This window comes from Mytilus galloprovincialis, chromosome 10, assembly GCF_965363235.1.
Source record: "Mytilus galloprovincialis chromosome 10, xbMytGall1.hap1.1, whole genome shotgun sequence".
NCBI classification, from domain to species: domain Eukaryota; kingdom Metazoa; phylum Mollusca; class Bivalvia; order Mytilida; family Mytilidae; genus Mytilus; species Mytilus galloprovincialis.
In genome coordinates this window covers 31,244,993-31,317,081 of record NC_134847.1, presented here as the reverse complement: position 1 = coordinate 31,317,081, position 72,089 = coordinate 31,244,993, and the positions used below count along the sequence as shown (strand labels likewise).

General features: G+C 32.4%; 2 long non-coding RNA genes across 2 annotated transcripts; one reads left to right on the top strand and one right to left on the bottom strand.

Moving 5' to 3' along the window:
- Positions 1 to 34,583: 34,583 nt before the first annotated feature.
- On the bottom strand, positions 34,584 to 59,096 carry LOC143047374 (uncharacterized). Its single transcript, XR_012969528.1, has 2 exons — positions 58,961 to 59,096; positions 34,584 to 36,445 (listed from the first exon to the last, which is right to left on the bottom strand). It is a non-coding gene; the product is annotated as an uncharacterized LOC143047374 (long non-coding RNA).
- LOC143047370 (uncharacterized) lies at positions 44,458 to 54,741 on the top strand. Its single transcript, XR_012969525.1, has 4 exons — positions 44,458 to 44,721; positions 52,665 to 52,781; positions 53,723 to 54,051; positions 54,395 to 54,741. It is a non-coding gene; the product is annotated as an uncharacterized LOC143047370 (long non-coding RNA).
- Positions 59,097 to 72,089: the final 12,993 nt, after the last annotated feature.

The window sequence follows — 72,089 nt, the reverse complement described above, 5'->3', positions numbered from 1 at the left end:
AGGTAGCCAATTAGCTCCCTTTGAAAAAAAAATACGTTAAAACCATAGAGTTCAGAAAAGTGAAAAGTAAGTTTTCAAATAACACCGGAAGTGACTATTTTCAACCAGAGGTATCTGAACTTTCTTTCTGGTTTCAATAAAAAAAAAAACCACTATAAACTATATATTTTTGGGAATCTGAGTAGATTTGTTATCTTTCCAAACCATTTTTGTTTACAAAGGTAACTTTTTTGTACATTAAAAAACGTTTTGCATATTTATATTTGAGTTCTGATCAAAATGTGAGGTTGAAATCCCTTCGATTGTTCTCTAAACAATTAGTGGTTTTTAGTTCTTGGTTACATTATTTAATTTACCGTTTATAATCTAATGCATATTGGTTTAAAATTTTCAGCAAAACATTGATTGGTTAATACTTCCTTAAACAATGGAAATTCATGTCATTTTCATTTTAATGATAGGAAATAATCAATTATACTTCAGATTCTGAATTTTTTAATATGTCACTACCAGTGAGTAAGCACCAAACAAAAGCAGATTGATAAAATGTTTGTCTCACTCTAAAATAGTTAGTAAAATAGATACAAATTTATGAACTATAAGGTTTAAATTTTTGAAAGGATAATGTTGGTTTTCAGGACATAGAATAGACAATACCTGTAATCAATGATTGATTGATTGATTGACATCATACAGCAATGTACAATTATTCATTGGTTGGGTATTGGATCGGATCTTGAATACCCATACTGTAACTTTCTTTGCAGTTTTTATCTTCTGCTGACTGTTACATGATCCCAATTCTATACTAGCCAAAAGAATCATTCCCACCTCATACATTTGTCATAAGGCACCAATGAGAACCTGAATTTGTAACGTAATAATTCTAAGATGGCGTGAATATCGTATGAAACTAAGAGCTTCGCACCGTGGTGCGAAGCAAAAATGAACTGGTGATTAAATTGCATGTTTTTATTTCAGGCAATGACCTTTTGACGACAGCTGATATTATTATTTTGTTAATTTCGATTTTAACGGTAAGCCTACACATATAAAGAAATCATTTTTCCATAACTGTGTTAACCATGCCTTCTTGTTTCGTCTTTTATGTTCGGAGCTGATTTGATTCTCTTTTCAAAATTTTAAATGTTTAACTTGTATCGATCTGATCATGAGTCAAGCCATTTTCAACTGATTTTTATCATTTGTTCTTATGTTGTTCTGTGACACCACTTTCCCAGGTTAGGGGAGGGTTGAGTGCTCACAAACATGTTTAACACCGCTACATTCTTTATTTGCTTGTAAGGAGCATGTACGTCACTGGTTGTCGTTGGTTCATGTCTATCATACTTGTTTTTCGTAAATTGTTTTGTTATAAATTAAGCCGTTAGTTTTCTCAATTTAATTGTTTCATATTTTTCATGTCGGGGCCTACCAATAAATAGCCGACTATAAGATATGGGGTTTTCTCATTGTTGAAGGTCGTACGGTTGCCTTTACTTGCTTACAACCACTAAATCTGAAATTGGATGGATATAAAAAAAAAAGGGAGATGTGGTATGATTGCCAATGAGTCAACTCTTAACAAGAGACCAAATGACACAGAAATTAACAACTATAGGTCATCTTACAGCCTTCCACAATGAGCAAAGCCCATGTCGCATAGTCAGCTATGAAAGGCCACGAAATGACAAATGTAAGATAATTCAAACGAGAAAAACTAACGGCCTAATCTATGTACAAAATAATGAACGAAAAACAAATATGTAACACAGCAACAAACGACAACCACTGAATTACAGGCTCCTGACTTGGGACAGGCACATACAGAATGTGGAGGTGGATAGTTCTCATTGGCAATCATATCACATATCCTTATTTTTATATATATACAGGTGATAAGATAATTCAAGAAGGGAGTTATTCTATTTCTAAAGTGGAATTTCCTGATTGTTTTCTATTAAAGGGGCACTAGCTGTCAAACTCATATACACCGATTTGACTCAAATTCTCATAATTGATTTATAATAATGTTAAACATTTATCCAAATTATAAAAAGTCTAAAATAAACAATTAAAAGGTCATAGGGTCGATAATATGACGCTTCGTTTTGTTTGTATTTTAGTCTTGACGCCATCTAATTAGCTGTCGAGTTGACATCCCGAAGACCACCAATGCCCATATAAACAATATAAACATAAATATAGATATAAATTAGTGTTGTCAAATCGTACAGTATTGCCTTATGCCCGCGTCACACTCTATCCCGATTTTTATATACGATGGACACTCGAATGCGAAAATTGTAAGTTCGTACGAAGTTGGTCTCGATCTCGTTAAAATACCACAAAGTGACCGAAGCAAGTACGATGAATAACGAAGTCTATACGATGGTGCCGAAATTATATACGATAGCAAAAGATGGACATACGAAGGTTAACCGAAGACGGGTATTTAAGCTTCTTATCTCAGCCGAAGCCTACACGATGGATCACGAAGGCTACACGATGAATTACGAAGGAAACACGATGGTTTACGATGATGGCGCGATGGCCATACGATGTCTAAAAGACGTCGTGTATAGCTTACGATGCATTTAAATTATATGCCGAAGGCATCACGCGTTTTAAATTGTTTGATCAATATTGAATATATATTATATTGTACATTTAATTTCTGGTTTAATCATAAGACGGAAGACCGTTGGCTTGAAGGGTAAAACTTGACTCTGAGTCTCTGCATATAATGCCACCAAACACAGGGAGAGGGAGAGGAAGAGGGAGGGGTATGAGTCTAGCAGGAAAGTACAAGACCAAAAGAAAAATAGATATAGAAGTGGAAAGTTCGGAATCGGATATCAAGTTTTGTGAACGTCTTTCTTAACTGTCGTATTAGACTGGATTTATTGCCGTCGTAGTTCCATCTTGTCGCCTTCGTACTTTTATTCGATGGGAACACGATGAGATTACGAGGTCTTCACGAAGTCGTGTTGCCTACGTAAGACCTTCGGGTAGCTTCGTGATCCATTCGTGTAGACATCGTAATGTCAAAACTGCCCGATGGAACGATGGAAACACGAATGCAATACAATGTTCAAAGATGCATTCCCGGTGACATTACGATGGTGAGGATGGTGATACGAACTCAATACGAACCCTCAACATCGGACGCACCTTCGGGGATATTTTAACATGTTAAAAAATTTAGAACCCTTCCCGAAGTTGTCCCCGAAGGCTAGAAAAAGTGGCCAATGGTTCTACGATGGTTAAAGATGGCACTACGAATAGCCCAATCTGGATACGATCAGTCCCGATTTTGAAAATTTCCATAGTCGTATTGCCATTGGCGTAAAAATCGGGACAGTGTGACGAGGGCATAACCGGTTACTCGGGTAATCGTTTGACCGATTAACCGGTTAACCAGTAGTTTAAGTTGATGTTTGAAAGACCTTATCTATAGTAACCTACACATGTATGATTTGATTATAATACGATGGACTGAAGTTTGTACGGCCTTTTTGCATTACAAGGCTTGTCTTTGAGGATTCCTTGCGAAGTTAGACTTTAATAATCCAGTACACTGTATCTACTATGGTGTTTGAAATAACTTCAGATTGAAAAAAATAAAAAAGAAAACGTCTTGAACTCGTCGAATGGAAAATGTCTGAAACCGATGGTGCGATATTTCATTTTCTCTTGATGTCTCAGAAAATAATGTGGAATGTTCAATTTGAAATGATCAAGCCTGTTATTCGTACCATGAATTATAAATTATATACATTCATGTTGATTTGAATTTCACAATTTTTGAGTTGGCATTTCTTTAAAGTATGTCAAAGTCTTGCACGATGGAGGTTTCACATTCAGATGTAGGTCTAATATAAGATAATGAAGTAAATTCTAAAATTTAATCGGATTACTGATCTAAAGTCACTAAAAAACATGTATACTAATTATGTTTACTTAAGATCTTGCCCCGAGCTGAAAGACAAATTGTCTAAGTTCTTATTAATTCTATGTGTTTTGGATTAACAGTTACAAAAGCAATCAATATACTGGACAATTGATCTCTTACAATATTTACAACGATGATAATTTTAAAATAGAACACAATTATTTGTTGATTTTAACATGTTCAATACACATGTATATCAAATCTATTAAAATTGAAAAAAGTCCGGTTAACCGTTTTTGGTATTCAATATTTGGTCCATCCGACTGTTAACCGTTGACAACACTAATAAAAAGAGAAAGAGAAAAAAATCGTGTAATTATATTCTTCTAGGTCTATTTAATTTCATTTATAGATTAAAAATATGTTAATCATTATTTTTATGAGAATGGTTTTTTTTAGGATCGAATCAGTCTATCAAATGATTTACTATGGAACGCCAACACTGTCTTGTTATGACCATTTTCATTATATTATTATGATGTGCATTTACCTTTATATGATGTGCACTTGTCATTATATGATGTGCAAACACCTTTATATGATGTGCAAATATCCTTATATGATATGTAAACATCCTTATATGATGTGCAAACATCATTATATGATGTGCAAACATCATTATATGATGTGCAAACATCATTATATGACTTGCAAACATCATTATATGATTGCAAACATCATTATATGATGTGCAAACATACTTGTATGATGTGCATATATACTTATATGATGTGCAAATATACTTATATGATGTGCAAATGTACTTATATGATGTGCGAATGTACTTATATGATGTGTAAATATTCTTATCTGATGTGCAAACATTCTTATATGATGTGCAAATGCACTTATATTATGTGCAAATATCCTTATATGATGTGCAAATATACTTATATGATGTTAACATATCATTATATGATGTGTACATATCATTATATGATGTGTACATATCATTATATGATGTGTACATATCATTATATGATGTGTACATATCATTATATGATGTGTACATATCATTATATGATGTGTACATATCATTAAATGATGTGCAGTTACCATTATATTATGTGCAAATACCTTTATATGATGTCATTGTGTCATTATATTATGTGCTTGTAATCTTATATGATGTGGTTTGGTTTACTTCATTATATGATGTCGAAACGTCATTATATGATGTGCTTTCATCGTTGTTATGATCAATGAACGTGATTAAGATTAGAATGATTACTGTCTATGTCATAACTGATTCCGATCTGCTTCTGTAAACTATAAACCCGGCTCAAATATGTGTCTATCGCTGGCGAGAGCCCAATCAATAGGAAAAATGAGACAATGCAATTTAACAAAATCAACGTTTCAAACATTTTGGAGGGAGATTAAGATCAATTAATACAGGAGCTAATTGGAGAAATTTGCGGCTGTAGCGTAAATATGATAAAACAAATTTTGAGACTCTTTATAGCTTGCTATTTGGGTTAAGCAAAGGCTACGTGTTGAAGGTCGTACTTTGACTTTTGATTGTTTACTCTTACAAATTATGACTTGGATGGAGAGTTTTCTCATTTGCTCTCATACCACATCTTCTTATTTCTATTCATTGCAAAATACACCATTGAACTCACAGTCAAATTTTAAAGTTATTTCACAACAATAGCTATAGAAATTATCTACTCATGCATAATATGGCAAGATGGTTTGTTTTATAAAATTATTATTGAATAATATAAATGGTAAGATGTAAATTGTAGTGTTACTCCTCCAAAACCATACAAAGTCGGAAATATTTGTGATATGACGTATACATGTACATGTAGTGTTTTGTACTTCCTTAATTTGACTTTGAAACAATTTTTTTCCACATAATAAGCCAAAATATACAAATTCGGAGACCGCGTGCTTAGTCCACGTACTGCCCGCAAAATGCGAAATGGTCAGGTTGGGTAATGTTCACATATTTGTATATACAGATTGTTTATTTTCAACTCATTTTAATGGAGATTTTTTAATTGCTATTAAAATTCTGCAACTTGAGTATGTCAGCAGATTTGGAGTGGCGTCAACGGTTTCTGAGATACAGAGGGGTTAATTCCTGGTGAAGTGTTTTGGATTTTATTTTTCATCCGATTAGATGAGATTTGTTTCATCGTGTACTCATTTTGATCCTTTTCGGTAATGTGTAAAGGATTTTACGTAGTTCATACGGTTTTTGAATTAAAAGGGGGGAAAACCCTGAAAATCACACTTTGCCACACTTTTTCAATTTAGGGTATTTGATATTTTTATTTTACAACAGAGATGAATGGGGTGATGCCCGTCTTTTGCATTATGTTCCTCGTTTTCGTCTCTTCAAAGAAAAAGAATTAAATATATTAACCGTGTCAAAATCCTTTCTGTGTCCACCGTATTACTGTGTCCACACTCTTTGTTTCAATACTTGCCCAATTGTTCCGCGATTTCGCTGGCATCTTCTAGTATCTTTTATAATTCGGAATACTTTGCTTGTTTGTGACAATGGTGTTCGACAAGGAGAAAACTTAATATCACCTTTTTTATTTTCTTTACTTTTGATTGACTTAAAAAGTTTCTTAGTGAGTTAAAATGTTTCAGGACTTAACAGAACTTTACCAGAAGATCTGGAAAGAGAATTAGAAATATATCTTAATAATTTTAATATATTGTGTCGAGTACTCGAAAACCAGTCATGAAGAAGCTTTGTTCATTTATAAAAAAATATAAACACATGCGCCTGTCCTTTTGACTAAAGACTTTTGAAACCTCTCTCTCTTGTTTTGTATATACTGTAAAGTTATTATTGTTATCTCTTTACTGATGTCATACATTGACTTTATGAGAATAAAGATATAGATTTAGGGGCCATAATTATACCGGTATGGATGATTGATTTGATTGATTTGTTGATTGATTAATATGTAACGCCACTTTCAACACTTTCATGCTATTTCCTGGCGGTGAGTTTATATTGGTGGAGGAAGCCGAAGTTCCCAGTGAGACCATCCGACCTTCGTTTTTAAAACTGACAATTCTGGTCAATTAAGATAGGAGTCGAGCTTACCTGCCACCTGCGGTATTCGAACTCACACACCTAAGTGTCGACAGACTAGTGATACAGTAGTAAGACTTTTCACACCACTCGACCAGCGAGCACCCATCTCTTTCATCCGATATTGTTTAAAGGAGATATGAAATGAACTTCAACTCGGAGTATTTCATTTACTTTCAGTTTTTTATTAAGTTTTCGTGCATATATTTCACAACTTCAATATACATGTAGGTGGTTATGGATGGATGCTTGATGTACAGCGGCAAATTGATAAGCATATTCGTACAAAAACATGTTACAACTATTTTCCTAATGTATGTAGTTTAAAGGTTTGGTTGGCTTGCTTTCTTTGTCTATATAAATGTTTGTTCAAGCATTCAATAACATCATACAAGCTGAAACATAGCCTATCTGTTGATTGGAATTGTAAAACTTAATTAAAATGCATGAGCAAACAGTTATAAAAACAAAGCAAGCAAGCCAATCAAACTTTTAAACTACATGGATTAGGAAAATAGCTGTAATGTGATATGAATATTAACCCTGCTTTGTACTTGACCGACACCCTGAGCCGGATTTTTAACATGCTAGTTCACAAGGTAACTTTCCGAAGGAAGACTTGTCACCTTACCCGGACTAATTCTTCTGATTCCGAGCCGACCATCTTTTGCTCGTATTACCCGGCCGGGGATCGAACTCATGACCTCTCCCACTCTATACGAACATGCTACCACGAATGCACCACCACATGCAGTAATCCGCAATATAAAAGGTTTTGTGGGAAGCCGCTCATTTTTTGGTGGTGGTGGTGGTTGTGGTTGGGGTGGGACAACATTTATGGTAAATGTTTGATTCCAAATTTCTTGAAAGAGATTTTATATTTTCAGAAGGGAAGCGAAATAGTTTGTTTGCATTTAAAATCAGGGGAAAATAAAACAATAATGAAATTAAAAAAAAAATAACCGTGTTCTTTTTTTTATCAAAGTCAATCAAGGAAATACACGTGCTCCTACCCACACTGCAGTCGGTGTCTAACAAATGATTAATATATAATGTACAGATCATCTGTCTAAGCTTGGTTACAAGGATCTGAAAACACTTCGTTTTACTTTCTGTCCTGGTTAATTTTACATCAGCCAATGAAATTTCAGCCTTCATATGTTTGAAGGTGTGGATCAATCCGACAAAACCAGAGAATCACAATGATCTTGAATTGAGCGTTTTAAGATCGGTGTAAGCAAAGCTTGAACACACAATATCTGTAATCTAATCAGATTGGTATCTAAATGAATTTAAACACTGCATTTATTTATTGTTAACTGAGACCTGTTGTTCTCTTACAGATAGAGAGTTGTGTTTTGAATTTTTCAAAGTGAAGATTTACGGCAGCGGCTTTTAACATTTTGCGTTTATCCTGGAACTATAATAATAAAAAAATAAAAAATAGTGCAATGTGTCTGAGTATACTCTATAGTAAAGGTCCCTTTTGGGCAATTTTGGCTCTTCAGAGTTTTGTTGTTTTATTGGCTATTATCTTGATAACTTATCTATAGAGAAAACTTTTCTAGAAAACTGGTATAGACAAGAACACTCAGATATAATCAAAGTAGTGAAGTACTGATCATCGGATGACCGCAAATTCTTGTGGATTGTCACAAGCACTTGTCTCAGAAAAAAATCATATCTGTACCTGAAAGTAATGTTAATGTACAGAGATATATTTTTTTCTGAGACAAGTTCGTGCGTGGATGATGAAAAAATGATCGGGAATTCAACCTCACCGTAATAACTATTATATTGTAGTGATACAAATTATTTATTATTAATCTGTGATCTAAAAAAAATACATTTATGAGTATTCATTGAAGAAATAAATTTATAACAAGCGATAAGGAATGTTATTTTGCACTCTATACTGTCCGTATTTATAAATCGGTTACCAGTCAAAAACGAAAGCTACGTAAGTAGAAATCTCTTTGGTAACAATACATCGGAATGTTAAAATAAATAAATGAGTAATAATTATGGTAATTTTCTTTCATTAGGGGTGGGGCCGTGTGAGAAAACAGTGGATTTTCTCGTATTTTTTTCATGTCTACACCTTGAAGAAGGAAAAACAGTCAATAAATATCCCCTTTTCCAAAGACCTACAAATTTTACCCCCCCCCCCTTTTCTTCCCAAAAAAGGAACCACCTAACAATTACACACAAACACACATTTTCAATATTTTTGTTCGTAATAACAACAAAAAAGTTCCTAAATGCATTCATTATAAGTTTAAAATATTGCGTCAGTACTGGATCTAGACCTTCAAGTGTGGAAGTTGTTTACGACTTCACGAACTTAATTTGGATTTGCCGGTTATGGTCTCATTAATATTTATCACACCTTCATTCGATATTAGCTTCAGATGAAAAATTTTCTACAGTGAAATTGTTAAAACTGAGGATTCAGGTTTCAGCAATTGAGGCGAGCGGAACGAGGCGTAAAAATTGATGCCTATGGATTTTCCTAGGAAGATCCTATCAATTATTTGTATTATTAGAGTAACAAAGAACTCTACCTTTTTAAATCTTTGCATTTGTTTTCGACAAGTTTTTATTATTTTTTTACTTATTTTATTTCTAAGGAGTTTTTTTGTCGGTTTTTGTAGTAAAGTTCATAAATATTCTCATAAAAAATCTTCCAACATGATTACTTCCAATAACTTCAAATTCAATAAGTGAAAGTTTATTCCATGTAGTTTTTTAAATGCAATAGATTAACAGGTTAAAATAACCTGTCTTTTTAAATATTTAAAAGATTAAGTTTTTTATTCAATTTATAATTTAACATTAAAAATTGATTCGAGATTTCAGTTATCTTGATCTGTAATATATATTCGAATCTAATCAGTAAACTTGACCATCTTCTTTAAATATGTCAGACCGTACGCGTACGGTCCAAATACTCATATGGTCCGAAACATACATACTTGAAATTCGTGTATTAACTTCTTATAGAACTTTTTTTTATGGTGTACATTAATTGACAAATATAATGCCCTCCCTTGTTAAAACGAGCATAGAGCATGAAATAAAAGAATTATTTCTTAAATTTAATAATTTTAACCGTATGTTTATTATTGCAGACTCCGTATGTTTATTAATCGATTAAAACAAAACGTTGCAATTCATATATTTTGACATTTTCCCAACAATATCAGATGTGATTTTTTTACATCTTAAAACGAGGTACTAACATACCAAGGTTCATCTCTTTTTAAATCTCAACCATTTTCCAAACGACAGCTAAAAGTTTGAGCCTGATTAATTGTTACTCCGCAGAAGCAGATCGGAATCAGTTCTGACGTAGTGAGTAATCGCTTTAATCGTAATCATGTTCATTGACCATCAGGACGATGAATGCACATCATCATAATGATGTTTCGACATCATCATAATGATGTTCTGACACCATATAAAGATGTAAACCGAACCACACCCTATGATGTTACATTGTCATAATGTAATGACCTTACCACATCATATAACGATGTTAGGACATAACATAAGGATAAATTCACCTCATATAAAGAAGTTTGCACGTAATATAAAGACATCTGTATATAATTTGCACATCATATAAGACCATTTGCACATCATATAAGATAATTTGCACATCATATAATATAATTTGCACATCAGATAATGTCAAATTGTCATCATATAAAGGTGATTGCATATCGTATACAGGTGGTTGCACACCACCATGATCACATAACGCCGTTTCTACATCGTATAAGGAAAGCATCACATAATATAAGGAATGAATCACATACCATAATGGAGAAAACACATCATATAATGAATTGTGGACATGATAAAAAGATGTTTGCACCTCATATAAATGTGTTTGGACATCATATACGGACAACTTCACATCATATAATGACAAGTGTACATCATATAAGGACAAGTTCACATCACATAATGACAAGTGTACATCATATAAGGCCAAGTGCACACATCATATAAGGGTAAAATGACAACATATAATGGCAAATGAACATCATATAAGGAGAAATGTCATAATAAGAGAGTGTCGGCGTTCCATAATATACTTTTGTTTCACTTTCAATGTTGACATTCTTTTCCTTTCATCATATACGGACAACTTCACATCATATAATGACAAGTGTACATCATATAAGGACAAGTTCACATCACATAATGACAAGTGTACATCATATAAGGCCAAGTGCATAAATCATATAAGGGTAAAATGACAACATATAATGGCAAATGAACATCATATAATGAGAAAAGTCATAATAAGAGAGTGTCGGCGTTCCATAATATACTTTTGTTTCACTTTCAAGGTTGACATTCTTTTCCTTTAAATAATCAATCACGCACACAACTCTTGCGTTATCCATCTGTATCTAAGGAGTTAAATTGAAGTTCTCATGAATACGGATTCAATGAGGTCGAACTGTTTATTTGCAAGTGAATAATTCGTCATCAATGTTTCTTAGCTTATTCTGACAAATTAGACCAAACTAGCTGCTAAAAGCGAATTATTATTTCACTATTTCACTTTCATTAATGATTGAACAAAAAAAAATCATATCTTATATTTTTTATATATCTCGTAGCTAGTGCGCCTTTAACGACATTTTGGAGGATCTGGAAGGGGTTAACAGGATAACGAATATTTGATAAAAAATGCAGAATAAATGGGCGAAAAAATAAAGAATAAAGAAAAATAGCGAAAATAAATAAAGAATAGAGAATGATGGGGTGTTGAAATATAAAAAATAGAGAATAATGGGCAAAATAAATAAAGAATCGAGAAAAATGGTCTAAAAATAGAGAATAATGAAAATGAAGGATCCCCCCTCCATGTAGTCACTAAGAAATGATGGAAATGAATTTCATCATGTATGACATAATTTTGCATGTTTTGATGATAAGTTCAATGTTTTAATAACAAAAAAAGGCATAAAAGCTACAACTTGTTTCTGATGTCAAATTTTATTCAACTGGAAAGATACGTCGTATTCTTCAACAATCTGCAGCATTGAGATGGAATGGTACATTTAACGCCGTACTGAGTCGAAATTTCTACTCCATCGTAAATGCCAAAAACTTGATAAATAATTAAAATAATGTAATAAGAGTTATACATGCATTTTCATTATCACAATATAAACAGATTATAATACTTTAATACGCACAAACATCAAACAATAACAAGAAATATATAAAAAATCTCAATATGAATCTTATGAATATGACGTCTATAAGGCAACCACATAACAAACAAAAAACGGACATCTTTATGTCAGCATAATTATGTTTTCATTGGTAGACATTCATTACAGATATGGAAATCTTACGTTCTGAATCGATCGTAGTGAGGAGCCTCGGTTCACGAGTGATCTTAGTAGTACAACTACTATATCACTAGCCTGTTAACACTGAGGTTGTGAGATTAAACCCTGCACGTGGCAGGTGCGCTCGATTCCAATCTAAATTGACGAGGATTGTAAGTTTTTCTGAAAGCGGCAATTAAACACCAATCAATCAATCGATCGTAGTGTTGACAAATTTTCACTCAATTCAAAAGGAAGATTTTAGTGCATCTAATTCTTGAGAAAAAAACATCACACATCATCCTCAAATGACTGTAAGTGGACAAAATATAGTTTTCAACTAAAGATATGTATTTGTTATATACTCGTTACATACACTATTTGACCTGAAAGTTCAACATCTCATTATTGAGCTTAACCATCAATATCAGTTTACACGACACATATGTCACGTGTTTTTGAACATCATTCTTAAATTGGCACGGTAGTATTTACTTTCCGGGAACTAGGTTGCTCCTTTGTGTACAATGTATCTTAACACTGTGACTGGACAAATAAACAGCATCTACTGAACATTTTGTTTCAAAAGCTGAGGGATGGATCAGGTGTAGAAAAATAAGAAATAATTTTACATACAGTTGAAAATGATTTGATGAGAAATTAAAAAATATATATATTTACAGCATGATTAAAGACCTAAAAGCACAAGTGGCTTTAGGTTAATAAAGATAGCAGAAAAAGCAAACGGTCATCATACATAAAATTATTATCATTTATCTCTGAACATTATAATGAAAGTATTTCAGTAAACTGTTTATGTAGATTCTGGGTCAGTGTTAGAAAGTAGTGAAAATTTGAAAAAGGCTATCATTATTCATATGGCCTAAGAAATACTACCGTGCCACCGGAAGTAGTATAACAATTAGAAAAGTAAAAAAAAAGGCATAAACGGAACAACTTATTTAAATTTCGTCTTAATCTAACTTTGCCACAGAGCGTTGCATTATTAGTTAAATTACATAAATTTTAGTTAAATTACATTATTCATAAATTGCAGGATTAATACTTAAACACTTCGTGTTGCTTAGTCTTTAGTTTTGTGTACTAGTATTTGTCTGTTTAAATGTCTTTTTTTTTAAAGCATGGCGTTGTAAGTTTATTTTCAATCTATTAGTTTGACTGTCCCTCTGGTATCTGTCGTCCTTATTTTAAAGTGTATCATACAATCATGTCAGAACTATATTAATTGGCGCTGTGTAAATGCTATGTGTCTGGACCTATATAGTGGTGGCTACATACTATACATATGTTATCACAGTGCGTAAAGTGTTGTCGGTATTAAATTTCCTGAATTTTGAGTTTTTGATAATTTTACTATTTTATCCTTATCGATACATACTGAGCAACTTTTTTGACCGGTGTATCCTTTTTGCATCACATGTGTTGAGATTATATCTGAACGAGTACTTGTTGTAATACCAAGAGTTATATATGGTGAACTGTACTCAGTAGTCAATGAATCGTTTGAAGCTGAAAAGTATATATAAAATTTTCTTTTATCAATTTACAGATGTCATCAAAAATAATAAGTAAGTTCATCATATTTATTATATGAAATGAGTGAAATTGCCAGATTTCCTTGAAAAAAGCTTATTCAAGCTAAAGGAGAAATAGTTTATATTGTACAGGTTCTTATAGCGCTCTTACAAACTAGTTTGCGTATCTTTGTTTTACAAATGCATTTTGTTTGAAAAAATTGATAATCAAATTCTCCCCACTATAGAACATTTTAAAAAGTCTTTTGACATCACAAATATTCATACAAGCTTTAAAGATTGATCTTTTTTACAAAAAAATAGAATAAAACTGTTCCTCTATCCCTCTGGAAAATAATTAGTTATTTGCAACATTGTAGTCAGCCAACTTACGTTCATGCTCTCTTAAAATACTAGGCATAGCTGAAGGAATTTCTGGTCCACACTCAAGGTTGCCCATCAGAATAACTTGACTTTGTTGTTGGAATTTAGAATTTATACATTTAGCTTGCTCTAGGTTCTCTTTTGCAAAAGAGCCAAAATACTGCGTATCAGCTGATAGCATATAAATATTAGACGATAAAAGCAATTAATTTCATTTAATAAGATTTGTATATATTTTTTTTTTTTCATTTTTAAGACGATTTACAGTTGAAATATTCATATATTTAAATGCAGAACTTGATCGAATGTGTTAATTACAATTTGGACACACTGAGCGTCTTTAATTTTACCTAGTTTTAAGTTGTTCCTGTGCTAAAGATACCTGTAAAACATGTCATTCCCTAGTAAAGTTTATGACTTAATTTAAATACCATCAAATCTCAAAATAGACATTTAGTAAATTAAAGATGAGGAAAGTAATGCCGATGTGTCTGAGACTGAGAACGTTGTAGATGCATTCGACTCCAATCTGAATTGACTAAGATTGTCAGTTTTCGAACCAAGATGTTCTTGTCGGGCACAGACTTCCTCTGCCAATAAAAACTGACCGCCACGAAATAGCAAAGAGTACTGAAGGTGGCGTTAAACACCAATCAATCAACTAATATAGGACTGTTATTTTACCAACCTTACATTCAGAAAACATTGATGAAATATTTCTGACATAAAACAACCCAAGTTGTTTAAACAAACTTATTGTCCACCTCTTAGCAGATTTGTATTCAATGCGTCTTTGAAATAATTAAACATATTCGTAATAAATATCATTTGAAGCTTGTTGAATATTCGTGAAAGTAATTGTACGACCTACAATTTAAAATAACAGAAAAATGAACAGTAAATGCACATTGATGGGGTTTGAATGGGTGTTTACAGAATACAGAATAATGGGCAAAAAATATAGAGAATACAGAAAAATGGATCCTCAAGGTTTGTCGTAATGATACACATCTTCAAATATTGGAGGCATACATTTCATTAATTGATATAAAAGTTATCAAATTAGAAAGTAGGACGGAGTGTTGTCAGATCCATCATTGTCAGAAAAATGAATATTAATAAATTGAAAAGAAGAAATTAAATATATGTTTTACATGTATACATTCTTCAACAATTAATTTGCCTCTTCTGTTGGCCTGTTTTTCAGTTACATAAAACAATGATTCAGCGTTTTCTATCGGTTCTTTACTAAGTATCATGTTTCCAGCAACGTTAATATTTTTAGCGCTAAATACACATTTTCCTAACGCATTTGCAGGTCCGACAGTACCAACACAGGTAAGACACTCTTGATTCAACGCAGATCAAGACCTACATTTCTTGATACCACAATCTAAAATATATTCAATATCGGTCTGGTCACTGCATCTTCTTGATAGGCATAATAGTTTCCAGAATGTTGTCCATCCAGAACAAAGGGATTTCTCTGCGGGTAAAAGGTTGTTGTTTAATCCATGAATAGAGCTGTAGACATTTGAATATTTAGACACTACAGCATTTGTTACACTCTGTATATCGTCTTCGTGGAAAATCGAAAAACACATATCAAGTAAGGTAAAACAAACAAAATGAATATGAAAAGAATCGGATTTTTAGAATTAAATGTACTTTGGAAGGTTCTCAAGGTAAAGTCTTACCAACAAACGAACTGCTCATACAGAGGAGTAATGAAACAATTATTTAAGAAATGAATGTTTCTTTTTGTAATTTTATTCTAAAAATGTGTGCACAATCAACATTTTTACACCCCAGTAAAATTACAAAAAGAAAACATTCATTTCTTATAATTACATTTTTGTGCTAATAAGACCATAAAAACAGGTTGATCATTTTTTTCTTTTATTTACCTGTGCCATTTTTTGTAGAAGCACGTGTCATCACGAAGCTAAAACTTTATTGTGATATGAAGGTTAATTTTTGAATGCCGCGTGATTGTTGTTAACCAATCAAACTAACAAATTCTCGTGAAACGGAAACGTAATGTAAATATTTACATATGAAATACCATTTTAATGGGGAAACTAAAACAACTCAACATAGATACATATTCAGGTGTCAACAAGAACACTAGATCACAAACCAGCGATAAAAAAATAAGAAATGAAATTTGCTGAAACTTTCCGACCAATTTCTTTACTAATTCGGTAATAAAGTTGCTCAGTTGTATGTATTATATTTTGGGGATGTATACCAATGCTCAGGAACATAATCTTCCATGTCATGAGGGTCGGGAAAGGATTTATAGAATAATGAATAATGGGCAAAATGTGCAGAATAAATGGCCAAAACGAAAAAGAAGAAATATAGGGCAGAAAAATAAAGAATAGACAAAATGAAATACAGGGAGTAGAGAATAATGGGCAAAAATATAAAAAGATTAAAAAAAATGACGCAAAATTACAGAAATTAAGGACATCACCAACCCCCTCCCCCGCTTCCCCTCCCCTTAAACAATGTTTGTCCCTTGAAAAAGCATGGACTTCTAAGAATACCAAAGTTCAGACATGAATTCCAAACTTCCAAATGACAAAAAGCATTACATCAAACTTAGAAACAGTGGGAACGTCGCTTCGCTAAAATTAAACATACCAACAAACTGGCCGTTTCCACTGCTTCGGTGTGTGATATTAAACAGTAGCCACAATGAATGATTTGCTTTGCGTACAGAATGTGTTAGTGCAAAAAAAAAACATTGTGTACGCGCATTGCAGAAAAAACTAAAATCTAAGTTAAACATGTTTAAGAGCATTGAGACAAAATTGTCTAAATGGAACATGCAGAACCATCCAAGGTCAATTGTGATTGTATCGAATTTACAAACTCAATGAATTTTATAAATCATGCAAATACCGAGACAGTAACTATCTAAAATCTCCTTTATTCAAATCTTACAAATCAATAAAGACTCCGATAAGAGAATTGTTTCGTCAATAGGGTAAACTATGCATACATCAGCCAACATGTGAATCAACGGTAAGTAAATAATGTCTCAATTGGTGAATCAACAGTTTATACGACGGTCTTGGTATCTAAAATCAAAGACCATGAAGAATTTTCGCTTGTGAGTTGAGAGACAGATACATCGTATGGTATAAATATGTAATTGTTACCATTAAACTTATGTGGCGTCGACTACAGTCATTCTTCATAATCACTCTGTTGAAGCGTATCACTAACACTCAAGGAGTTTCAAAGGGTATATTACTGCTGAGAAACGGAAAAATTGAAAAATAAATAAATTTAAAACTATCATATTTGTGATACTGTGGATTCATTATTGTTCGTTGATATCAATTTTCGTGGTTTCGTGAGTACAGTTAAGCCACGAAATTAAATGTTAAACGAATGATGAATTTTCTATAGGTTTGTATGAAGACTTCAGCAAAACCACGATATTAAATATCCGAGTATGCAAGTTTTCCTTAATCCACGAAAATTGGTATCCACAAAAGTTTATGAATTCACAGTTTATTCTTGTTAGAAATCGTCAATTTGTGTCAACGTCGAGGAGAACGTTCAGATAATAAGCAGACTTTCTACGTTTTCTGGAATCATGAACCACAGATTCACTAGAATATATTAGATGCAAACCGTGTGGACAAAATTGAGTGATAGGACATCATCAACAAATCTGAAAGTGACGTAATAGAACACAGCAAGATGTTTGTCTTCGTGTCTCTCAGATTAATATTTTGTCATTACAAGGACTTTTTTTTTATCTTATTATACGGTATAAGTTTAGGCCGTACGGTTATCTATAGTTGTTTATATCTACTTCATTAAGTCGCTAAAGGATAATTGGTGTCTCTTTAGCAATCATACATGTCATATCAGACCTCATTTTTATATTATATTTTGACGAACTATGTATTAACCATTTATGTTATTTGCAAATAAGTGAGTGCATTTAAGAATTGATAATTTTATAACGGAATCCTTTGAACTGGCTCCTTTCAAAATATGAACCTATGCAACATGTTTACAGACTGAGTGATGGACCCCCCCTAAATATACCAATATATGGACAGAGACAGATATATTGATTCGTAAAAGTTAACGACGACGGACGACGACGACGGACGACGACGGACGACGGACGACGGACGCAAAGTGATGGGAAAAGCTCACTTGGCCCTTCGGGCCAGGTGAGCTAAAAACGAACTGAAAATAAAAAAAAAAATTATATCTAAAAGGTTGACAAATAGTTACCTTTAATTGTTTCAAGTACTGACCAGATGATGAATAGGTCTTTATGTTACAATGTTGCTTATTGGTATCAATTAAATGTAACATCTGACCAATAACATATTTTTTTTTATATCAAAAGGGTCAACCCATTAATTTACAATTACTTGAATCCAATCAAAATCCTGATATGATCAATAATAGGTACAGAACCCGGTTAATTATCATTTAATATTTCCGCAATAAGAAAACTGTTAAGTGATTTATAATAAGGATGACCGATATATTCTATTTGATTAAAGTATATACGACAAAATTATGCAATATATATAATAGATAATATCATTGGTCTGCAAAGTCAGAAGCCTGTAAAATCATTCGGGAATATATCTCATCGATATGTTGCCATGTTCAAATTTTCGATTGTCTAATCGTGTTATTGTTGTTGTTTGTTCCTTAAAAAAAACCTTTTCAAAATCATTGTTTTCAGAATAAACACAATGAAACAGTTTTCACTGTACACCGAATAGTATAGTTAAAGTTATATGTTCCCGCGGTTCGAGTACAGTTGACTTGCGTTTCAATTGCACTGAATTGTGAGTTCTTATTTAATAGTAAGGTCGTAAATTGTCTAAACTTTACAGATCTTACATTGACAGTTTGATGTTATACATGTATCTTCGAAGACATATATATGTATTATATAAAAAAGAAGATATGGTATGATTGCCAATGAGACAACTATCCACAAAAGACCAAAATGACACAGACATTAACAACTGTAGGTCACCGTACGGCCTTCAACAATGAGCAAAGCCCATACCACATAGTCAGCTATAAAAGGCCCCGATAAGACAATGTAAAACTCTTTAACATGAATAAAATATACAGCAATATATAAGTTTCCATTCCCTCGATAATAGATTTAAAAAAAAAATAATTATATAATCTGCCTTTGAAAATTATACTATTACAATGTACTTCTTCCAGATGTTTTATTTATAAGCAAACAATAAGATAACAAATAAAGGATGTCCATGGACATACACATTTAAACCAAATTTTCTTTTCTTTCCGTAATTATTTTCTCTTTTCACATATACATAAAAAAACAAATTTACAACAATGTTTATTGTTTGAAATAAAGAGATATTCAAATGTTTTGCTCGTATTACTGTATGTAAGTTTGATGCGTTGTATTTGTTGTAATTCTTGAAAATGATAAAAACGCCAAATTAGAAATAAAAATAATAATGAAAAAAAAAGGATGTCCATGATAAGCATAGTCATCGTTTCTCTAAATAATAGAGATGAAATAGCACAAGGAAAAAGGGATACAAATAATGGTATAACATTGAATTTTGTCACCGATTGTAGATTTGATATATTTTCTGAGATAAAGATATCGACGAGGTACAAAAATGAAATTGCTCAAAAGAAACTGCTACATGTAATAATATTAAAAAAAAACGAAGCAATATAAATATTTTATCCAGAAATAAGGAATACAATTTCATATGTCTCGCTTAGGAAGGACATTTATTTCAACAAAAGATCAATGTTATTGTTTGTAATGTTTTAAACATGTGATATGTTTAAGCCTTTTAAATTTTAGTAATTAAGTTACACATTATTGACTGTTGAATACCTATTTTATTTACATTTTTGCCTGTTATGTCTTTTTCTATTTTTTACAGACACGAAGGTGTATTAAGCTGGGTTCACACATTCACGATTTATACTGCCGTCCTTGACAGGACCATTCCCGATTAAAATTTATTAAAAGTCTGATCAAGATCCCATGAATCGTGGATGGAATTTCAAACTTTAATTAAAATTTGTAAAAAATAATTTTTTAATCACGACAACAATCAGATATTGTTCAGGAAGCGTCGATATTCGACCGTTTGCAAGCGAATTTATCCCGATAATACCGTTCTAAATCCGCTTCTAATCCGATTAGTATCTTTCGCCAGGTCAAATTCGACCGAGTCTGTCACGACTGCGTCCCGATTCTACCGAATGTAATACGACAGAGATCAGATAGTGACAAGACAGTGAACCAACATTGACGGAAGTTATCTGTTGGAAAACTGTCAACATACTTGGGATGATCAGGTACTGTCGGAACGTAATCCTATCACGGTCCACTCTATCGCATTGTAAACAGCTTTGTCTGGTCTCATTCGTATTGTATTCTGTAATTGTCGGGACTCTGACGTGGGTATCATTGACGAATTAAGAATTAAGAACGGGACTGTTTCGGAACGGTTTCGGCAAAAACGGTTCGCAATCGACAAGATCTGGATGTAATCTGGACTCAAGCGGCAGAAAAACAGCAATGAAAAATTTCTCCAGATCATTCCCGTTCCACAGGACACCGTCCCGAATACACAGAGCAGTGTTAGGATTCTATCCGATACAGCAGAATCTGTCACGACATAGGCACAATTTGTAATCCGACTAAATCGGCTGAATTTCCCCGAATGTTACGGGACGCACCTAACTGTCGGGGTGCTTTGCCGAACTATTCGGACCCTTCCCGACCAGTAGGAATCTGTTACGAACAAAAACGACTGCGTTCAGACAATAATAGGACATTCCAGATAATTGAGGATACTAATCCGACTTTTTAACTTTTCGTGTCGTATCGCTGTCTGATCTCAAACGGGAGCAATAATCGGCAATGTGTGAACCCCGCATTATATAAATTAAAAAGTGACCTTGAAATATGCATGTTGTGACTAATAAATCGTCAACAAGTAAAGGCAGCGTTGTACCTTAATTATCCGATCAAATACATTTCTACATTCAAGTTTGTGCGCTCCACAAAGAGTGATATAGTGAGCAAATACAGTACTTGCAACCTCAGGCGTTACTGTTTGGCGTGAACTTGACTTATCGGTGAATAATCGCTGACGGATGTTTGACTGATCGATGAGTGATCGGCGATCGGTGACCCATAGGATCATTCTGATAAGTTAAATAACCTATGTGAGTGTTACCGTGAAAACGGTCAGCGATCGATCTGTAAATTAATTTTATGCATGGATCGGACGGATACGGTTATATTTAAAATTCTTAGGTAAACCGCACTCGACAGTGTTTACAATCGATGAACGCGGACCTCTACGAGGACACTTTAATTTACACGTTAATTTGTAATAAAATTGGTTGCAATACAAAAATAAAACATAGGCACTGGCTACGGTTACCTGGAAATGTTACAAAATAATCATTTTTACATTGGAGACTTATTGCCGGAATGCAGGGTTGGGTAAGCAACCGTTTAATTACGAAAGGACTACGAATGTAACAATGATAATTGAATCTACATAATGTTACATAAATGCAATTCAATGTACGCTTGGACTAGTAATATGTATTTAAATAAAACTTGAAATCTTTTATTTGGATTTTACAACATTGTACACAATGGATTTTCATTTCATTTTTGTGAAACCAATCTAAGCGGCCATCACGGCCATCACAAATGGAGGATTTGATAAATCCAGTGTACATTGAAGTGTATAGTAATGTAACAATAACTCAATTTAACCGTAGACACACATAGCCTATAATTAGTGTTACATTCATAATTAAACGGTTCCTTACCCAAACCTGTATTCCGGCAATCAGTCTCCAATGAAACAGTAATAATTTTATTATTGTTACATTTTCATGTAACCGTAGCAAGTACCTAAAACATATGCTTTAAGGTAGCACAATACAAAGATTTTTTCACTCCCAATCAGATAACTTTAAACTGATGTAATTCATTTCATCCTTCTTTATATTTTATAAATGAGGTACCAAAAGAAAGAAGAAAGATTAATCTTTCAAATTGTGATAATTTCATTATGACATAATTATTACATAATCAATTGTTATGTAATTAGTTGCTATATTGTGATGTCCACACTTGAATTAATTTAGCGTCTTTGTTCTTCATAGCATCCTAAAATATTTTATAGATTCTTGTACAAGACAGCTTGACCTCCAAAACTGTGTCTCAGATTTCCAAAAACATCAATAGAACAAATTTTATACCCAATTGAATTTAGTGATCTCTTATGAATTGATGTTGCAAACTTCATTGAAGATTTATGAGAGAATGAAATACAATAGGAAAAAAATGTGAGACACAGTTTTGGAGGTCAAACTGTGTTGTACAAGAATCTATAAAGTATTTTTGGGATGTTATGAATAACAAAGAAGCAATATTCATTCCAAGTATGGCCATCACAATATAGCAACTAATTACATTATGTAATAATTATGTCATAATAAAAATCACAATTTGAAAGATTAATCATTCTTCTTTCTTTTGGTACCTCATTTATAAAATTTAAAGAAGAATGAGTGGAATTACATCAGTTTAAAGATGTCTGATTGGGGATGAAAAATCTTTGTATTGTGCTACCTTAATAGAGCTTTGTTAGTGTTGATTAATAGTTTTGTTTTAAATTATGTTAACATGAACTTCTTCCTATGAAAATGTTTTTTTACAGTTTAGAATTGTTTGTTTTCCATAAAATTAAAATAACATATTCAGAGAAATCATATTAAAATTTTGTTCGCATTGTTTAAAATTACCAAAACTATTGTTGATTTTATTAAAAATGATACTTTTTTTTTATTTGAAATCAGTTATTTTTTAACATCTTGCGACAAGTCTTTTAATAAGAATTGAGATATAATAAGAATTAAAATACGTAAAATTTTATTTTGTGGAATAAAAATGCAGTTATTGCTTTATTTTGATACAAATTATTAACCGCCATAAGATTTCAGTACTTTTTGTTCATCAGGATTGGTTGCTTTTCATAAAATATGTTTACTTTAAGGAAAAAGATACTAAATTTATGTACGCGATGCCTTAAATGCAAATATTTCTTTATTCTATTGAAAAGTATTGAAGGCCATTGGAGTTCTGTACTTTATATAGTTTAGAATAGGTTGTTTTTCATAAAGTTAAAAGAATGTCCGAAAAATCATACTAAAATTTTGTCCACATTGTTTAAAATTACCAAAACTATTTTTGATTTTATTAAAAATGATACTGTTTTATTTGAAATCAGTTATTTTTTAACATCTTGCGACAAGTCTTTTAATAAGAATTGAGATATAATAAGAATTAAAATACGTAAAATTTTATTTTTGTGGAATAAAAATGCAGTTATTGCTTTATTTTGATACAAATTATTAACCGCCATAAGATTTCAGTACTTTTTGTCCATCAGGATTGGTTGCTTTTCATAAAATATGTTTACTTTAAGGAAAAAGATACTAAATTTGTGTACGCGTTACCTAAAATGAAAATATTTCTTTTTTTTATTTAAAATATTGAAGGCCATTGGATTTCTGTACTTTATATAGTTTAGAATAGGTTGTTTTTCATAAAGTTAAAAGAATGTCAGAAAAATCATACTAAAATTTTGTCAACATTGTTTAAAATACCAAAACTATTTTTGATTTTATTAAAAATGATACTTTTTTATTTGAAATCAGTTATTTTTTAAGATCTTGTGACAAGTCTTTTAATAAGAATTGAGATATAATAAGAATTAAAATACGTAAAATTTTATTTTTGTGGAATAAAAATGCAGTTATTGCTTTATTTTGATACAAATTATTAACCGCCATAAGATTTCAGTACTTTTTGTCCATCAGGATTGGTTGCTTTTCATAAAATATGTTTACTTTAAGGAAAAAGATACTAAATTTGTGTACGCGTTACCTAAAATGAAAATATTTCTTTATTTTATTTAAAATATTTAAGGCCATTGGATTTCTGTACTTTACATAGTTTAGAAAAGGTTGTTTTTCATAAAATTAAAAGATGTCAAAATTACCAAAACTATTTTTGATTTTATTCAAAATTATACTTTTTGATTTGAATTCAGTTATTTAAAAAAATTTCAAGACATGTCTTTTAATTGTAATTTAGGTATGATAAGATTAAAAATTCTTAAACTTTAATTTTTGTGTGGAATAAAAATGCAGTCATTGCTTTATTTTGATACAAATTATTAACAGCCATATAATTTCAGTACTTTTTGTTCATCAGGATTGGTTGTTTTTCATGAAATATGCTTACGTTAATGAAAAAGATACTAAAGTTTTGTACACGTTGCCTAAAATGCAAATATTTTTTCTCATATTTAAAATAGTAAAACTTCAAGTGCAATCAGTTGGTATAAATACCTTTTGATAACAAATTTTGTATAAAATGTGAATATTTGAAGGATAAGAATGTGTTTACTTTTGATTTTGTTGAACCAGAATGCAATCATTTCTGCATTTGAATGGAAATTATTGACTACCATTTGATTTTGTACTTTATTTAGTTTAGGATAGGTTGTTTTTCTTCAAATTAAGAGAATTCATACTAAAATTTTATTCGCATTGTTTAAAATAACCAAAATCATTCTTCTTTTTATAAAAAATGATAGTATTTTATTTGAAATCAGTTATTTTTAACACCTCGAGACAAGTCTTTTAATTAGAATTTAGATATAATAAATTTGGAATAATTAAACTTTTATTTTTGTGGAATAAGAATGCAGTAATTGCTTTATATTAATACAACTTATTAACCGAATCAGAATTGGCTGTTCTTCAAAAAGATAGTAATAGTTTTGTACGCGTTGCCTTAAATGTAAATGTTTCTTCATTTTACTGAAAATTATTGACCGCCATTAGCCATGATTAGAATAGGTTGTTTTTCATAAAATTAAAAGAATGTCAGAAAAATCATACTAAAATTTTGTTAAAATAAAAAGTCTTGAGATATAATAAGAATTAAAATAATTAAACTTTTATTTTTTTTGAATCAAAATGCTGTTATTGCCGTTATTTTGATAAAAAATGTAACCGCCATATGATTCAGTACTTTTTGTTCATCAGGATTGGTTGTTTTTCATAAAATATGCTTACTTTCATGAAAAGATACTAATTATTTATGTGCAATGCCAAAAATGAAAATATTTCTTCTCAAATTGAAAAATATTGTAACTTCAAATGCAATCAGTTGTTTAAAATGAATTTCCATGTGTATTTTGTATAAATTGTGAATAATTCAAGAATAAATCTGCTCAAAGTTTTGTTTTTATTGAACAAACATGCACTTTTTTGTTCATTTTCGTGGAATATATTGACCGCCATTGTATTTTTGTTCTATTTATTATTTAAGGAATGACTGTAATATTTTTTCTGATTACGAAGAAATCACATAAAAGATTTTGTTCACACTGAATAACGCCCGTACGTAGCGGGTTATTTAACAGTGTGCACCACATCTTTTATGTTATTTTGAATAGATAGAAAAAATATTGCAGTTATTTCTTATAATTTAATCCATTTTAATTCCATTTTAAACCGTAGAAAACTATGAAAAAACGTTGATGACGTCACGGTCACATGACTTAATTATGTCTATGGGCTGATAACAAAATAACATCAGCCAATCAGAAGACGCGTTACATCCAAAATTAAATTATATAGGAAGGTTTTTTTTTCATAAGGTAAAAAAGAATATCAGAAAAATATATAATATATATGTAATATTGTTTGCATTGTTTCAAATTATTCATATTTCCTATTAAAAAAAACAGCATTTTTTTGTAATTTGTTACTTTAAAGGCTCCCTGATTGTGATAGGCTTTGTTTTTTTAAATTTTAAGATGATAAGGATACAAAAATTTTAAATATTGAAAATAATAGACTAAAATTTTCAATAATTGATTCTTTAAATCATGTCGTTTTCTCGAGTATTTGTGGAAAAAAATTAAAACCAAAATCGCTATATAGACACCGTTTAATAACTTGCCGGATTAAAAAAAATATAACCGAAATAAAAACGAAAATGACCATTCTTTAATGAGAATATTTTAAATTAGGTTTTCTGAACATTTCTTTTTATTTCAATTCATAAAACTTTGCTAAATAATAATAAAAAATGTATCAGTTGCATACGTCCGTATTTCACGGTCGCCATTTTAATTAAATTAAACGAAACTAAGATTCCGTAATTTGTTATAGTTTAGCATGTGACGAAGAAGAGTTCGTTCAATCCGTCAACAAGGTCGATCGGTACTATCCGTCCGATCAGTCGGATCAGTCAATGCCTTTTTTTATAAGTTTGACGGATTGGTGGCGCGAGTTAGACGCGAACTTGACTTATCGGTGACTGATCGAAGACTGCATGTTAATTGATCGCTAAAACAGCAACGCAGGTTGCAAGTTCTGTATATCATAATCGCATGACATCTTACGGCCTCTTCAGAACATTTGAATTTTCCTACTATTTACAGTATTGAATACATTAACTACACAAAAACAAAACCAGTAAAAAAAAATTGTCCCTGAGTAGGTGTTCTGCAACCCATCTTTCGGTGCGTTTATCTCTTTCCTATAATAAATCTACATAAGAAAATTCCTGTACCAAATCAGGAATATGACAGTTTTTATCCATTCGTTTGATGTGTTTCAGCTTTTGATTTTGCCATTTGTTAAGGGACTTTTTATTTTGAATATTCCTCGAAGTTCGGTGCTTTTTATGATTTGTATTCTACTTGGTCTATTGTGACGAGTGGTCTCATTGACCATCATACATGGTAAGGGTCAGCTGAAGTCCGCCTCCAGTGCGGGATTTTCTCTGCATGTAAGTAACATTCCAGCAGCACCTGAATACGGTGTATTTATCTCCCAATTGATACGATATTCCCGTGCATGCATTTCCTATCATGATTTTCTTGATAGAGAGTTGTTGCTCACAATGAAGCTATTAAATCAAGAGTTCTAAATAGTAAAGTTGAAATCATCTCTTCGTAAATCGGATGCCATCACCAGTTGGTTGACCGTTATGGAATAACCGTTTCACAAATGATATCGGATATGTTCCTTACCTCGTAACTACAATCCCCTTCCCTTTCATAAATGTGACCTATCGAATAAGACTATTTACCGAATTTGTTATCTCATAATCAAACACGACAGGTGAGACATGTCGAGCAGGATCTGCTTATCCTGTTGGAGCACATGAGATCACCCCTAGTTTTGGTGGGTTTCGTGTTGTTTATTCTTTAGTTTGCTATGTTTTGTCATGTGTACTATTGTGTGTTTGTTTGTCCTTTTCATTTTTAGCCATGGGGTTGTCAGTTTATTTTCGATTTATGAGTTTGACTGTCCCTCTGGTATCTTTCGTCCCTCTTTTAAGACCCATTTGTAGCCTGTGGCTGTTTTAACTCTTTTATCAGGTTGTTTCTTTGACACATTCCCCATTTCCATTCTATTTTTTGTACCACATCTTCTTTTTATATATACGTATATATATACATATATATATATATATATATATATATATATATATATATATATATATATATATATATATAAGTGCCTATAAATAGCAGCACATGACATACAAATCTATGGGAGTGTGGATTAATCAGTACAGAGATTAATTCAATTACACAAATAAAATTATAGATTGCCTAACAATGTAATTTTAACACACTATTTAGTATGTAAATATAAGAATGTTTAAAATATATACAAAATGATGAAACGAAAAAAGGTCTTAACGAAAAAGACGAAAAAAGATACAGGAAAGATAAAGAATAATTTAAAACAAAGCATCGTCCTTTTTATCCCGTAATATTGGCCAATGGACGTTGCTAACTTCAACTACCAATTATGTATTTTTAAGGTAGCTAAATCCAAGTGCAACATGTACATTGAGCTGCAAAATTTTCTTATTTTCAAAGCAGCTAAATGCAAGAGGTCATATACATTGAGCTGCAAAATTTTCTTATTTTGAAGGCAGTTCAGTGCAACACAGACGTTGAGCTGCAAAAGTTTCTTATCATCTACATCCTATTTCACCTGGATAGATGCACGCTTGATAAAGCTAGTTGGTCTAGCGAAATATTGCGTTTATTTTCATCATTTTGTATATATTTTAAACATTCTTATATTTACATACTAAATAGTGTGTTAAAATTACATTGTTAGGCAATCTATATATATATATATATATACAACTCGTCTAAACATCAACCCAACAATGTTAGATCTGTAAATTTGCTATCGCAAATTTTTGGTTCTTCCCTCGCCGGGATTCGAACCCATGCTACTGTGATATCGTGACACCAAATCGTCTGCACCGCAGCCGTCCCGCTAGACCACACGACCACCTGGGCTCTCAAAAAAAGAGCTTTCGGTGGGCATGTGTTACCTTTCCACGTCAGTTTTAATCTAGCGGCGTACTACAGTACATGATATATAAGGCATGAAGATGTTATTGTTACAGATCAGCTAAATTATCTATAGTAAAGGATCCTACAAATTAATGTAAGATACAGTCACAGAAAATAATTATATTCATAAGTACGTCTGAGTCAGTGACAACCCTACAACAGATGTATCCATCGGATCGCCATCAATGATGGTGATACATGGCTGTGTACATAATGTATATACAACTCGTCTAAACATCAACCCAACAATGTTATAATTTTCTTCTTTATGTTTGATATGGAACCTCAACATACTCATTTTTTTGCCCTGTATCACCATCCACCTTGATGTTTAGCACAGCATAAATGGTAAGAAACCGCAGCATGTCCACCAAACTTTTTACGAGATCATCGCGTTACTCCAGAAGACCTAGACAGAACAGAATGCAATATTCAACAGGAACCCGACCACACAAAAAACCCAAACCAACAATTAAAAACGATACAGAGTTATAGACACCAGACCCAATCTACTGAAAGCATATACCAGCGAGGACTCAACGATGTGATAAACTACTCTGACGCATAAGACATAAGACATTTTATTTCACTAAAGCCCCCACATGGGGTATGTTAGTACAACATTTTTTAACAAACAATAAAAGTGTGGACATATTTACATTAGAACAACATGGTTAACAATGGTGCAATAATAGTAATATATAATTAGTACAGATATTTGACAGGAAATACAAATTATAGTAACATGATTAAGCACATGTATTATAAGGTTTTAATAAAACTTTTGCAAATTTTTGCTAATCCAGTAAGTGTAAATAAATCTGATGTATTCACCAATTCTTTAAATTTCAAAACATTTGGGTTATAACATATATTTAAAGGTAAAAATTTAGCTCTTACATTGTTGAAAAAGTTACATTTGAATAAGAAATGAAACTCGTCACCAAGTATATTAGCATTTCAAAGATTACAATCATTATGTCTTTCAGTTCTATCAATATTAAAATATCTGCCCGTTTCAATGGGCAAATTTATTACTAAGGCAACGTAATTTACTTAAATACATTCTTATATCAGATGGTAACACCGATAAATATTTCTCAAAACAAAAATCAGATTTGTATATTCTGTAATTAAGACATTTTGCGGAATTCATAACATTATTACTCCAGTTCAACATAAATTTATCACATTTTTTGACATTCTTACTAATATTATCAGATTTAGCAATTATTTGATCATCCCACATTAAATTAAATCAACATTCATATAAAGTATTTTTAATTTCTAACAACCATTTAGAGTGGTAGATACCCCTTTTACTAAGCTGATAAAATATAGAATACAGTGGATATGATTTTTTTCTCTTTTACCACACATGATACCTTGCCAGAAACCAACCATTCTAGCTTTAATAAGAAGATGTAATGGTATTCTAACTAATTCTCCATAAATCATACAATGAGCAGTACTTTTTTTAACCTTCAAAATTATTTTACAAAATTACATATGCAAGTTTGCTATATTATTACAATTTTTAAAACCCCATTCTTCTGCAACATATAACAAAATAGGTACAACCATTGTATCAAATAGCTCTAATTGCAAATGAATTGGTAAATTCAACTTTCTGTCCTTTCTTAAGACTACAAACATGACTTTTCGTGCTTGCTGTACAAGATGTGCTTTGGCGTCATTAAAATTACCCTTACATGAAAATATAATACCAAGGTATTGAATATTTGTAACAATATTAAGGCTTTCACCACTATATTTAAAGTTCATAGTATCTGTGTTAAGTCTAGATCTGAAAATATTACAACTTTTGTTTTAGATATGTTAACTTGCATTTTCCTGGTTTGACAATATAAATACATGACATTTAATGAGGCTTGTAACTCTACTATCGATTTGGCTAAAATTACAGTATCATCTGCATAACAAATATAAACGAAAATATACAGCGACTTCATCAGTATCAAGAAGACGTGCTGCAATACTCATATCAACTAAACCATTATATGAATGTGACATAAATTCGACCAAGTCCTTTAAGAAAATGGCAAACAATACAGGAGACAGATTTTTTCCTTGGCGTACACCAACATTGGATTTGAAAAAGTTTGAACAAGAGTTGCCTTGTCTCACACAAGACTTTGCATTGTTATACATATTGTTTAAAATCTTGAACATTTTGCCATCAATGGTACATTTTAATAGTTTTTGCCATAAATATACTCTTCTGACAGAGTTAAAAGCTTTTCGATAGTCAACAAATACACAATACAATTTTCTACCTCTACGTAAGTATAAATCAATCAAGCATTTCATATTAAAAATATGATCTGTCGTACTATAACCTTTTCTGATCCCTGCTTGTTCTTCACACAATAAACCAGAATTTTCTAAATATGTACGAAGTCTATTATTCAAAATGCAAGTAAATAATTTACCATAACAACTTAAAATAGTAATACCACGTTGATTATCCACATCATTTGGATTACCTTTATTCTTAAATATTGAACATATACAACCTTCTGACCAACTATCAGGTATAATACCATTGTGAAATACAATATTAACGCAGCGTCCCATCTCCTTCATTTGTACTGAATTACCATGTAAAATATTGTAGTTTGTGACTGTGAATAAAATATGTTGTGACTTTTGAATAAAATGTTTTCATCATTATATAAATAAATATAAAGTGAGTCATCAATATTACTTAAATTAAAAAAAGTGGTTTTGTGCATTTCCTCATGTAATGCATACAGTATAGATTTGATTCATAAATCATAGAAACAATTATCATTAAAATTGCAGAAACTGATGAATAACTACGACACTTTTATGACAGTTTTTGGTGGGGTTCGTGTTGCTTAGTCTTAAGTTTTCTAACTTGTGTCTTGTGTACTATTGTTTGTTTGTCTGTTTTTTTTTTTCTTTTTTGGCCATGGCGTTGTCAGTTTTTTTTTTTCGATCTATGAGTTTGACTGTCCAACTGTTATCTTTCATCCCTCTTTTATGAAAGAAATTTAAAAAAACGCCATTGTTTTTTCATAAGTTGTATGTTAAATAAAAAGATGATTTGAAATAAAATTATCGAGAGAAAACAATATTTATTTTTTTTAATTTTTTTATCTATACAATGAAAAAACGACCAAGAAAATGGAAAATACCTGAATATATAGAAAACACAGATAAACTATATCAATTTGGAATAGACTGTACAAATGTATGCTCATTTTAACATTTTGTCCTATTTGTTTTCTTAAGTAATCGATAGTTGGTATAATTAAATGAGTTATACAAAATTACATGCATTATAGTAACATGATTATATCTCTGAAAATATAAATGGTACACATTTCATTCTAAAGATATTCGAATGCGGTTTAATAAATTGAATATGCGTTCGAGTATTTAAAAAATAAAAGACTAACCAATTACATATACTTAGCTTAACTTCAATGACGTAAAAGTAGTCGCACTCGTTACCTGTTCTCAGTTGTAAAAGACCATAGAGCTTTAACATAAGGACATGTCCAAAATAGAACACAAGCTACTTTTGCTGTTGACAACTCATAATAATAGACTAAAAATGTTCATACTAAAATGTTGTAAAAAATAAAAGCCAAATGTAGAAGTGCGTAATTAATATCTATAATTAATTCATATATAAATATACACAAAACATTTCTTTCGTATACTCCCTATTAAGATAAAAGGGGCACTAGGTGTCAAGTTCATGGTTACCGATTTGACTCAAATTCTCATATTTGATTTATAACAATGTAAAAAATTTATCTAAATTATAAAAAGCCTAAAGTAATTAATTAAGAAAGCATGGACTCGATAACATGTAGCTAAGTTTCGAGTGTACTTAAGTCTAGACGCCATCTACTCAACTATCGAGTTGACCTCCAAATATCTCCGATGGCCATGCATATAGGCAATATAAATTTAAAAATAAATGTAGATATACAAAGAAACACTACTCGTACATGTATATTTGTTAAACACCGTTTTTAACTGCATAAGAATGATTTTTTTGTAAATCGATTCAGTCAATCAAATGTTTTACCTTCGTTTCTCATTCAATGTTAAAACTCTTTTCCTTTAAAATAATGTAACACGCACGATTCATACGGTATTCATCTTTAAATAAGGGGTTAAATTTGAGTTCATATTCAATGAGGTCGAATTATTTACTTGTATGTGAATAACTCATCATCAACGTTTCTTAGCTGATTTTGACAAAATTTAACCGTACTGGATGCCTCAAGCGAATTTTTATTTTCACTTTCCCTTTTATAAATTATTGAAAAAAAAATCTTATTTTATATTTTCATAAGATAAGATAAGATAAGATAACTTTATTAGCACTAACGCATTGACAATAAATGTTTATGGCAACAAATTAAAGACAAACTACAATAACATATATACAATGAAGGAGTGACAGTGGATATGTATGAGAGAAATATATAAAAAAAAAAAGAGAAGCATATACATTATTACAGAAATCAATAACCTTTTAATAATGAGTTTCTCACCAACAAGCATTCATTCAAATAGTTGACAACAATTTGTAATATTGTTGGGAAATTACTATTTAGAATTGATATTAGCAAGTTATATGATAAAGAAGTTATTTTATTGTTTAATAGAACATTATTTAATTTTATAATGAGGTTTATCTCTCACATAGTTATAGGAGGAACATTTCAAAAGAAAGTGTAGTTCATCTTCAATGTCTCCATTGTTGCAGCAAAGACATACCCTACTCTGCTTTGGTATTTTTAGATATCGTCGTATTACTATATAGAATAAAGTATCAGCACTTAACCTCAATCTACATAATGTTGATCTATCACATTTGGATTTGCATTGATCAACATACGAGGGTCTACTATTTGGTTTATATAGTATGTTAAAAAAAAAAAAAAAATTTATTGATGTCAGTCTCTTGCTTCTGGAAGGCTATATCGTTGATTCTCTCTTGAATGGGTTTTTAATAAATTTTAATATCAATAGGATTTAGATCAATAAAATGAAATCCAAGTCTTGAAATAAGATTTTTCATATTCATTATCCAAGAGTTATTTTTTTTCAGTTGCTTTATATATTTTTAGGGCAAGTGAATTATTTGACTCAAGTATATGAAGCCAATATTTTATTGCTGAAAATTCTATTCTGGTATATAAAGGCAATCTATTCAGCTCGGCTAAACATGTAGCATTTGATACTTTGCAATGTATTCCTAAAATTTCTTTAATAAATTTATACTGCAAGTGTTCAAAGGGATATCTGAATCCCTGTGTTGTTTGCCGATTCCCCATACTTCACTACCGTGAGAGCAATAGGCACAACTAGTGAGTCAAATAATTTTTCTAATAGCTTGCATTGGTTATTCAGTCCAATTGGTTTTTTTTTTTATTTTCAAAAGAGCTTTTCTACCCTTTTCAACAAGCAATGAGCTGCACAGATTTAGATTTCCTGTGTGCTGCAGTGTCATGCCAAGGTAGCAGTATGATTAGTTTCCAGGAATTCGTTATTATATCTAAAAACAATATTATGGGCTTTTCCATATGTCTCGTAGCTAGCGCCCTTTTTATAAATAAGATATTATCATGTTCGTTGGCCTGTGAGTTTGATACCTTTCCCAAGTACGTGTAGAAGGTAAATATTGTTTGTTTGTTTACAAAACGACAATTCTTTAGCATGAACAAAGTGTCTACATATATTTTTGAACACTATAAAAAATCAAACTATTAGTTAGTAATACTTTTTTAATGTCGGTTCATTTATGAGTTGTTGATCAGCGAACATCGAAATTCCTCACGATTGTCTTTTTTTTTTAACTCACTATAGATTCATGGCAAATTCTGAAGGAAATTTTATCTGCTTCCCTAGATCATATGCAAGCAAATGAATAATAAAGATTATAAATAGAAATGTTAAAATATCAATAAATGTTCACAACCGTTTAAACAAAAATATTTCTAATATATGAAATACATGTAGCTGGGTCTGTTTTTAAAGTACACATCACATGATTTTTAAATGGCAAAACTTTGTGCGCCTTGTTTTGTTTCGAAGCAACTGTATCGAGTGTTGCAGATTGTTCTACTTTTCCGGAGTTTGCGTTTTTCTTCTTGGGGACTGGTGCTTCGTATTTGCACCAGTTGTTCGAAAAAGTTTATCCACGAAGAGAATTGCGTTCCATGTACACAAATGTAAACCAGCATTTGTGCATTCTTGGGAGAATATCATATCCTCCATGTATCTGAGTTCAGGTCGAAAATTGATATTCTTCTCTAATAATTTGGTTATGTTCAAGAGCATGACAGCCTGAACCGGTTTATTAGAAAATTCGGAAGTCACATTGACATTTGGTCTATACTTTCGAGGGCTAATAGCAACTAGATTTGGTTGTTTTTCCATTACACTTTCTATTTTCGTAAAGCAATAAGATGGACATCGTATGTTGATGTCTTGTTTGCCGGCATCCGGATCTTTTTCATAGCGATTGCCGTTCTGTATTGGGATATATTCTTTAAAGATATCTACACTGTCATCAATCATCCAGATATGCTCTAACTTGAAACATTTTGCAATTTTTACAATCCAAAAACGTGCATAACCTACACCAATTACAGTTTCTGGTAATTGTATGATGGGCACTTTATGACCAATCTGTTCATGGTATTTTTCAAATTGATTCCCCCGTACAACAACAAAGCAAAGCGTATCATCTCTGGAAAACTTCATTTTGGAAACGACTTCTATCCAATTTAACCTTTTTGTCAAATCGGTCTGACGATGGTATAAATATCCAACGGAATTTATCTATCTCTTTATGTCCTTTAGTTATTTTGTGCCCTTTGGGTTTGAACATCTTTCCATCTAAAAAGGCAGAGTATGCAGTTTTGTTCGGAATGCTTACTTTAAGCATATATTCACAATCAATAAAATGAATATCAGACGAACTAGTGTCTGCCTTGAGTGAATATTTCTCTATTTCATTGGTGTAAGGAGCAGGAACTGTTTCATTATCTCTGAGAGAATCTTTTAATTTTTGAACTATTTTGTCTATCTGTTCCGTGTGTTCGTCTTCAGTTTTTGGGAGGTCAAAGGTGATGTTTTCTGGTTTTTTCATTGTGTCCACTTTCTTTAACAGATTTCCCAACTCTTTATAAGAAGTAGAAGTTTCCCTTATATATTGGACGACATCAGGTAAATTGTCTACTATCTTTGAAAGATTAATGGTGCAATTTGATTCAGTTCCATATAAGAACTCTGGAGGAAGAGGACATTGTTTTGTGTACCGTGGATCTTGCAGCTTAAAAACAACATCACCTGTCCAATGCTGAGTTTTATCTCCGACATTACAATCCTTATCATGGCAAAAAGAACATTGATAGAGTTTTAAGTTTGATACGTCATCTGCGATGTCCAATATCCTGTTATCTCCTGATCCTTCGAATTGTCTAATGCGTTGATTGACTAGGGACTCATTCGATGCTTCATTTGCAACACTAGCCTGAATTGAATCTCCTGCCGCAATTGTATTAGTTATATTTGCTGCTTCCGCCATTATTTATGTGCATGACATATATTGTTCTCCTATACCGTTTCTGAAAGAAATACAAACTTTCAAATGTAAACATTTTTGGGATTTGATATACAAGTAATTCGAATGCAGTTGATTCAGAAATAATTCAGAAAATAAGGTTCAAACTGCTTCCTTCAAAGTTGATTTTAGCCCTTTTTAACTGATTTTTATAGTTCTTTCTTATGTTGTACTGTTGTACCACTGTTCCAGGTTAGAGGAGGGTTGGAATCCCGCTAACATTCTGTATGTATGTGCCTGAGCCTGCAATTCAGTGGTTTTTCGTTCATTTTTTGTACATAAATAAGGCTGTTAGTTTTCTCGTTTGGATTTTATACATTATCATTTCGGGGCCTTTGATAGCTGACCATGTGGTATGTGCTTTGCTCATTGTTGTAGGCCGTACAGTGACCTATAGTTGTTTATTTCTGTGTAAGTTTGGTCTCTTGTTGAGATTTGTCTCATTGGCAATCATACCACATCTTTTTTATATTTAGGTGGATTTAGCTTTTCTTTTTATGTCATTTTTGTCGCAACTATTCAAGTGTCTGTACAGGTTATATACCAGAAAGGCATCTTGAACGAACCATAATATGGTTGATGCTTACGTTTTTTCTGCTATTTAGCAAATCTATTTGTAATTAAATGCTTTTCATCCAGTTAAACTATTATATTGGCTCACAAACCCATCAGCAAGCTATGAAGGGCCCGAAATAAGTATTCAATCACGTTTTTTTTTTAATTCAACAACCCTTCTTCGTAATGCGAAAGTTTTAGTTGTTTTATATACAAAAACTGTGGTCACATTTAACGCATTCTATTTGAAAAAGAGAATTTCTATTTTATTCTCTTTTTTTGGTGGTTTCAAATTCGGTTGACGATGTGAATTGAAATAAACACTTTTTGTCAACAAATCTATAAGATAATGGAAATGCGCTTACATGATTTTATCAAATTTGAGGAAATCTCCCCACTCAATGAAGAAAACTAGTATTCTTGAATTGAAAAACGTACCAGTGGGGAAAATCCCCACATACACTACACATATAAAACCAATAACATTAGAATGGGGAAATATCCCCACATTCACATCTACAACCAAAAACATCAGAATGCCGAAATTCCCACGATAAGATTATTAATTGGAAAATACAAGCTTTAATATTGCTGACCATCAAATGGGGAAATTTCCCCATAATCTCATTATGTTCAAATCATAGAAAATATTGTTGACTATCAATTGGGGAAATTTCCCCATAATCTCATCATGTTCATATTAGATATTGTTGACTACAAATTGGGGTAATTTCCCCATAATCTCATCATGTTCATATTAGATATTGTTGACTTCAAATTGGGGAAATTTCCCCATAATCTCATACGATTCAAATTTACGGCAAATCAAATAATTGTATGTACTAAAACTGTCATCCCAAGTCGTGAAATTTAGACAGTGTTTAGACAGTTGACTACTTATGAAACAAATGTGTACTAATGAGACAACTCTCCATCCAGGTCCCAATTTGTAAAAAAAAACCAACTTTATAGGTATAAAAAGGTCATCAACACGGAGCCTTGGCTCCTACCGAACAGCAAGCTATAAAAGGCCCAAAATGACTAGCGTAAAACCATTAAAACGGGAAAACATAAGGTCTAATCTATATCAAAAACGAGAAACGAGAAACACTTATGAACCACATCAACAAACGACATCTACTGAACATCAGATTCCTGACAAAATGTTTGAATATTTTGTGGTTATCCGTATGAAGAAGGCAGAATGTTTTGAATACAGATTGCTTTTAAACACGAGGAGCTTACTTTAAATCGTCATCATTAGGAACAGACCTCCTTAAAAGAAAGGCAAATGATACCAGAAGAAAATTCAAACTCATAAGTCGAAAATAATCGGACAACGCCATGGTTTAAAAAGAAGACCAACAGACAAACAATAGTAAAAACACAACATAGAAAACCAAAGACAAAGCAACAAGAACCCACAAAAACACAAGGGATTGTTATATTCTTACGAAACCACAAAAACCACAAAACGCACACAAACAAGGAATTTAAATCTATGGTTGTTTAAAATGTAATAAGCAGACACTACCGACCGCACTACTAAAAAGCAATTCCAATCAATTTGACTGATGTTAAATGTCTTTTGTTCAAGGACAAGGAAATACAGCTTCCTTTTGTTGTTGATATTGTTTATTATATCCTGTTTTGAGAACATTATCAGATGACTTGTGAGTTTCTTGTAAGTTCATATATATATGAAAGTGTTTTGTTAAACAAAACACCTTCAGCTGAATTCATCTCGATGTCTTTTGTCGTAGATTCTGTAGACCTAACACTCTTACTAAGTTGTCGTCTGCAAATACGACTTTGTAACCTGTAAAATAGAGACTATCCAATCAAAGGGACAGAAAACCAAACACAAATTATGCATATACAATTAGATCAAACATATATACATCTTTCCTTTCATATGATGTTTCCCTAGACTTTATCGAAATGTTGACTCCTTAGTGAGTCTTTTACTTCGAATGATATGTGCATTGTTTCTGTTGATTGGACATGTGATGCTCTGTGTTCTCTCCAGATACGCCAATTTTCTCAGCCAATAAATGCAAACGGTCATTTTTATATAAATTAGACCGCTCTTCGTTTTCCTGTTTGAATTGTTTTACACTAGTAATTTTTTTGGGCCCGTTATAAAAGGTGTCAGACCACCAATTAAAAGTCCCTATCTGTTCAACCAAATTTTGCAATTTTCATAGATTTCTAAATTTTTTATCTTAAGTTTAACCTCTTACAAACCAGGTATGTCCTGAATCGTACAGGTATCACCTTTCTTCATTCCAATTTTCGACATACCTTTAAAGCCATATAAGAAAGAAGAGACCTTCCGAATGGATGTACCACTAAAAATAACCCCTGGTTTTCTTGAAATCTTAAATTAGTATACTATGGAGCGCATTAATCCTCAATTTTTAATTTCAACTCATAGACAAGTAAATTTTGGGCTCAAAATGGTCTTAATATATTTCTCTTTCACCAAAAGTTTCATTTCTGCAAATTTGTTGTGTAGTTAAAGTAAACAATGACATCAAATGCACTATTTTTTGTCCCGAGTAGGCCTACTTTTACGTTCTAAATTTGAGGGAGTAATTGGTGGTCTGACACCTTATAGCTTGCTGCTCGGTATGAGCCAAAGCTCCGTGTTGAAGGCCATACCTTGACTTATAATTGTTTACTTTTATAAAAAAAATTCATGGATGGAGACTTGTCTCATTGGCACACATACAACATCTTCCTATATCTATGATATAGCCTAGAGTGCACAATGTGGCCTTAAACAAAAAACAAAAAAACTACCTGACAATCAATCAACTCATTACTCATCATTCTTTTGTAATCTCTCTTTAATGTATATCATGGTTTACCTGATTTAGTTTTTTCTAGGACTGTTGCATTATACCATTTCTTCTCCAGTTTCCAGAAGCCCATTACTTTTTCGTTCATTGCGAAATCCTGAGAAAAAAATTTAAACAATGTAATCTTCTTTAGAATTTCACCTCTGTTTGAATGCTGCTTTTAATTTTATTAAAATGATATGTTTTAAACTAAATAGGAATACAAAGATGTGGTATGATTTCTAGTGACAATATCACATAGACGTAAATTGATTTGGATGTAAGCAGCTATATTTTACTGTACAATATTCAACAATAAGCAATCATATGCCGTAGTGTAAGCTTAAAAAATAATAATGTCAAACAAGAATGTGTCCATAGTACACGGATGCCCCACTCGCACTATCATTTTCTATGTTCAGTGGACCGTGAAATTGTGGTCAAAACTTAACATGAAGCGAACGAACGCACGGACGAACGAACGGACGTACGGACGAACGGAGGCACAGACCAGAAAACATAATGCCCCTCTATTATTGTAGGTGGGGCATACAAATTTAAACGTGAATATCAACGGCCGATAAATAGAAATGCTTCATAGATCACAAACAGCACCCAAAACGACCACTAAATTACTGATTTGGGACAGACATTTAACATGTACAAATGTGGCCCAATTTAACGTCAAGTAAAAAACAAACAAATATTTCAATTAAGTGTGAAATCATTCAAGCAATGACACATTACTGGAAATAATTATTAGATTATTTTTGAAGTTCACAAAAAATGCAAATGTATCATGATGTTCCAGGTTTACACCCCCTCCCCACCTTTTCCGCGAACTGGATCCCAACCGGTTTTCCAAAGAAAGCTGAATTATAACACAACGTGCAAATCTGAACTTAAAAATAATATAAATATATGTTTTTGTTTTAGGTGCTCGTTGATATTTTGCGGAGAAGACAGAAATATAACGGTTGATAGCTTAACACTACATTTCATACACATGTTATATATTTCACTGATTCACTTTGCCCAAGGCATTACAATTTTGTAATCTAAGTTTCAGTAAATTATTTCATAATCCACGACATGGGACTAGCAGAAACAAATAAAACATACTCATACTTCATACTCACATTTGTTACTTCCAATGATCTGATGTTTATCTGATTCTCAGGTATCTTCATTTCCTTTGAAAATAATTGAGTTTGTAAATCAAAGTAATCAGTGTTTTGTTTAATTGACTAACCACACATACTGAAACGTCTCGTCCGATTCACTAATCACTGATTTCATGTGGAAATTATTAAAGAATAAGCTCTAACTACAAGTATCGCATAAACTTGACATTTTAAAATATGATGACAATGAGCATGATGAGGTGAAGGTCAGATAAATCCTGTCAGACAGATATATATACACAGAGTTCAACTCAGCCTTATCCGGCCATCTTTTAAAAATCAAATATCTCGAAATGAGCTCCATGACATTTCAATGTATTTAGCTTATTTTGAGGCTTATCTAATGCTCTTCCGGGTAATAGTAACAATCTTAAATTCTTGCTTTATTTAATTTCACCTAAGTTCATCCTCAACTTACCTCGTTTGCATGTAAAGGTCTTGACTCGAGCTCAATTGTCATCTCTGTTTCCTATCAAAATAATATTTTGTTTTGATAAAAACTGTCACATTTTTACAAATAAAATCCTATTTTGAGGTTCAATTTATCATATTAAAAAGGTTAACCGCACAATCAGCAGTAAGCATACACTACAAACTGCTCAGAGTCTGAATTGACCAGTTTTTGTGCTCGACCAGTAAAATCGAGCACACATTTTACTCGACTAGTCTCGACATTGTCTCGACTGTACTTAACTGTACTTTAGTGTACTCGACTATGTCTCGACTTTACTTAATTAGTCTGATTCAGTACTTGATGATCTTTGTGTAGTCTGAAATGGTCTTGACCAATGCTCGACCTGTCTCGACCTGTCTTGACTAGTCTCGACCTGTCTCGACTAGTCTTGACCTTCAAATTTAGTTTTGACTGGTGTAAATCAGCCCATCTAACTAAATTAAATATTGATCTTACAAAATTCAAGCTTATTAGGTAGTTTATTTTATTGCTGTGAAATGAAAGAATTTAATTTTACAATAGGTAAAAATTAAAATTATTATATAAATTCAGATAGGCATCTTTAATTTTTTTTATAACTTTTTCAAATCAACTTGGATTTTCATCAAACTATGTAGCTATCTTAGATATATATTAAGCTTACTAAATCCCATGTCATTTTATTTTTTCTTGTATTGCTGTCAAATTCAAGAATTAAATTAATCTATTTATTTATATCTATTTGTGTTACTAAGGAAGCTACCATTTAATTTCTACATGTTCAATGACTAACAACATGAACAAAAGTCTTACCACGGATATGATTCCACGCCTTTAAGAAGGTTGATCTTGAAAATAAAGTCCCTTTGAACTGGTCTTTAAATAAGAATTTCTGTGTATCGAAATCTTTAAGCTGAACACTTTGAACCTCTCCATCCACTCCTAAAACCTGAAATATTCAAATAAGTCAACGAAATGTATTGCTTGACCCTTATAGGTGTAATTTTGCAATAAAGATTAGTATTAACAAAAACCATAAAGCCTTGAACCTGATCGCGTTCAGTTATATTTAGAAAAAAATATATGCTTTGCGAATTGATGTATATCATGTATTTAGGACGCCAAAATCTAGGACGCAATTACATCGGACATTTTAAGGGCAAACGTATTTACCCATTTCAAGGCAAATATTTGTAGTCAAATATAGTTAAAAGTACAATTGCATCAATGCCAATTTTACAACAACATAAATGAATTAATATCTTCCTTTTCTTAAAAATTGTTTCACCTTTTAAATTTTTCTAGCTATTGTAGTTTTCAAGATTATAGGAAAAGTTAGCTTACTACTAATTTAATGCTTTGAACTCTGGTGGATAGCTTTCGCATTCGCATTTCCTTAAAAACGTAAAATATTGGTAAAACTCATCCTGTTACTGATAATTTGAGTATTTGTAACTTATGTGCAAATTGCGTATTGTTGATCATTTCTTGCTACATCTATTTTAGATGTTAAAATAATTGGCTATAACGCAAAAGTCATTATTATATATCATGTATATAGTGCTATAACTAAACTTCTAGATTTGATCTTTTCGGTAATGCATATATTGCCTTCATTATTATTTTTAATGTATCTTTTATAGTTACTGTAGACTATTTTGAAACAAAATGAAACTAGAGGCTCTAAAGAGCCTGTGTCGCTCACCTTGGTCTATGTGAATATTAAACAAAGGAAGCAGATGGATTCATGACAAAAATGTGTTTTGGTGATGGAAATGTGATTGTACATCTTACTTTACTGAACATTCTTGCTGCTTACAATTATCTCTACCTATAATGAACTTGGCCTAGTAGTTTCAGTGGAAAATGTTAGTAAAAATTTACAAATGACTACTAAGGACAATAACTCCTTAGGGGGTCGATTGACCATTTCGTTCATGTTGACTTATTTGTAAATCTTACTATGCTGAACATTATTGCTGTTTACAGTTTATCTTTATCTATAATAATATTCAAGATAATAACCAAAAACAGCAAAATTTCCTTAAAATTACCAATTCAGGGGCAGCAACCCAACAAAGGATTGTCCGATTCATCTGAAAATTTCAGGGCAGATAGATCTTGTCCTGATAAACAGATTAATTTTGCTCTAAATGCTTTGGTTTTTGAGTTATAAGCCAAAAACTGCATTTTACCCCTATGTTCTATTTTTAGTCATGGTGGCCATCTCGGTTGGTTGGCCGGGTCACCGGACACGTTTTTAAACTAGATACCCCAATGATGATTGTCGCCAAGTTTGGTTTAATTTGGCCCATAAGTTTCAGAGGAGAAGATTTTTGTAAAAGTTAACGACGACGGACGACGGACGCAAAGTGATGGGAAAAGCTCACTAGGCCCTTTGGGCCAGGTGATCTAAAAAAAGAAAACCTGTTAAATTCGTCAATTGAGAAAAATAAAATTTCTCGTTAACACATGACCAGTACTGAACCATTTCCTGTCATTATCGCACCCTGGTGGATAATGACGTTTAAAGTCTTTAACATTTCTAAAACAATAACTGAAACCAAGCAAAATGTACTTTCTTGAAAGTGAATTTTAATGAACTGTTGAAATTATAAGATTTATTGATTACTTGTTGGTGTTTAATGCAACTTTCATCACTTTTGGCTATAATATTATAGTGGATGTCAGCTTTTGATTGCCCAAACGCTAAAAATAATTGTCAATCAAAACTACAAAATGTATGGAAAAATGTAATTTTAAAGTAGAAAAATGTGAAATTATAAAAAAAAAATCGTTCTCATTTTTTTCTGCATTGGCATAAGCCAAGACTAAGCTAACTTAAGCTACAGTACCTTTTAAAAAAATCCTAATCCTCCAGGTATGATATATTTTATTTTTCCCCATTTGAAACGTCCAAGCACAAGATAAAAATCACCACTGTTTAATCATGTTAATACAATGTCCCAACTTGCCATAATGAATATCCTATCAATGAGTGTTTAATTAATAATATGTTCACACTAATTTATACTTCTCACCCTAGCCTGCATGTCAATCACAGTAAAAATTTGACCCTTCTCTTGAAAACAGCCGGTATTTGACACGCCCACATCGGTCTAGATGTGTACTTTGAAATAATCGTCGATTTTATAATTCCACCATGGTTTTCCTAATTTAAAATGTGTTCTTTTTATTTCTTTCAATGCTTATGATATCCGATGCCGTATTTAGCGACAGCGAAGATGAGACAGAAAAGGGACAGGTATGTATAATTTTATTTCAACTTATTTTCAAATTAAAATCGTTATCATGGCGAATGTACGCATAATATGATATACACTTTATGAAAAAAAGCAATAAAGGTTACGTTCAAGTGCGTAAAACAAGTATTACCATTCCTTAAAACCACAAAGGAATTTCCAATATTGCAAACGTGTATTTTCAGCACATTTTTCATTCCACGCATGTATCTATTTTCTCCCCGAGTGTGGTAGATATATGATATATGTACATTGTCGGAAAATATACAACTTATGTGTATGAGCATTCGAAACATGACGAAAAACTAACTTCGCCGAGCTTTTCTCAGACTCGTAGCAAGTACTTATATTTGTTTTCTCCGAAAATAAACGTATATTATTTTTATCATGAAATTTACACCATTCACTTGAAATTTTAGTTGTATAAAATCTAAAAAAATTGTCCCTTATTTTTCAAAGAATTTGACATGTAGCTTAACGCGGACCCCAAAAATTAACTGTTACGTAAAAAAAGGAATATCCGCATTACCGCTCGTTCAATATGGAAGTCGGACAACAGAACATTAATTTGAACAAGTAGAAATAAAGCAACAACAAAAATATTAGTGTACCTGTTGTTTGTACAATAGTTGGCTGATTGCAGGATAAAGGAAATATAATATAAGCGAATATACAAACACCGTTTAACTTTATTTAAAAACGTTGATCGATTAACTGATAATTGCATGCTTAACGTTTAGTTGCATGTTTTTGAAATACAAAAAAGTAGCAGTTTATACTGTATAGCTGTCCATTATTAAGTATCCTTCAAGGCAACGTATTTATTCGTATACTAGATAACATTTTACAAATAGAACTAGACAGATGCATCTTATACTAGATAAGGGATCCTCCATTTGATTTTTATGGGGGGGAGGGGGAGGGGGGGGGTGCTAGGATGAAATTTGAAAAAAATAGGCAGGACAGGAGTTTTGAGTTAAAAAAAAAAAGGCAGGATGAGACACTTGCAAAAAAGTCAGGATGACAATTTATGTAAAAAAAGTCAGGATAAACTAAGAAAAAAAAAAGCAGGACCGGATAAAGTGAAAAATAAAAAGGCAGGACAGAGATTAAAACTAAAAAAAAATGCAGGACAAGATTTTTCATCCTAGCCCCCCCCCCCCCCCCCCCCCATAAAAATCAAATGGTAGCTCCCTAACATTTTACAAATATAACTAGACAGATGCATCCTGATACCTCTGCACGCAGAATACATATGTATAGTATGTGATTCTAGTACTGTCAACGGTACAGAACATTTTCTTTTTTCCCATTGCAATGAATAAAGACGATAGAATGTCTATGTTGTCTAAAATTGCTAAATTGCAGACTCTCTTAAGACAGCTTTGATTTACATCCTATGACATATCATACGATAGTCATAAGATGATCATAAAATATGTCCTAAGATATATCTTATGACATATCTTATGATACTTTCGAAAACCAGGCCCCAGGACTCTAAATTTTTGTTGAATAATAAATGTTTGAATACAATATATATATTTCTATCTTTATAAGCCTCTTTTCGTGCTTTTAGTTTGTTAAAGGAGAAATAGTGAACAAAATTAATAAGAACAAATAACCCATTATACGTTTTTAGTAAGTTTAGGTAATTTTTTTTAACATTATACTTTTGTAAACTCCATGGTATATAATGCTACTTTGATAAAATATAATCTCCAAAGTCATGAAATAGTAAATACAGAAATGGTTTGATCCTTTTGGTAATTCGGTATTTTACAGATAAATGCATGGATTCAATTTTACAGTCAACATTACGCTTTCAAAATGACAGCAGAAATCACTATTCCGTTGAAGCCTTTGCGATTTTTTTTTATTTTCAAGCGTCATAAGTTTATTTGTCTCTATAGATTTGACCACAATTCTTATCTAGAAACAATATTTAACTTATTAAAACTGCAAGTATTCTGCATGTATGATTTATTTCTCATGCCATAGTTTATTAATTTAGAAATATTTACATAGCCATGCAGTAGTGAACAGACAATTTGTGTAGTAATCAATCCTCCTGAGAAAATAAAATGACCAACGATTGCATGATAGTTATTAAGTAATGTACGAGATAACTAATGACCGCAAAATCTGAAGTTTATCCCAACAAATTCCCATCTGCTAATTCCTCAATGTCTTGTCTCATGATTTACATGAACGATCAGATTCAGTATAATTATTTCCGGAGTTACTAACATGACTAACATGTTTAACCCTGCCACAATATTTATGTGTGTGCCTGTCCCAAGTCAGGAGCCTGTAATTCAGTGGTTGTCGTTTGTTTATGTGTTACATATTTGTTTTCATTAATTTTTTGACATAAATAAGGCCGTTAGTTTTCTCGTTTGAATTGTTTTACATTGTCTTATCGGGGCCTTTTATAGCTGACTATGCGGTATGGGCTTTGTTCATTGTTGAAGGCCGTACGGTGACCTATAGTTGTTAATGTTTGTGTCATTTTGGTATTTTGTGGATAGTTGTGTCATTGGTAATCATACCACATCTTCTTTTTTATATTCTCACTAAACATGCTCAGTATACAATATATGTTATTTCAATTGAACACAACACTACTGCACAAAAACAAATACAAAATAAAACCGCGAAGAGCCTTAGGCCGCCATCATCGTCATTGTATTTAACTAAAATATTTAAGTTATAACATGAAATCTACTTCAACATAATATGCTACGAAATGAGGCCTGTATGGTTTATTGCTTAGGGCTACGTAACGTTTTCCCTTGACCCAAAATTATCCAGTTATGCAGGGTTCTGTTCGAAGAATGAAACCAAAGTACTGAAATACTGAAAATCGGATGACCGCAAGTTCTTGTGAATGGTCCGAGAAGCACTTGTCTCAGAAAAAAACCCATATCTATACCTGAAAATGAGGTTTTATGTGCAGATATAATTTTTTTCTTGGACAAGTTCGTGCGTAGATAAATTAATGACAGGGAATTCATCCTCACCGTAATGACTATTATATTGAAGTACGTGATACAAATCCGTATAATTACTCAGGTATATTATTGTTATATAGTATATTAATACTTGTATATTACAGTTACGTGTATTTTCATTGTATATCATTCTATTCTTCTATATTAATAATAGTGCAGTGCTAGTGCATGGTTGAGTTATCGTTGCTTAAGATTGCAAACGTTCTTGAGATATTCTACCGCATGCGTGTGCATATTTATTTTGAATGATTTTTCACTAAATGTTTATACGTATAACAAAACATTTTAATATTATTAATTTATCTTTTTTTAAAAAGTATGTGATGAGTATTCATTGAAGAAATGGATTTTTAACAAGCGATAAGGAATATAAGTTTGCACTTGATGATGTCTTCATCATGTTTATAGATCGGTTCAAAAAACCAAAACGAATATTACGTAATGGAAATCTAGGCGATAGCAATACACCGGAATGCCCTCATCCGCTGTAAAAATTGATAATTTACAACACCTGGCATTCTTGACCTTGAAATACATTTTAAAGAAACTAATTATTATATCTATACACACAGAAATACAAAAGTAGCTGTCAATCACAGCATGTATTCCGAGGATTTATTATAGGTGAAGCAATACGGCAAATAAGAAATATAAGTGGCCATAACAAATCAATAAACGATGTAACTAATGTCAAAGTGAAATTATTAGATAGGGGTTATTATAACGTCTAAATATGTGAAATAAAATTGAGAATGGAAATGGGGAATGTGTCAAAGAGACAACAACCCGACCAAATAAAAAAACAACAGCAGAAGGTCACCAACAGGTCTTCAATGTAGCGAGAAATTACCGCACCCGGAGGCGTCTTTCAGCTGGCCCCTAAACAAATATATGCTAGTTCAGTGATAATGAACGCCATACTAATTTCCAAATTGTACACAAGAAACTAAAATTAAAATAATACAAGACTAACAAAGGCCAGAGGCTCCTGACTTGGGACAGGCGCAAAAATGCGGCGGGGTTAAACATGTTTGTATTTATATTGATGCTTTTTATCAATTGACGTAGTGAATTATTACAACAAAATAAATCGAAACAAAAAAAAATATTCGGTTTTAATGATCTTTAAAAACTAAATATAACCCATATACATGTATACGTAAGATTAAGAAAAGTAAGTTAAGTAAGTAAATTTTGTTTAGGGTCGGCTTATATATACACAATAACAGACAAAACATGAGCTCTGACTACTGATGTTAAATTTGGTTGATTATGATATAGGGAATTACTGAAGCAGGACCGGAGCGGGCCCCCTCTTAGGCAGTCAGTGGGCCCCGGCTTGTGAAAAATTCTGGATCTGCCACTGATCAATGGTATAGTGTTTCATGTATACAAACCTTTGGATATGGTAATTAGGTGCAAATGTCAAAATAATCGGATTTATAGCATCTATGACTAGCATCAGTGGAAATACTACATTAGAATAATAGAGATTAATTAGTTTGACAAATAGCTAATGCATTTACAAGTCGACTGTGGTTTAACCGCATTAAAAATAAATACTGGCATCTGATTTGTTTCAGATACTTCTGATATTATCAAGCAAGTGATAATATGAGAAGATAATTGATATTTGAATTTATCAACTATTATATATCATGTAGCAAGAAATTTTAACCTATTCCCGCGGCCCATTCCTGTCACTCATTGCATAGTAAGTGCCCCCTCTCCACCCCCGAGTAAACTTAAAGCATATCTTACGATAACATTTTATTAATGATTTTATATTAGACATTGACCATTCATTTTTTGTGGAGGTGGAGGCGGCAAGAACTTTTTAAATAATTATTGTGGGTTCCCATTGAAAATAACAGGATTTAAAAACAAAATTGTTCATATTGAGATAAAAATCGAATGTCGAAAAAAATGATAGTCCGAGAATCAAAAAATCACGCACTATGAAGCTGGGGTTATAAAACGATTTTTTTTTGGCACAGACATTTTATGAAGATAATATGGTATTCAAAATTAAAACTGATTAATCTAATTGATCGATGTGTGCAGCCGATATGTTTTATTACTAGATGCTTCGTTCACTCTGCATTGTCATAAAAGGAAAATTAACATAGTTTACTCAGACCTAATAGGCCTCAAAAGAATTTTCTACTTTTTGCGTGATACTTTTTTTATTGCATAATTGATAGGCATGGGAGATACTTTTATTAAGTACAAATTGCGTTAAAAAAAGCAACAGCAACCTATATTTTTTTTTTACTAAAACATATTACTATTTTCTTTAATACGGTTTCGTTCTTAAAATCAACATTCAAAGGCTCGAGAGAGAAAAAAGGCTACAGTACCATTGTACACGTTTATGAGGCCCCTCATGGGGGGGGGGGGGGGTCCTAGTAATCACATTATCACCATTTTTTTGCCAATATAATCACATAATCATTAAATATTTGCTTATATTTAGTAATCAAATAATCATAAACTAAAAATACAGTCCTAGGTAATCAAATAATCATGAAATATTTGGCTTAATAATCAAATAATCATTAAAAAAACGGCCAAGTAATCACATAATCAAAAACCCCATGAGGGCCCTCGTTTATGACTGAGAAAATAAAATAGTTTGTCTTGTCTTGTCGTTTTATGGGAAAATCAATTGTTTGCCCCCCCCCCCCCCCCCCCGAAAATGAAATGGTTGCTGCCTAAGACATGTACTAAAAAAAAATGGCGATGGTCAGTTTATTTTGCTGTTGAGCATAGTTTACAAAGTCATTGCATATCGGTTTTCTTTAATAAAATAAAATAAATATATTTGGGCTAGTGAACAGGATAAAGAAGAAAAAACGGATTACTTTTGAAAAGTCACAAAATACATTCTCATGTTGTACCGTTGTACCACTGTCCCAGGTTAGGGGAGGATTATGATCCCGCGAACATGATTACCCCCCCCCCCCCCCCATTATGTATGTATGTGCCTGTTCCATGTCAGGAGCCTGTAATTCAGTGGTTGTCGTTTTTTTATGGGTTACATATTTGTTTTTATGAATTATGACATGTGAGAAGCAAAATGTATGTTTAACACGCATATTCATTAGAATATTTTTTGTATGGAGCGCGAGAGGGTCAAAAAGCGGAATTGAGTATTGTGTTATTCAAAATCAATTTCTCGACCATGCTTTCATGGCATCACTTAAGTATTGGCAGGCACACCAGCAGCTGCCCTTAGTCAATGCACTACTGTTGTGGCCACAAAAAACTTGTCCCGTGTTGACGTAAAGCGAATGTAGCGCTCCTCCCTTGACGATGGTTGTTTTTGGTCTACGACATATTGACCTATCCAGTGCTGTTTGTTGATAACTGTTTTTTAGTCTATAAACTGTTGACGTATGCACATTAAATCGATCCACTGCGTCAGTAACACTCATGCAAGCATCAACCATTCCAAGAGCCATCTGACGGTCATTTTCGGAGAGGCCTGGTTGACGCCCCATGCAATTTTTTCAAACGTTTATGTGTTTTTCTTACCAATGGTGTGTTTCTGAACGTTAGTGCAAAAACAAATTAAATTTCGTCTTAAAAGTACAGGTACAGAAGGTAAAACATCAATTACACGCGCAAAGCTAAAATGGCGCAAAATCAATCACCTGGAAAAAAGTACGACTGCTTAAAAATACAGGTAATACTAAGGATTATATCAATGATGTTTATTAAAAAAAAATCCAGAAACAACCAAAAAAAATAAAAAAATAAAGTGTTGCTAAACTTTTTTGGCTCAGTATAGGTTAATTTAATTATTTAGGAATTGTTTAATCATGTCATTGTTTTAATGTCATTTACAATGATTATTTTATTTGACGACACATTTGTTCTGCTATTTTACACACGATTATCTCTGCCTTTGCCTTTACTTCTATTGATTTATTTGAAATAGAAAAGCATGTATTTCATAATCATAAATGATAAATTTATAGAAACCACCATTGCAGAGTGCTGGAATGTGACAAGAGATCAATGCCACCAAAAATTACAATTATAGATCACCACACAGCCTTCAACAATGAGTAAAATCAATGTCCATAATCAGCTATAAATATTACAAAACAACAATGCAAATATAGAACAATTCAAACTAGAAAATTTCAAATAGCCCTCAGTAGAAATGATCCGAAATAGTGCGGTACACAGATTATCAGTTTTGTGCATACATAATTATATTGACTGAAAAGATTCACATTATGACTGACTAAATTATGCTATTACTAGATAGTAATATCTATTAAACCGATTATCTTTACTTTTCCACTTTAAGGATGAACTACATATTAAGTTCATGGTTAATCATGAAGAGACATAAAAAAAGAAATATCATTTTTTTTTGTTATCTGTTAGAAGTCAAGGCTACTAAAATGGTACAGCCTCGGTGGTTTAGTATTCTTATAGAATATTTTGCATTATAATTGAATATAAAATCTATGAAAAATTTATATGTGTTTACATGCATACGTATGTGTTTAAGTCGACTTCTGCGGGTGTCTGGGACATTCTTAATACAATGTATCTTGATATACAAAAAGCAACATGGATTTCAACCAATATTTTGTCTTTTCATAATTAATATCGAAGTTTAATTCGGTTATGTTACAAATATAGCATATACCATACCACATCAAGAAGGGGGAAAACATTACAACTACGATGACAAAACAACTAAAAGCAACACGGTAGGGAGGAATAACACATATTGGTGTGTATGTTCATTGGACATACTGTACTTGCTAAGGCAGTATTATATACTTGCAATTATTTTAGTCAGCTACAGCTATTTAGTGGACAACAAACTCCTGTTTTGACACATCAAGTAATGAATGAGCAAGATAAATAAAATAACATGTTTAAGGTTTGAATTATAATTTTTGCAGGGTGGAACGTTGCCTCCAGTATTGTATATTCAAGCGGACAACTGCTGGCGGGAAAACAAAAATAAATATGTTTTATCGTTTTGCGAGTTACTGGTGCACATGAAAGTATTTCAAGAGGTAGACATTTGATATCTTATAGCCCACAGTAATCATACTACTGTTAGATAATAGAATTCCTATCTAAAAAAATTCAGGGAATACAATCATGACAATGGACACACGTATTTTTATGCCCCACCTACGATAGTAGAGGGGCATTATGTTTTCTGGTCTGTGCGTCTGTTGTACCGTTCGTCTGTTCGTCCGTCCGTTCGTCCGTCCGTCCGTTCGTCCGTCTGTCCCGCTTCAGGTTAAAGTTTTTGGTCAAGGTAGTTTTTGATGAAGTTGAAGTCCAATCAACTTCAAACTTAGTACACATGTTTCCTATGATATAATCTTTCTAATTTTAATGCCAAATTAGAGTTTTTATCCCAATGTCACGGTCCACTGAACATAGAAAATGAAAGTGCGAGTGGGGCATTCGTGTACTGAGGACACATTCTTGTTCCTACTGAATTGATCGGTGATTCCTCCTACCATTTTTATAAGGGTCGTATCATTATGTATTAACATGAATAACTGTATCCAAATGAACATGATGAATAAGATATAATAAAGCGAGAAAATATACCGACGGAGAATCATAATGAAAAGTCGATTAAAATAAATCATCTCAATATTCAACAGTAAAACAACTAAGACAAACCATTACATACAAATATAAAGTAACTCCAATACCACCGGAAAACTCGGTTAACAGCTCCTCGAGGGACACCCGTCGTATTTTTAGACTAACTGAATTCATGATATGGAACACCGTCCCTGAAATAATGTATCAAGTGTAATATATAAATACTCCACATACATCCACTATCATGACTGTCGCAATATTGCTTCAGAGAAATGTCAAAACAATTAGCAAAAGAATGCACATACAAGAATCGTAATGCGGACAGTTTTAAAATATAAATCAATATAAAATTTGATAGAATTTTTTATGAAAATATTTTTTTTTGCAGGTTCACCTTTCTTTTCTGTATGTTGGACACACACATGAGGATATTGACGCCGGTTTTCAGCAAAATAGTAGATTCCCTCCGTCGAAATGACGCAGAAAAAATCCCTGAGCTTTTGGATCTCTTACCAAATCCAAGCAACTTAATTTGGCAATACGATATTAGGAACTGGCTTCAACCGTTTATTGCTGATGTACGGAAACATATCAAGCCATTACATTATAGATTCACAATGGATGAAGTATCTAATAAGATTAAACTGTGTTACAAATCCAATCATGCGGGGCCTTGGAAGATTTCAACAAGTGGAATGTTCATGTTTAACGATAAAGGTGAAGTAGAATTGCCAAAGGGTGTACCAAAAGTATCCACGCCAGTTTTTGACAAAATATTTATCGAAAAAATTGAAAGTGGAATTAATGACTGGAAATGTCTCTTCACGGATCAAATGTCAAACGCGTTGTCTTTGCTTGCTAATATCACTGAGAAAACTAAATATTTATCTTCTTTTCAAATTAAATATTTTTCATTTGAGCAAAACATCTGGACGTTTTATTAGCAAACTCAACTCGAAATCGGTAATTGACTACTTTATAATATTTATTTGTTTTTCTTTAATCATCAACTAACAACATTTAAGGTCGAAATCAATCGTTGTTTTTTATGTATTTTCAGGAAATACGAAGAACATGACAACTAGACGCACCATATATAGCTCATATGTATATGGCTATATATGTCAAAAGAAACAGATATTTTATTCTATAATACAGGAACTAATAGAACTCATTTTCTTTTTTGATTTGATTTGTTATATACATGAGGTATCATATTTGTTGTGGCTATTTTACCTAGCAGTTGAACAACATATGGTTTCAACAGCAACAGTACAATTATGTTTTATTCAAAATAATGTGCATGCTTTAATATGTAATTTTCAAGAGTTTAAATTTTCTACTTGTGCTGTACTGACATTAAACAGTTTGTAATTATGTTTTCTCTTGAAAAAACATTGATTTCTATCTCGTTTACTTTCCTTTAATTTGATGGATACACGAATACGTGGTAGCGTGATCACCCCGAGTGCGAGAGGTCGTAGTTTGGAACCCAGCTGGATGAAAACGGAGACTTTAGAATTTGTATTTGTTGCTTCTCCGCTTAGCACGCAGCATGAAGGAGTTTGATCAAAGGATTGATTGGCTCGAAGTGATAATGCTATGTCCGTTTCGGTGGACTGTTATCTTATGAACAACGTGACGGTTGTCACATGTGAAGCAGTATTTTCTTCCCTTTCGGAGTTGCCGAGATCACCCCAAGCTTTTGGTGGGATGCGTGTTGCTTGTAGGTTTTAATGTCTTTGACGTTTCTTCCTCACTATTGTTTGTCTTTTCTTTTGTAGCCATGGCGTTAGTTTACTTTCGATTTATGAGTTTGAATGTCCCTCTGGTATCTTTTACTCCTCCTTTATGAATTAGCTTGTTGAAAATCCGACTCTGCGTGTGGTTCAAGTGAAAAGTAAAGTTATTTTTCATGTTACATTAACTTGTTCTTGTCCTGAATATGCATATTTATTTCCCACTGGACAGTGCGAATCACCAAGATTCATCTTTTATTTCGTATTTGAATGTTTCAAAGTCATTTAAAGTCTTGCACATGTACATTAGTTAGTGTTAATTATGACCTTCAAATCTAAGGCCCGCTATCTAACTTTGCAAAAAGAATTTAAAGCAGTATTTTCATTAGCTTGACTTGTTTGCAATATAAAAAAAAAATCAGTCGAAAAGTGCATTGAGAATCACACTGCTTTTCCAAGCTTCACCTGATAAATGTTCGTCATTTTTATATTCAAGATTGACATTTTTAGACGGAAAGTAAATCTTTGCAAAATGCTGTAGAAATGGATAAATACACATAATGGGGACATTTCCCCATTCCATGTATATTTTTTATTTCTTCGACATAGAAAATTACCAATTACACAGCTTGTTTTTACGATTATTTTCATGTGGGGAAATTTCCCCAATATTGTTAAGTGTTCACGTATGTGTTGTCTTCCTGTATGGATGTTTTCCCACTACTTGTAATTTAATGGGGAAATTTCCCCATTTCGTATTCTTTTATCACCATATTGAAAGTCATATTTAAATTGGGGATATTTCCCCACTTTATTCATGATGTTAATTACAGTTACTTACACATACTTCTCAAACTTATAATTATATTTGAAGAAAAGTGGGGATATTTCCCCAGTCTGAAGGTCTTTTTTCTGGGGATATTTCCCCAGTCTAAAGGTCATTTTATTCCGGGGATATTTCCCCATTTTCATTTATTTTAAAATTCATTATGATAATAGATGAGGAAAAATTTCAATGAGTTTCATCATTCTTTGTTGCTGCATGAATATAAAGTTAACATCAGGTGTAATTCTGGATAAATTTTCACTAATTTTTAGCAACTGAATCGCCTCGCTTCTTCAAATAAAGATGTTTTTTACAATAAACGTTGACAATCTTTTTGTTTACCGAATTTGAAACCACACTAAAAAGAGAATAAAATAGATTTTCTCTTTTTCAAATAGAACGCGTTATTAGTGTATTAACAAACACTACAAAAGTCAAAAGTCATGAAAGACCAGTTTTTGTCTGAATTTACATGAATTTTTACTCGACATGTCTGAATATTTTTTTTAAATTCTTGACATAGTATTAATTTGTCTAATAAGGTTCTTGATTTTTCTTGACAAGTGTCGTGACAGTATGAACATTGTCTTAAAATTTTCGACACTTCCTGTACCATCTGATAAGAGTCTGGATTAGTCTCGACATTCTTGAATGTCTTAAATTTGTCTCGATTTGTCTTGACATATTCTTGACATTCTTAATAATGTCTGAATATGTCTTGACATATTCTTGACATTCTAAATAATGTCTGCATATGTCTCGACACATTCTTGACAGTCTTAAATATGTCTTGACACTATCTCAACAGTAAAAATTTCGCCTGAAATGTGTACAGACTTATTCTGCACTGTTTATGACATTCTATTGCTGTTATATACTCCTTTTTATTAGGCTAAACTAAACTTTAAAGAATCAAGGATTAACTTGGTATAGTAAGATACCATTTTGGTGCACCTAAGTTGGAATACCCCGTATAATCCCCCATGTAGTTTACTTTTGATTAATTTTTATTAAACGTTCAAATAATTGTTTTCACTTGGAATATAAGTTGAAGTAACTGACAAACAGCATTTATATTCTTGCCATTCGCAAAACTGCCAGTCAAATTTGCTTTACTAAAATAGGTGTCTTGTAGGCAGTTTTAAAATGTGACCATGTGTCTCTTTTGGACCCCACAATTCATCTTTTGGGTTTGTGTGGCTTAAAAAAAAAAGGGGGGGGGGGGGGTTCGTGTAGGTCAAAGAATTTGTTCTCATTTTGATTCAAAAACCTTATTCATTATTTAGAACAACCCAAAAACATTTTTTATTCAAATTTGAGTGTTGAATTTTTATAATTTTTTATCTAAAATATTTTGTGATAACTCCTTCCTGAAAAGAAAAAAAACATTTAGATCTATATTATGCATGTCTGTTTGAGATCCATTTCATAAGATCAATGATTTTTATAGAAATCATTGATGGGACCAATTATAAATACATTTTTTTTTTATTATTCCTGTAATAGATAATAATTTTCTTTTAAGCTTTGGGAATTATTCAATTTGTTTTTATGTTAAAATAATTAACTTCATAATTTTGATGAAGAAAATCCATTTTAATTCATTTTGTGTTCATCAAAATGATGATATTCAAAATGTTCATCTATAAACAAACTTTTGAAATTGTAGTGGCATGGTTGGTCAACTGATAAGTTGTATGGCTGCTTACAGGTAAATAAGTAATTTCTTTTTGACAGTTGCGTGTATTCTGGGGTGTGGAATACCTTAATTTTATGGAAAACATCCTATCCATGTGTAAACTTAATATATATTTTACATGCCCAACTTTCATATTTGTTGTAAGAAGTGTAACTTGAAACAACAGTATATTATGTAAAGAGAAATAAAGATTAAAGTTATATCATGAATATTGGTCATGATTTGTTAAACTCAAGTCAAGTAAATTTGAGACACAATTCAAAATGTTCAGAATATATCAAGCCATACTCAGAAAAAATAAGAATGTCGAGAATATGTCGATAAATTTCAAGACAGTATTCAAATGTCAAGAATTTGTCAAGTTATTTTAAGACCATATTCAGAATGTCGAGAATATTAAGAAAAATTAAGACACAAGTCATACTTTTGGAGAATGTCGAGTAAAAGTTCATGCAAATCAAGACAAAAACTGGTCTGTTCAGACTTTTTGAATTTTGTAGTGAAAACTATCAGATAAGTAAAAATACTGTTCGTTTCTTTTTGGTCATTTAGCTCTTCAACTGTTTTTATCCCTTTTTGGCTTTCAAACATTCGGCTTTTAGCATTCCTAATGAAGAAATTACAGAAAAGCGATTATAACGCATGTCATTTGCAACGTGATGATTTCATTACATTTTTAAATTATCCAAATCTTTATAAAATCCCATTTGTATCCGTAAATTTCATTTACTTATAAAATTATCGGACGACTTCAACAAAATTATAAAAATGCACAATGTGTTGACTCATTAATTAAAATCTCATTTCGGTATACAACAACTTTATTCAAACATAAAAAAAAGTGACAATGTAATATGAATCAGTTACGACCCCCATTTCAATCGTTATTATTCCAACATAATTTGAAGCTTACAGCCCATGCATAGATTAAAGTCTTTGGGAACTAGGTAAATATAATAATGTTATTTGAACTGAAGGATTTTGTATAATAATATCCATACTTTCACATGCATACAATTGCCTTTAGTACTGGCGATTTGAATAATGATATCCTCGAGGATTATCAGCAAACCAATTGACCCTGTTGCAGTTAAAAGATTAACAGTACAGGAAGTATGGCACCAGGTGTATATTTCGACAATTAGTTTCATCAGTGATGATAGACCCATAAAATTAAAAAAAAAATGATATCGGCTTCATTTAGAAAATTCAATCTGAACTTGAAAACATCGTCGAAGTTTATCAATATTATTAGCAAATACAAATCTACAACATTACTACAATCCGAAGTTCTATTTTAAATTTCTATATTGCTTTAAAATCACAAGCTTTTATACCATTCCTATACCATTATTTACTTACATTTGTCCCGAAGCTCTTCCCTCTTCCCTAGGCCAATTTCTGGACCAAAAAGACGACGACTGAACACTTCCCAAATATATATAATACTTCTATTTAACTTGAGTATGACCCAAGTAACCTTCATCCGTACAACAATGGCTGGAATGATATCGGTTGTCATTCAAAATGTTGTACTTCTCCTTGAAGTAACGTTGTAAATTGACCTGTACTTGATAACAGTGGAATTAAGGAAATTTGAGATGGGTTTTTATTTGCATATTTCTATCTTTGAAGTAAAGTGGTAGTATTTATCAGGAAGTATTTCGATATAACATGAAACTTCGATATCGTTGTTTTAAATGATAACACAAAATACGTGACAAGGAGTACAGAGGAGTAGCAAGGATAGAAAAAAAATGTTGACGAAGTAAAATGTTTAAAACACATGTCTTCTTATAATTATCTATTCATCATTACATTCCAGAAAATATAAGACTGTATAAGTATAGTTCAGAATGTTTTAGAATGTTAATACAAATTCAGATAATTTCAGACAAAACTAGTTATATCAGAATTTGATTACTTTTTTGTGACTGACACATTCCAAGACGGTATTTGTTTTGATAAAAATCTATTAAAGTTAAAAAAATATTTCTATAGTCTAGATTTTTTTTAAACTTTTCCTAGATTTTAGCGTTGCATTGATAACATTAAGATGAATAGGAAGTTAAGACAACCATAGTTAACCGATGTTCAAATGTCGTTCATTGACAAAGAAGCCAACGAAAAAAAAAAATAACATGAGGGAATCGAATAAACCCCCAAAAAGAGGAGGCTAACCTGATGAGTCGACAATAAACGGACAACGTTATTTCCAACAAAAAAAAAGACAGGCAGATAAACAACAGTACAATAACAAAACTTAAAAAACTAATGACTGGGCAACTTGAACCCCACCAAAGACTAGGGTGGTCTTATATACTTCGGAAGGGTAAGTGGATCATGCTCTACATGTGTCTCCTGCCAAATTACTCATGTAATTAAAAACCGGGTGATATTTCAAGTTTGGTAGGTCACATTTCGAGAAAAAGGGGACGGGAATGTAGTTACGACAATTGAAACATTTCTGTCGTCATCTGTGAAACAGGTATTCCATAACGGTCAGCCAACTCGTGATGGCGTCATTAAAATTTTCAAAGGGATTAGTTTAGCTTTGCCACTTGGAACTCTTGGTTTAATAGCTTCATTATGAGCAGCAATCCTAATCAAGGAACTCATGATAGAAAACGCAAGCCCTTGAATATCGTATAAACTGTTGAGATAATATCCAACAGATAACGTAAAATTCCCTTATTCCTAAATAAACTTGCCATTTACTTGAAGTGTCATACCACTAATTCATGGTACGTCACATCCGGTTGCATACGACAAAAGGTCGAAAAAAAACATCCCTTGAATTTGACAGTTGTAGGTAATTAATCCTACATTTTATTGCAGTAAAACATTTCTGGTTCATAAACATGTCTTGGGTATTTCAAAGCACCATTATTGTTTTAACACATGACATAGGTAAAATCTCTTTGTTCTTACTGTGCTATAATCTGAATAATGCACAGCTAAGGTATGCATTAACTACCTTAGATATACTGCACAGTTCAAATGTATTTTTACCTTTAGGGGCGGTTCCTGGATTTTGAAAGGGGCGTTATTCTATGAAATTAAAATATATAACCGAGTATAGCGAGACTAAAACCAATTTTGACGATTTTATGCTAAAACACGATACATTGTCCAACCCAAGGGCGGACAACCTATTCGCCCCCACCCTCGAAACCGCCATCTGCCTTGAAGTTACGATAAAGTTGATTAATTAACAACTTTGTACAAACATCGTAGTTTCAAAATAGAAAAAAAGAAAGGTTTCTCATTTCTTTTTTTTATTTATCTAAACTGGGACATAAAATATTTTATTATATTTTGTGTACAATGTAAATGTTTAAGTCAGAACAGATAATAACGATTTTTTTAGTAATTTCTGCCAAAACAGAAATGTATTTAAGAATATTCAAATAAATGAAATTTTATTTGGATTAGTTCTTGACTCAATGGAATTTATATCGACTTTTTGAATATTTAAGCCTATAAAGTGACTATCTTGGGATCGAATTTAAGGAGGATCATATTCCTTCAGTTTGTGTCGAAACAGGGAGGATTAGCTGCAAATTAATCAGACTTCGTTTAGATGGATATGTGTTCAAAAATTAATACAGTAGAAAAAGAAATTTGGGGGGTTTGGGGAGTAAAAGATTGGAAAGAGTAGCGTTTTTCTGTTAACTTTATTAAAACATTCTTAAGTTAGGTACTAACATCTTCCTCGGTTCATTCTCTGCATATCATTGAGGGAAAGAAAAGCAATTAATTTATACTCAATAACCTTTCAGTTATGATTTTTCAAACACCAATTTGAAAGTACACAATATGTCAAAGTCTTAATCGTCACTAATTAAATTAAAATTGTGAAAAATTCTAACAGAAACGATAAAAAATATTCTACCATTAAATCGCAATTTTTCTTCAAATAATGTAATAATTTAGGAAGAAGCCTAAATATGAAATGTTCAAAATTTTAAACTTACCAACCTTTTACTACATAAAGGCGTATTTCCCCCTTTCTTTATCCTACAAGAAACTTTCCCAGGAGCAGTGGATTGCGAAATATCGTCCGCATATTTCTAAAACGTTTACGTAAATTGATGGCGTCATGTGTTAAAACAGTTATTGGCCAATCAAATCGGTATATATAATTTCATCTGCACGGCTCAGGTGAACCTTTAACCCGAACTCCGACGTCGTTCGGGTTAATTAGGGTCACCTGAGCCGTGCAGATTAAATCATATATACCGACTTGCTTCACTGTGTATCATCGCCACCGGAAATTGGGTACTAACGAAGCGGAGAGAAATAGAAAAAAAAGTAAACAAGTTAAGAATTCATTCAATTTAAAGCATTTCCACTCATTTGATGAGGGTGCCGCTTATGAAATGATTTTCTGATATATAATTCTTTAAATTATTAGGCCGATAAGTACAAAATTAATACAAGATTTTGTGTAATACTCCAAAACTTGCCTCTTAGTACCGGAAAATTTCGAGGTCGATCGTCCTCTGTCGCCCCATTCTCAAGATATTTAACTGTTTTTCATTATTTTTCCTAAAACGTTTTCAGATTATTATAGTGTGGCATCATATTTACTGAAATTTATTGTCAAAAACATGTTTTTTTTTAAAGAATATGGACAAAAATTGTTTGTTTGTTGTACGGCGAATTGCAGAACGTTGTACGGCGAATTGCAAAATAACAACTTTTGTCTGTACGGCGTCTTGCAATATATTATAATTTTAAGAGGAAATTAATCATTGTTTAGATAATATCAAGTGATGATATTTTGTTGATATCAAAGCTTTATAGGTTTACAAATATACAAAATGTCTTACTTATCAAATATTATGAAATATATGCCGTTAATTCAGTTCAGAAGGCCTCTTTGCGTACCGCCTTTCGATTTTGTACAAAAAAAAATTTTCAACCATATTATCCTAAATACATCCATAGATCGTAATACTACTAACGACTGTTGTCTTATTTGTTGTTAGGGTGAAATTTTGTAAGTTCAAAAAATAAACCGTCCATTCATCTTTTGTTGGTGCTAGCTGTTTTTAGATAAAAAACAGTGGAGATGTGGTATGATAGCAAATAAGATAACTATCCATCAGGATCAAATAAAGTGTATGTTAGCAATTATATGCTATCGTACGGCCTTCAACAACGAAAACTCGTACCTTATAGTCGGCTATAAAAAGCATCGACCGACAAATGTGGAAGGACCCAAGAAAACTAACGGCATAACTCATAACAAAACAATTTATGAAAACAACAAATAAGATAGAGATGAAGCAACGTCAACCACAGAATTCGGAGAGACACATAAAATTGTTTAATTATTTAATTTCTGAAATGATTTGTTTGTAAAAAGAAAAATAAAGAAAATACTTTGTTTTTACCGAAAGTAAGGAGAAACAAATCGTGAATTGCATTTCGAATGAATTTTCTTGTCAGTTTCTTTTTGAAAATATATAATTTGTATACATCTTAAACACTGTCAAGCAAATGGTATTTCTATCTAATGCAGTTTATCTAATGCATACTTAGAAGGAGGTAGGGGGTCCGTTAACATGTTAACAACATCTCGATTTTGACAAAAACAGTTAACAACAAATTTTAAATGCTGATAAGAGTTAACAGCAACTTTAATTTACCCTTTTTTTCAAACGAACCCGAAAGCAATGAAAAGGGGAAGTGCATATCTTCAATGTATTAAAAAATTTGAAAACCACTGTACAAAGTCGCAGAAATGCCAAGCTCCATAAGGAATCTTTTATAAAGCTGACTAATTTTCAAAATACACACGCAAGTACCATTTTTTTATTGACACATGGACACACAATTGAACGGATGGAAAATCAGACGAAGTGATTGACTCCAAGAAAAAGGACTATGTCATGAATAATCGAAAATGCTTTAAACAGCAAAAGGAGGCTTCTTCTGGTTATGTATATTGTTGAGTAAATGTTTTATGTCAATCAGTCGTAGCAAACTTGGGTTATCGTCATGACGTAGGAAAGTGTAACAAACAGATAGAATGAGTGAATACTATAGGGCGCGAACATTTTTTTTTTTTTATGGCGGTGGCTCTTATAAATTATGGTTACACTCAGTCAGGGTATTCATACGACTCATTGCTTACATGATTTTATTAAAAGGAATTACGAAGGTTTACTAAAAAAATTAAATCATCAAAACCAGTGTATAAATCAGAAAGCAACATGTAAGGTGTCACAAGTTGAAGCACCCTTTCATCTCCAAGTCCCAATTAAGAACTCTGAGCTGATATAAAAAAAATAGCCTTGGTCCATCTTTACATTTCTGAAGTCTTAGACTAGCAAATTTGACATCAATTTGAGAACCAAGTCCTCATTTTTCGACATCTTCTACCAGGCCTCACTGTTCAGTTATTTTACGCATTGCAAATTGAAAAGGTCCTTTATTTTTGAAAATTCCGCCCAGGTACTTTTTGTCAATATAACTTATCAAACATTCCATATACATGTGAATTATTTTCATCATAGGACTACCAGGGTTTTAGCTGGATAAGAAGTGGACTTTCCTTTTCAAGTTTTGGATACATTACAAATAGAAGCCAGAAATAACTACATTGGTTAGACGTTTAAAGAGACTAAGATATCCCTTAACATGTTTAACACTGTCGCATTTGTTACACCTGCATGACCCAACTTGAGTCCGTAACCTTTGCTTTACAGTTTTGTATTTATTTCATTTTAAAAATGTTGGTTCATTTATATGTTTCAAGAAACAAACATTGAACTTCTACCCCCTTTTTGTAGTTAAATGAAAGCTCACTTAGGAGACAGTTTCAGGTATACCAATACACAGTTACAAGTTTAGTTTCGTATTTTAGCCATGGTGAATTTTCTAAATAAATTTTGTACAATTGAATTGATTTGTAGATAGTTGAATAATAATATAGCCTTCCTAGTGGGTTTATATGAACATTTAGATTGTTTTTAGCATGTTTTATAAGCCATTTTTCAGTTTGACCGTCCATACGTTCCTATCCGTACCGCCATAGATTTAAAAATTTTGTATTGTTTTTCAACAAAGATGTGAGGCTCGATCTTTTCAATTCAATTTTATGGAAACACAGCAGAAATGCATATGATTTTTGTACCTCTTGATAGATATATGTCTATGGTTTCAGGAAAGGTATAACTCTTATTGATTGAAATTTTCCTTTGGACCAAATTTTTTAGATCTTGTGACATGTTCAACCCCCTATTTTGCAATATATGGTATCAAATAAATGCTGATTGTTGCCATGGTCACACACAAAAAAACAGATTATATTTCACCATTATTACTATTGGAAATCAAATCTATGGACGATTCTCTTTCTATAAATATACACATGCATAACTCAAATATTAAGCTTTATTTATTAGCTATAAGAAGGACGGGAAAGAGGGTGTTTAAAAATTATGAGTGTCAATTCTAAGTTTTTTCCTATCTGTGAATTGACACCCCACCCTAGTGCATAATGTTCTCGCTGCGTTGAGTTGTTTCTTCTATTTGGTCGGCCTTCTGTTTCTTTGACATTTTCCTCATTTCCATTCTCAATTTTATCAAGGATTTACTATACTCAAAGATTTTTTAAAGACATGTACAAATGTACAGTTACATATATGCTGTTTATGTCACTCCTTTGCGGAAGCAACGCAAAGAAAGAGATGGACAGCAAATTATAATGTGATTCTTGTAAATAACTGTTAAGATCAGTTAACAGAGAAAATAATGTCAAAAACAGTGAACACTTTAAGTATTAAGTAACAGATAACAGGAATCTCAATTTCAAATAAACAGTTGACAACATTGCAAATTTTAACAAAACAGATTACAGACAATGGGTCGAAAACAGTTAATTATAGTTTTTAAAATTTATCAGTCAAATAACAATTTTAAACAAATTTAAACTTTGAAAAGGACAAAAACAGTTTAACATAAAAAGGTACCCCACCAAAATAAAAACTTAGATATTTGAACTTAATACTTTATTTTCTTTAAAAGGACGGTAAATAACTATTCTAAAATTAGCAAGTTGCCATACAGTTGAAAACAAGTTGCCATACAGTAATTTTGTCAACACTAGCAAGTTGCCGTATCCTAGACTTTATTCTTTATGGTCTATATTCTTCAAAATACATCTTTTTGACAACAAATTTCAGAAAATATGATGCCACTCTATAATAACCTCAAAACGTGTCTGGAAAAATAATGAAAAACAGTTAAATATCTTGAGAATGGGGCGACAGAAGACGATCGACCTCAAAATTCCCGGTACTAAGTGGCAAGTTTTGGAGTATTACACAAAATCTTGTATTAATTTTGTACTTATCGGCCTAATAATTTAAAGAATAATATATCAGAAAATCATTTTTTAAGCGGCACCCTCATCAAATGAGTGGAAATGCTTTAAATTGAATGAATTCTTAACTTGTTTACTTTTTTTTTCTATTTTTCTCCGCTTCTTTAGTACCCAATTTCCGGTGGCGATGATACACAGTGTGCTTGGTCAATAACTATTATAACTTATTTAGAGTTTATATAGAATATTTTGGAAACTTGAGGTTACCATGGTTACTAAAGCTTGTACACGGGTTGAATAAGGGGGAAATTTGATTGGTTAACTTCCTGTGATGGTTATTTTCTTATATGCAATGAAATGTTATGTGAATATTTTTCTATAGTACTTGACAGGATAAAACTTTACTCATGCTAAGTATTTCTTTATTTGAAACAAAGATAAATTCTGCACAATTTTTTAAAAAGTGCAAATTTAACAAAGACTAATAGAGGAAACTCATAATTACATGAATAAATCGTCCTCTCATAGCATCAAAGAACCAGATGTATTGCTTCCGCGTTCCGTGTTTAAATTTGTTGAGACGTTCAAACTTATTCAGTATTGTAAAGAGCACAACTTAAGCATAATATTTTTTCTTTGTTGTGATGTTATGCTATTGTTTCGGAAAAAGGGAGAAGGTTTGGTACCATTAAAACGTTTAATCCCGCTGCAAATGTTTGCACCTGTCCTAAGTCAGGAATCTAATGTACAGTAGTTGTCGTTTGTTTATGTAATTTATACGTGTTTCTCTTTCTCGTTTTTTTATATAGATTAGACCGTTGGTTTTCCCGTTTGAATGGTTTTACACTAGTAATTTTGGGACCCTTTATAGCTTGTTGTTCGGTGTGAGCCAAGGCTCCGTGTTGAAGGCCGTACATTGACCTATAATGGTTTACTTTTTTAAATTGTTATTTGGATGGAGAGTTGTCTCATTGGCACTCACACCACATCTTCCTTTATCTATATAGAACATTCATTCATTTTTAGGGATCTCAACGACTATGCTCGAGTATCGATCGGTAGTACTGAGCCTCGAATACTAATACGATATTCGACTAATCAGTTCCCGGTTAAGCTAGGTTCACACTGCCGGTCAGATCAACTCGATGATCCCGATTGTCCAAATTTCCAAGACCAAGCTCAACCAAATTCTTGATCGGGCCTGACCGCCATCCGACTGTACACGACCTTAACTCGACCATTCACGACTCCTTAATGACTCCATCCCGACTCCATGCCGACAACAAAATGAATACTTATTCGATAATTCCGATCAATTCACGACCTTACCCGATCTTCACTCGACTAGCTAGACCAAATCAACTATTCACGATCTCAGCCTGATCTCAACCAGACCAGATCAACCTGATTGTATATGGGTCGTAGGAATAATCGGGAATTGGTCGGGTATGCACATTTTTAGTATAAAAACGTCCGATTTTTTTATTCCCTGCCGCTTCGGAGTGTGCATTAATTGTTACCAGGAGTGTGCATTAATTGTTACCAGGGTAACAATTAATGCACGCTCCGAAGCGGCAGGGAATAAAAAAATCGGACGTTTTTATACTAAAAATGTGCATACCCGACCAATTCCCGATTATTCCTACGACCCATATACCAAGGGGGAGAATCTACGTCATCACGCAGGGTGTCGGCGATTGAAATTGGACCACCATTTTGTCGCTTCAAGGTAAGAATTTGACTTATTATTCCAGTTATATGAGGGTTATGTTTATACAAAATAGTCCACCAAAGACTATATAAAGTAGGAAAATAAATGAGCCATCGCTCAATATTATTGGTTATCTCAATTTTGCAAACACTTCGATACCAGTTTTAGGAATTAGGTCAACATGCAGGATATCGGCAAAATTTTTCATAACAACATCTTGATTATCAAGAACCGCCTACTTTATCAACAAATGAACATGTCCGAATTCTTTATTGTACTCGGGAAAATACTTGTTACTCACAAATATCCGTCATTATGGTCGAAAAACGTCTTATTTTTAAAAAATTGAAAAAGGATGTCGGCAACACATCGAATATCGAAGGATGTCGGGGACACACTAATATATTAACAATGTAAGTGTCCTTTGATTATATCAACCATAATGAAGATACAAAAAAAAAAAAACAAAGCAGGATTAGTGTTCCTTGCTTGCTTCCATTTCATGCACTCAATTTCAGGATTCAATTTTTGTAAATAATCGAGAGAAAAAAAGTTTTAGAAGGTGAAAGTCAGAGTCGGATCGTTTCAGCTAACAAAAAGTATCAGGTTTAAAATTTTATACGCCAGACGTGCGTTTCGTTACATTTTTACTTGCATATGATACCGTAGTTAATTTGGCTTTTTAATCGAACTTTCATGTCTCTACAGTACAAAAAAATCTCACGGGAAACTATGCTGGTAAAGGCATTCCACCCAGACAATTATGCAATGTCATCCCAGACACCAGATTAAAAAAACAATCTTATATAACTACACGTTGTTCAACCACACATTATAATACGGAAGAACTGCAGGAGCAAGTGCTATCAATTCTTGCAGTTTGTCATTTTTGGGGATCCTTTATTTCATGTTCCATTTCATGTAACATGTCGTTTTGAAGTTGATCTGCAAACAATCGTATGCATGGCCCTGTTGGTCCTCTATCGTGACATTTGCGCAAGTCTACTGGCGGTTTTGTTGAAATTTCTTCAGTAATTGGCATTGGGGAAACTTAACATTTTTGCCAGGCGTTTTTATTTTGATGACAAATGAGGACTTGCATGGTTTTGATTTTTTTACGGGTGGCGATTTAGTGGGCGATCTGGTCGGCTGTTCAACATCAGATTGTATTCGCGATCGTTTCCGCCTGCACAAGTTTAAATTTGATTTGCGGCTTGTCATGACCATTAGTTTTAAATTAGATCTAGTCACATTTTGAATAACATATGTGTTAAAAATAGTATATATTAATGTGTCCCCGACATCCTTCGATATTCGATGTGTTGCCGACATCCTTTTTCAATTTTTTAAAAATAAGACGTTTTTCGACCATAATGACGGATATTTGTGAGTAACAAGTATTTTCCCGAGTACAATAAAGAATTCGGACATGTTCATTTGTTGATAAAGTAGGCGGTTCTTGATAATCAAGATGTTGTTATGAAAAATTTTGCCGATATCCTGCATGTTGACCCAATTCCTAAAACTGGTATCGAAGTGTTTGCAAAATTGAGATAACCAATATTATTGAGCGATGGCTCATTTATTTTCCTACTTTATATAGTCTTTGGTGGACTATCTTGTATAATCATAACCCTCATATAACTGGCATAATAAGTCAAATTCTTACCTTGAAGCGACAAAATGGTGGTCCAATTTCAATCGCCGACACCCTGCGTGATGACGTAGATTCCTCCCCTTGTATACAATCAGGTTGATCTGGTCTGGTTAGATTAAAACTGACGTGGAAAGGTAACACACGGCCAGCGAAAGCTCTTTTTTTGAGAGCCCAGGTGGTCGTGTGGTCTAGCGGGACGGCTGCAGTGCAGGCGATTTGGTGTCACGATATCACAGTAGCATGGGTTTGAATCCCGGCGAGGGAAGAACCAAAAATTTGCGAAAGCAAATTTACAGATCTAACATTGTTGGGTTGATGTTTAGACGAGTTATATACATGTATATATTTGTTTTTAATTTAAAAATTAAAAAGAATAAATTAAATAGGGAGAAATTTAAATTTATAATTTTTGTAAATTAAAATAAAACAAAGTAGGACAATGGCTGACAGAGATTATGCAGGTTATCTATCTGAAGAAAACATAGATGTACATAGTTTTGAGAGCCCCGTATTACGTAGATTACGTACCGATGATAGGAGACACGTTAGCTTTGGTCCACCTCATGATTATCGGTTATCAGAATTTGATTTTGAAAGATTGCGAGCCGAACATATGGATCCTTAAAGTCCAATTGATTCATTAAGCCCGCTTACGATAGAGATACCTTCTGCAGGTCCGCAAAGGTTAGCAAATAGTCTCCCTGATTTTGATGGTCGTTCTCATACAAAAAGCGGATCCGAAATTGAGATATCTGTTGACGAGCCACGGTATGAATATCGTAATATAGATTAGGTCTCCAAAGTTAAGTTTTAGAAAAAACACAGGATGATGAGACTAGCCGGATAGCCGAGAACATGCCTCCTATTGCGGTTAATCGTGAAAGAGCTGATTTATATCCGCCAAAGGAACCGTATAGACCCCCTCAGTATTTTGAAAGTACAGGTTTGCATGAACCTTTATTAAGGACATCTAGTCCTAGAATGAAAATTATTTTCGATTTAGTAGAGAGAATAAAGCTCCGAGTACACGAATTCATACAAGTTCTACTGCTAGTCAACCGTGTAGACAAGTCGATACGGACATGTATGATATAGGTCAAGCTTACAATAATCAACAGTCGCAAGTATATGAACCAACTGGTCGTTATCAAGATAGACATTCTCCACTGTCGCGATTTGATCCGCTGTTTAATTACGATCGTAATGCACCTCCACAGTATGCATATTCACGGGACCCTTTTCAACGTGATTTATCACAACATATGCCTATCTATGGTCCACCTAGACCCGCTACATATGTACCACAGGGATACACTGGTGAGAAAGAGCCTGAAAAATTTGATGGCCGTTCGGTAGACTGGAAAGATTTCATTGTACACTTTGAACAATGTGCTTCTTGGAACCGTTGGACGGAACATGAAAAGGCTCAACAACTTTCAATGAGTCTTCGCGGAACTGCACAGAAGTTATTAGGGGATTTAAAACCCGAGTTGGTTAAAAGTTACGATAGCTTAAAATCTGTTTTAGCTCAGAGATTTAATCCAAAAGAAAGGGTTACCGCGTACCGATGTGAGTTTAGATCGCGGATACGCAAGCGAGGAGAATCATTAGCCGATTTTGGTTACGCGTTACGACGTTTGGTTCGTTTGGCTTATCCCGTAGGAGAATATAACACTGTATTAGAACAGTTAGTGATAAATCAGTTTATAAACGAGTAATCCAATGTAGAAATGGAAAAACATGTGCAATTTGCACATCCACAAACATTAAAAGCTGCTATTGCTTGTGACGTGGAATTTGAAGCATTTACCGGTGCACAATCGAATCCGCTGCGAAAGCCAAAAGATGATAATCCTCTGTCTCTGCCAGTCAACAATATAAATAGAAATAAACACAATAAAGAGAAAACTGAAAATAGTAGGAAAGAAATGTCAGCATGTCCTCAAAATGAAATTAAAGATTTGACTGAAGTAATTGTAACAGGTGGGGACATCTTGCAAAATACTGTAGGACAACTAATATAGTAAATGATTTTAATGACCAGACAGGATAAATGATAAGGGAAACGATTAAGGGCTGGACTTAGGGCCAAAGATTCAGCCGAAAACCTTGAAAATGAAATTGAAACAGAAAGGCCTCCAATTAGAATTAGTGCAATACAGCAAAATTGTTTATTTGCTACAGCCAAATGTCAAAAAGTTACTTTTAAAATTTTAGTCGATACAGGATCAGTAGCTAGTATACTCTCAAAAACTATCTTTGATAAAATGGGGATTGCTCCTTCAAAGTTACAAAGAGTTAAAACAACTCTATCAGCTGCTGATGGAAGCAATATTGAAATTTTGGGAAAAATAACTTTGAAATTTATTATGTCAAGTAAAGTGTTTGAACATGAATTCATAGTAGCCGGGATTCATTCATAGTAGCCGGGATTCATGAAATTTCAGGGATACTTGGTATGAATTGTTTAGAAATAAATGATGCACAAGTTCTAATTGCGAAGCCTGAAATGGTCTTGTCAGGTCATAAAGTTAAACTATATAAACAGGGACATAACTCTTGTTTTTGTGTTAGATTAAATAGTGAAACAGTTATTCCTCCTAAGTCTGAAATAACACTTGAAGTTCCCACTCTTGAGTTGATAGATAAAAATTGAGTGTGTTAGAACCTTGTAAAAGATTACAAAAGGAAGGTTTATTTATTGCTAGGCCTTTATTAAGCAAACCAGAAACAAAGCTGTGTGTAAATGCAATTAATTTGTCTAACAAACCAATTAAACTTAGAC